Source organism: Helianthus annuus, chromosome 5, assembly GCF_002127325.2.
Source record: "Helianthus annuus cultivar XRQ/B chromosome 5, HanXRQr2.0-SUNRISE, whole genome shotgun sequence".
NCBI lineage: Eukaryota > Viridiplantae > Streptophyta > Magnoliopsida > Asterales > Asteraceae > Helianthus > Helianthus annuus.
The window spans coordinates 29,230,061-29,297,655 of NC_035437.2; the positions used below are offsets into that span (position 1 = coordinate 29,230,061).

Genomic DNA, 67,595 nt, shown 5'->3' on the forward strand with positions numbered 1-67,595 from the left:
AATTAATATTGAAAAAATATACAATACGTAACAATACGCTACAACACGATATGATACATATAAAGTTAGTATTTAATAAAAACAATAAACACCTACATTTACCACCTTTAAACACCAAAAATTCATCTGGGTCGTATACGACTCTTATAGCTTTATACAAGTCGTATACGACCATCCGCCAGACACAGACTGACAATGGCAGTTTGTGTTGTTAAAGGTTAACCCTATAGGACTACACAAGTCGTATAGGAGGCGGATAAGTTACCCGTTTACTTTTTTTTTTCTACAAAAAAAGTCGTTAAATAAATCAGTTAACCTAACCATGACCCTTATTATACACAAGTTACCCGTTTACTTTTTTTTTTCTACAAAATTCCCATTTAGATCTTAGAAAATGTTATCAAAAGTGGTCACATTTACAATTTAGTACATTCACGCTAAACATTTCAAACAAGTTTATTCACTGCTCTTTTAACTTACATATTCCCATTTCCTCATTCTTTAAGGTAGCGTTTGGTACGCAGGAATGAGAGTTGGAATGGAATGGACCATTGAGAGGGAATGAAAAAAAGAGTGTTTGGTTGGTCGATGGAATGGAATCGCCCATTCTAAAATGCATTTCATTCCCTCAAAATCATTTCATCCATCCCCCTCTTTTTTTCCATTCCATTTCCTCTTCACTCTTCATTAACAACATCACAACTCACTACCGCTCCCACCACCCACCACCACTGTCATCCGCTGCCGTCACCATCCTTCGCCGCCACCGCCGCCACCCGCCACCCACCTCCATCCCCGCCACCGCCGCCATCCACCATCGTCGTTGCCACCTCCGATCACTGCCACCACTCACCTTCGATCATCGCCGCCACCATCGCCGCTGCCACCTCCGATCACCGCCGCCGTCGCCACCACCTCCGTCATCGCTATCAACCACCACCACCGCTACCACCTACCACCACCGTCGCCACCGCTACCACCTCTGACCACCGTTGCCACCCACCTTCACCGTCACCCACCACCACCACCGTTGTGACCACCCGTCGCGTCTCCACTCGCCGCCGTCTCCACCCACCACCGCCGCCGCTACAACTGCCACCTATCACCACCCACCATCGTCGCCCATCATTGACCACCGCCATCCGATTTTATTCCTTCGTCTTTTCTCGCATACCAAACAACAAAAAGTAATAGTTCATTCCATTCTCACATGGTAACCAAACAAGACATGGAATGGTAATAATCAATTCCATTACCTCATCCATTCCATTACCTCTTCCATTCCATTCCTCAATCCATTCCATTATCCCATACCAAACAGACCCTAATAGTTTTTTGGTTCCTTTAATTTCAAGCTATCTATATAAAGGCAAGTTGGTTAATTAGAAAAAAGAGATAATAGGCAAAAACAACAAAAAGGGAAACATGCTAACCAAATATAAAAATGTCATGTTTTGGTCGACTCGAAAATCGACACAAAATATCATTTTAAGGGTATACGGTGTGGGACGCGGTGAAGGTCGGCAAAAATGTTTGCCGATCGGCAAACACCGCCGCCGACTATGTCGGTACGCGGCAAACAAACAAAATCGGTAAAGGTTTGCCGATCGGTAACATGAGAGAGGGTAGTGAGAGAGAGAGAGAGAGGGGATATTGTGGGTGGGGTCCATTCCTATCTCAACCAATCACAATTTTTTCCTTTTTTTTTAAAAAATAGTTTACCACTCAGCAAGTGTTTAAACCACTGCCAACAATTTTCAGCAAAGTTTAAACACTTTTGCCTAATTGACATGGCACGCTCTGATTGGTCGGTTTTTTGGTTTGCCACTTTAAAGTGTTTAACCACTCCTTATACCCTAATGTGTGAATTATGGTTGATGTTTTCTAAACAAACAAATATATAGATGGTTGACGTGTGCGAGTGCGTACGGATTTTTAATATATTTTTATGTACTTTTTACTCTTTTATCAAGCTTTAAAATTATAAAACACAATATAAACTATCACTCTCTACAACACGCTAGCGCAAGTACACCCATCGTTGGCGTAGTATAGTGATAGTAAGATACCAAGGTCGTCCAAGTACACAAGAGCTTTTAATATCGGAATATCGTCGACGTCTAATCTAACCAAATTTTGAGTAAAGAATTTTAAATAAGTAAAAATAAAATAAGGAAACTAAATAAATAAATAAAAGAACAAATAGACAAGATAGAATGACTTGGTTCCGACTTGTCATTTATGTATCCTTTGATGATTTCCGCACTTTGGGTTTTTTAAGAGATTATCTTAGTTATAGTGGCTTGTCCCTCTTTTGGAGGCCACGCTACCCTCAGCCATATTAGTCTGAGTCAGCAGGATTACAGTCTCGCAAGGCCGGATTATTGAAAGATAATTAAGTAAGTTATTAATGCAAAATGTGCCATGTCCCACTTTTGGAGACAACGCTACCCTCGGCCATATTGGTCTAAGTCAGCAGGGTTACAGTCCCGCAAGTCCCGTTTAAAGTTTTAATAGTAGTTTATTTATAAGGGATTCAAGCAGTTCTTACTTCCCCCAATTTGATGATATCTGCCTCAAGGGAAGTCCTAATAAGCTTGAATCAAGTACTCGCAGGATCTAAACATTGAATGAGGCAAGAACTTTACCCAAACACCCTTCTAACCCCCTTCCAGACAGTTAACGCGCTTTATATAGACCGTCAAGACACGAATGAGTGAATCAACAAAACATGAAGAGATGACTGAATAAAGTTCACTTTCAGTATAAAAAACTAGTTATCAAAGTCATTAATACATACGCAAAGAAAAAGTTACCAAAGATTGGAAATCAAAAGTAATACATAAATAACTTGTCTTCACCAAGTGATATAAGATATTAGCCAAACATGGCCTTTGTTTGACAAAAACTCTTACTATCGATCTTGGATCTCGAGACTACTACATACACTCTAAGGATGGATGAATGTGGTGGATGATGGTAGTAGTAGTGGTGGAGTGGTGGTAGGTGTGAGAGAAGTGGTTTGCCAAGTGATGAGTTGCAAGTGAGCCAAGCACCTCCTTTTATAGCTGAAAACAGTGAGTTCACACGACCTTGTGCTTGGTAGGCACGGCCCCGTGTCCTTCTCCTTCTCTGTCTTCATTTAATGTTGTTGTCAGCTCTTCTGCACACACAGCCCCATGTGTCAACGGCACGGCCCTGTGGCCCTTGTACTTGCTGTACGAACCTAGGTTTGCAAATATGAGAGTTGAATATGGCCCGTGTCTAGGAGACACAGCCTCGTGTCCCTTGTCATCTTCTGTTTGTCTTTATATTCGGGGAATCTTGGAAGAGGCACGGCCACATGCCTGGCAGGCACGGCCCCGTGCTTGAATTCTGGATTGTTGTTTTTGTTCTTGGGGTGAAGCTCGGAGGGTCGGTATAGTTTATCAACTTCCCTTCTTTTATATTTATGTTGGTTTTCGTCGTTAATTTGTTCCTTCTGTTAGTTTAAGCTCTTTTAATCCTGAAAATCAAAAGTAAACAAACAAACACACTTTTTCCAACGTTAGTACTGGAAATGGTTGTTTTTATACCTTATTTGATATAATTTATATGTTCTATTTTGCGCATATCAAATACCCCCACACTTGAATCTTTGCTTGTCCTCAAGTAAAACTCTTTTAATATTGCTTACACTCCCAAATGGATGGGTAGAAGAGAAGTTTTTGGTCTTGTTTGTAGAGTGTCGGGAATCCAAGTTTTTTTTTATTCTCGTGTTTATTTTATTTACAATCCTATTCGTCATAATTTATTTAGAACTTTTTAAGAAAAATAAATATTTTTAAGCATAGCATATATTTTTAAAATTTCATTTAGCTATATATACATTCACATACCTCACAAGTGATCATTCAACACTCAGCCGAAGATGTATAAGTGAAACGCTCGGTCTCGGTATGGAACTTACTCCAACCATATGCTTGACAAGAAATCAAACCCTCTCCTTTTTAACTTAATCCTTGTAAATATCAAGAGGACTTTGAAAGGGTAGGTTATTGGTTAAGTGTAGGGTAGTTTTATTTGAAAGTGGCTAAATGCATAATAAGTCAATTTTCTTTTGAAAATTTATTTGTGACTTTATGAACTAAATGCTTATAAGCAATAGATTTGCTTATTTATTTCAAGCAACTAGAGAGTTTTTTTTATAGAAAAAGTCACATGCTTTTGCCTTTTTTTTTCCAAAGAACCGATTTTTACTAAAATAATTGGGTGTAAAGATAAAAAGATGGTTTTTGGGTGATGATGTTTTGTGGGTTTTGAAATAAAAGGTTTAGGGCTCAAAGGGGTTGACTAGGGGGAATTTTTATGGGGAGATAAAAAAAATAGAAAATAAGGTTGAAATGAAAAAAAGTGTTAAAATTCTAATGCCTCGATCATATACTTACTTGGATTAGTTGGTAAGGACCGGGAATGTATTGTCTTGTCAAGTTCTAGATTCGTAGGAACCGTACGCTCACACAAGAAATGAAGAATGAGCATTTAGTATAGATATGATATTGCAGGCTCGTTTAAAGGCTCAAAACTCACAATTTTGTGGGAAAAGGGTAAAAATGTGAAAGTATATATACAATCAAATTTTAAAAATTTGTCATGGCCTTTTTATGAATTTTTCTTATGTGGTTCTTTTTTTATCTCGGCGCTATCGATAGTAAATTTGTAAAAACTTGAACTTTTTAGAACTTGATTTTCTAACTTAAACTACAAACAAGACAAAACAAAATTAAAAAAATATTTTTGAAAAAGATTTGGGGGTGTTTTTGCGGTTCCAAGTAGAGTGTGTTAAAAACAATAATTTTTTTCAAAAAACAGGCACTTGACACGCCCCCGTGTGTGGGAGCCACGGCCCCATGTCAAAAGTGCCAGTAACGAAATTTTCCAGAAGACAAACACGGGGGCGTGCCTATGGGGCTGAGAGGGTGGGACTGAGGCGTTTGAGTTCCCTGTGTCATGCGTGTGCAGTGCTCAACCTGAAATGCTACAATGAAGATGGCTTAAGCCAGTAATCAAGCTCAAGTATGGAAAAATGATTAAATGTGTAATTTCTAATTACCCTTGTTCTCGTATCATCAGAAGTGTTACCTAATAGACAATTAACTTGACGCAAGCATCCTAAAGTGTTAATCACATTATTACCTCCTGTTAAATGATCAATTTAAGTTTGAAAATGATAAAATACCGGATATAAAATATGTGCTAACATTGTCGCTTTTATTTCACTGTTAAACAATCCAAGATAGATGTACCTAAGGCAAAACAATGTAAGGCAAACAAAAGTGTACACTGAATGATTCATATTTTCCAAAATCAGGGTTAATATTATAAGCTACATTTATCTCAGTCATGGATCTTAATATACTTCATATTTAGTTATTATTATCAGCAAAAAATATTAAAAACACATTTTATTAATGTTTTAAGAATATTAATATATGCTTAAACAAACTTCTAATAATTAAAATGATTTAGAAAACATACCAATACTAGCATCTTGAGGGACAGATTTATCTAAAATAGACTCAAAGCTTCAAAAGTCAATTCTGTATTTATTATTTTAATGATTTAAAGTATATATGGTAACAACTAATATATGTTTTTAAAATAATTATTGTTGAATAATTTGAATCTAATTAGTTATATAAAAACCAATAATTGTTGATTAAATGTTATTAAAAATTAGGATAATTAGCAATTATAGAAAATGAATGTAGTCAAATTCTATTTCAGGTAGCTTCATTTAAATATAGGTCAAATATAATATTAAATTTAAAATTACTATAATATTATGGAAGAATTTAATCAAAACTTATATATAAAATTTCAACCACTAACATGTTTAGTTACATTGAACCCACCAAAAAAGGCAATCCAATTAATGTTATTAACTCCAAATCGTTGACTTCCATGTTATCTTTAAAATCAAATTTTGAAATCCAAAATCAAGTCCTTATCTATCCTCTAAATAAGGAAATAATAATTAACAATAATAATTTTGTAACAAACAGATGGATAGTACCGAACCATTATCATGATCCGAAATTCAATTGTCAAACATCAAGGATCAAACCATTAAAATCCAAGAACACATATAATATTCAACCAATCTTCAAACAAAACAATAGAAATGTGGAGCAAAGATTCGACAACATAGTGAAATAAAAAACAACCAAACACTTCTAAGTTTTCACAAATTTATCTAGCCTAACAAAAGATTACAAACACAAAATAATAATCCGATGATCAATCACAATATCAAATCCTTAAGCTCAAAAACAACATTAACAAGAAAAATCAATTATGACGAACATGAAACAAAAGAAAGTAACAAAATCAACTTCAATGTAGTACATCTGAGATGGATTAGATCGGCCGTGAAATCATATTAAAGACAAAATAAAAGGAAATAAGAGAAAGAAAACAACGATTCTTAATTAACATAGGAGATAATAACATACCTATGGTGCTTTCGTCATGAATAACTTCAAAGGAGAAGAGAAAGATTGCCCTAATTACATTTATTGAAATCCAAAGAATACAAAGAAAATTAAATATAATCAACAATAAAGAATGTAAGCAGATATAGAGGGGATTCATACCTTGACGATGAATACATTTAATTATCAGAAAAGATTTATGATTGTAGATGGAGAAACCCTAGATTAAGAACGAATCCAAAACAAAAGACAAACAAATAAATAGAATTAGTAAATCATGATGATTTATAGAAAGTGATGTGTGTAAAATGCAACATATAAAACACATCAATTAAGGCATAAAACTAACCCTTTTTAAGTACTAATGTTGGAAAAAGAGTGTTTTTGTCTTCCTTTTGTATTTTCAGGATGAAATGAGCTCAAAATCACAAAAGAAGCAAAAAGACCACTAATTCTACCATAAATACAAGAAAAGGGACAAAAGTAAACTGCCCGGACCCTCAACGGCATCTCCCAAGACAAAGAGAAGAGAACAGAAGTCTGAACACGCCCCGTGTCCAGTGAACACGGGGGCGTGCCCAGGAAGCAGCAGAAAAGACAAACCAGTAGAAGCTTCCATTGCTCACCACGGGGCCGTGCCCAGCGGACACGGGGGCGTGTTGAAAGTACAGCAGGCGCATTAATTGTAATTCGCAATTACAATTAATGAAGAGAGAGAATGTCAGACGGGCACGGGGCCGTGTCCAGCGGACACGGGGCCGTGTCCAGCGTTCTGTTCAGCCTATAAATAGAGGAGCTTGGTTCCATTCTCTCTCATCCCTTGGCACACCACCTCTCTCACACTTCATCCACCACCCATCACCACCATAACACCATCATCCACCACCATCATCCATTGTCCATCATAGAGTGTGTGAGTCGTCTCGGGATCCAAGATTGATCGTAAGAGTTCTTGACAATCAAGGCCATGTTTGCCTAAGTCTCTTACATCACTTGGTGAAGACAAGTGTTTAGTATAATACTTTTTATTTTTAATCTTTTGCACTTTTTATTTGGTTTTGTATTAATGACTTTAATAACTAGTTACTTATGTTGAAGGTGATCTTTCCTTATCGTTTGTCCGTGGTGTCTTGGCATTATTTTACTGTCTATATAAAATAAAAGATTTTCACCATTCATATCTCCACGGTCTATATGGAGGTATGTTGGCTACCCGGTCGGGGGTTAAGGGAACGGTTTGGTAAAGGTCTTGCCCTTGTTCAGCGTTTAGAGGTCCTGCTTGGGACCTGGGTCAAATTTAATAGGACCGCCTTCAATGCCCATGGGTATTGGATGGCGGGGATCCAAACTCTTTGACCCCCTCATAAGCTAACTACTATTAATACTATAACCCGGCTATTTAGGACTGTATCCCTGCTGACTCAGACTACTTAGTCGAGGGTAACGTCACCGCCGAAAACGGGGCCTACCATAATTTGCATTAATAACTTAATTCATTATCTTTCAATAATCCGACCCTTTAGGATTGTATCCTTGCTGACTCAAACTACTGGGTTGAGGGTAACGTCGCCTTCAAAAGAGGGGCCTACTACAATAACTAAGATAATCTCTTAAACAAGTGCAAAAGTGCGAAAATAATCAAAGGTTATACTAATACACGAGTCGGATCCAAGTGATTCATCTTGTCTATCTGTTTTTTATTTTATTTTATTTTTCAGCATTTAGTTAGTTTTTATTTTTCTTAGTTTAAAACATTTTTCTAACTTTTTGATTTGATTAGACGTTGAGGATAAACCGGTATTAAAAGCTCTTGTGTCCTTGGACGACCTCGGTATCTTACCAACACTATACTACGTCCACGATGGGTGCACTTGCCCATATGTGTGTTTAGTGTTAGTAAATATCGTGTTTTATAAATTTAAAACTTGGCTAAAAGTGTAAAAAGGGCTTAAATAAACATCTAAAAACATATACACACTTACGCACATCAAGTTTTTGGCGCCGTTGCCGGGGACACAAGGATTTTAAGAAAGTTAGGAATCAACGGCCTAATCATCTTTTTATTTTTCTTTAATTTTTAGGATTTTTTTTTAGATTTTTCAGCTTCTGCAGAGCTCAGCACGGGGCCGTGCCCGCTGAACACGCCCCCGTGCCCAATCATTGGAACTGGCAATCCTGTTTTATATCAGACAGTAGGCTGAACACGGGGCCGTGTCCACTCAACACGCCCCCGTGCCCAAGATTCAGTTGCTGAAAACAGAACCGTTTGATCCCGACGGTTGGTAACTTCTGATACAAACATGAGTAATGATGATTCTTTTTACTTTCGGCACTCTTATGGTTTGTGGTGTCAAATATGTGGAGGCGAACACGAGGAATTAAAATGTTTCTTCCTCACTTATAGGCCACACTATATAGACCCACCAATTCCTTGTAGCCTTAAGAGGGGCGAAAGTAAAAATAAACATTATTTCTCCCTCGAATGCGCCCAACCGGATATTCTAGGAGATATGCTCCTTGACGAGCTATTTCAACTAGAAGAACTACTTCTAAATTGGTCAAAAGAACTTAGGAAGGATTTCTTAGATCCATCCCAAGATGATGACCTTGAGGAAATGTTGGAACCGCATTCTGACAACCTCGTTGCTCCCGAAAATACCTTTCTTCCTAGACAAGACGTGGACGATAGTCGTCCCTGTGCCGATTGTGCCGTGAAGGACTCCCCATCGACCTCGTTCGGTGCATACATAGACCTGAGCGATTCGGCATACACCTTCTTTAACGAGAGCCCGGGAAAGGGTTGGACTTGTCCACCTAGAATGAAAATAGGAATTACCCTCACCGACAACCTCTTGCGTTCTCGCCTTAGTATAGGACAATTAAGGTATCTTAGGCACTTTGGGGTTGTTCCAACAAGTCAGGAGCCACCCGATATAAGTTAGCGCCTTAGAAAAGACAAAACTCCATAAGACAGCCCTCCGACACGGGGCCGTGTCCGGTCACCACGACCCCGTGTTCGCTCAGAAGATTTTCTGCTGATTCTGTCAGAATACGGACAAAATGTGTCAGGATTTTTTCTGCACACGGGGCCGTGTCCGGCGGACACGGGGCCGTGTTCAGTGTGCTGTCGTTTTCTTTAAATGCAGCCTGAATCCTGCTCATTTTTGACCACTCCACAAAGCAGAGATCCCTGGAATCTTCACATATACCATCCTAGGTAAGTATCAAAAGAAGGTTCCTAAGGACCACCTTGTCTTTTCCACTTTTGTTCATTTCCTCTTCTTCCAAAAATTTTTCAAACCCTACCTCCATGGAAGCTTGGAAACCCATGATTCCAACCTTCTATGCAAGGTTTGTAGGAATTTTCGCTATGGATTCTTGTCTAAAGTTAGTTCTATAACTTTGTTTTTAAATTATCTAAGCTCATAACACGACGAAAGTATATAAAAATAATTTAAAAACCTCGAACCATTAGACAAAAATTCCTGCAGACAGTTGAACACGGGGCCGTGCTCACTGAGCACGGGGCCGTGTTCGAGGTACTGTTTTGCAAAAATTTAGTTATCCTCGGCTTATTTCGCAGAAAATGGCCAGCCGAAACAGCGGAACATCTTCAAGGAATAACCGAAATGGAAGGAGATCGTCCACCGCAGAGGATTCCCTAGTAAACTACGTTTACGCTTTAAGGGAAGCCGTGGACGAATTGACAAGTGTAGAAGAAGCTTTAGTGGACCGCGTTAATCATCTGACGATAGGTTTGGAGGGCTGCCTGCAAGAAGTGAACCTTCTGCACCAAAGGTTGAACCTTCTTGCTTCCCCGCCTTTGGTTCCGGTAATTACACACAGGGCGTGGAATGTGGTGCCCGAGGTTATCATCCCAGCAGAATGGCACGCCCTGCACCAAGTACTGCAACCAAGGGTAGTGCAAGGAATCCCGGTAAGCGCTCCTCCTCAAGATACCGACGAGAATGAGGCTACCTTCTACCTCCCAAGGGAGATAGAAGAATGGCTTTGAGTGAGAACCGCGGAGCCATGGGCTGAAGAATGTTTCTACATCGGGAAGCTATTCCCGAAATTTTCATAAATAAGTAGAACCTTTATGATAACCTTATGTACCCCTTAGTTAATTAACTATATTTATGTAATCTCTCTATTAGCAATGTTATGATGGTTTTTATGGTTTATGGACTCATGGTGGTAATGGATGAAAAAAAAGGAACGAGAAAAAAAAAATGGAACCATGCAGAAGAACAGAACAAACCGACAAAAGTCTCCACAACAGAAGGCTCCACACGGGCCGTGCCCAACCAACACGGCCCCGTGCTGAGCCCCCTGCAGGAAATCACCCAGTTCAGGTAACTGGACACGGGCCGTGTTCAGCGAACACGCCCCCGTGTCCAGGCTTCTGTTTCACTTCTATAATTTTTGTTACTGGCACTTGACCACGGGGCCGTGCCCGGTCAACACGGGGCCGTGTCCAGAGCGCCAGTAACACAAATCTTTGTTTTAAACACACTTTTACATATTCTAATCAACCAAAAACTTTATTTTTGGACACATTGAGGACAATGTGTAATTTAAGTGTGGGGGGGATGCTAAAACCTTGGAATTTTGCAAAATCCTAAAACAAGCCTTACACAAAACTCTATTGGAACCGCTAAACACCCCAAATTTTTTCAAAAACTTTTTCATTTTTATTATTTACTTGTCTTAGTTTAAGTTGGGAATAACAAGTTATAAAAGGGTTATATTTTTACAAACTTACAACCGATAGCGTCGTGATAAAAAGAACTAACATAAGAAAATTATGAACCGGTATAACAAGTCTAGCTAAAATTCGATTATATATGCTTGATCACATTAAAAAACCCATTCCCACAAAAAGTGAGTTTTGAGCCCTTATTGAGCATAAAAATACACATATTTAGATTAAATGCTCATTTTTCGTTTCTTGTGTGAATAGCCGCTCGGTCTTTACAAATCTAGAACTTGCCACGACGATACATTCCCGGTCCTTACCAACTTAAACCCAAGTAAGTAAATGATGGAGGCATTAGGACTAACTATTTTTCTTTCAAAACTATTATTTTTCAATTTTTTTTTTTTACCTACCCAAAATCCCCCTAGAAAACCCCTTTGAGCCTAAACCTTTCATTTCATTACCCCCAAAACAATTTTTTTTTTTTTTTTACCCACCAAAAACCTTTTTCATTTTTTTTTTACCTTTATTTTAGTAACAAACTCGGTTTTTCATAAACATACCATTTAAGGTGATCAAAAAAAAAAAAAAAAAAAAAAATGATGAAGTCAAAAACAAACATAAGCTACAAAAAGCTTGTTTGGAGAAATACTTCAAAAATAAATGTCACCAAAAATAAGGTATTTCACGAAAACCGACACTTGTTACGATTTTCGCCCTTTTTACTAACCACTAACCAACCACCCACCTTTAAACCCAAGCCTTCACCCCAAAAGACCTCTTGATATTTACAAAGGTAAAAAGTTAAAAAGGAGGAGGATTGATCGCTTGGCAAGCATATGGAGAATGTAAATCCGTGCCGCTCTCGAGCGATTCACTTAAATATACACCTTCGGCCGAGTGATTGAGTGATCTCCCGTGAGGTATGTGAACTTGTATATAAATGGAATTTTAATAAGGCATGCTATGCCCGATTAAGTAGTTTATCTTATGAAAAGTTCAAAATAAACCATGACGAATAAGATTGTAAATAAAATAAAAATAGAACCTATACAAACCTTGGATTCCCGACACTCTAGGACAAGTTAAAAAACTTCTCTTCTACCTATTCCATTTGGGAGTGTAAAGCCACATTAAAAGAGTTTTGCTTGAGGACAAGCAAAAGTTCAAGTGTGGGGGTATTTGATGTGTGTAAAATGCAACATATAAAACACATCAATTAAGGCATAAAACTAACCCTTTTTAAGTACTAATGTTGGAAAAAGAGTGTTTTTGTCTTCCTTTTGTATTTTCAGGATGAAATGAGCTCAAAATCACAAAAGAAGCAAAAAGACCACTAATTCTACCATAAATACAAGAAAAGGGACAAAAGTAAACTGCCCGGACCCTCAACGGCATCTCCCAAGACAAAGAGAAGAGAACAGAAGTCTGAACACGCCCCGTGTCCAGTGAACACGGGGGCGTGCCCAGGAAGCAGCAGAAAAGACAAACCAGTAGAAGCTTCCATTGCTCACCACGGGGCCGTGCCCAGCGGACACGGGGGCGTGTTGAAAGTACAGCAGGCGCATTAATTGTAATTCGCAATTACAATTAATGAAGAGAGAGAATGTCAGACGGGCACGGGGCCGTGTCCAGCGGACACGGGGCCGTGTCCAGCGTTCTGTTCAGCCTATAAATAGAGGAGCTTGGTTCCATTCTCTCTCATCCCTTGGCACACCACCTCTCTCACACTTCATCCACCACCCATCACCACCATAACACCATCATCCACCACCATCATCCATTGTCCATCATAGAGTGTGTGAGTCGTCTCGGGATCCAAGATTGATCGTAAGAGTTCTTGACAATCAAGGCCATGTTTGCCTAAGTCTCTTACATCACTTGGTGAAGACAAGTGTTTAGTATAATACTTTTTATTTTTAATCTTTTGCACTTTTTATTTGGTTTTGTATTAATGACTTTAATAACTAGTTACTTATGTTGAAGGTGATCTTTCCTTATCGTTTGTCCGTGGTGTCTTGGCATTATTTTACTGTCTATATAAAATAAAAGATTTTCACCATTCATATCTCCACGGTCTATATGGAGGTATGTTGGCTACCCGGTCGGGGGTTAAGGGAACGGTTTGGTAAAGGTCTTGCCCTTGTTCAGCGTTTAGAGGTCCTGCTTGGGACCTGGGTCAAATTTAATAGGACCGCCTTCAATGCCCATGGGTATTGGATGGCGGGGATCCAAACTCTTTGACCCCCTCATAAGCTAACTACTATTAATACTATAACCCGGCTATTTAGGACTGTATCCCTGCTGACTCAGACTACTTAGTCGAGGGTAACGTCACCGCCGAAAACGGGGCCTACCATAATTTGCATTAATAACTTAATTCATTATCTTTCAATAATCCGACCCTTTAGGATTGTATCCTTGCTGACTCAAACTACTGGGTTGAGGGTAACGTCGCCTTCAAAAGAGGGGCCTACTACAATAACTAAGATAATCTCTTAAACAAGTGCAAAAGTGCGAAAATAATCAAAGGTTATACTAATACACGAGTCGGATCCAAGTGATTCATCTTGTCTATCTGTTTTTTATTTTATTTTATTTTTCAGCATTTAGTTAGTTTTTATTTTTCTTAGTTTAAAACATTTTTCTAACTTTTTGATTTGATTAGACGTTGAGGATAAACCGGTATTAAAAGCTCTTGTGTCCTTGGACGACCTCGGTATCTTACCAACACTATACTACGTCCACGATGGGTGCACTTGCCCATATGTGTGTTTAGTGTTAGTAAATATCGTGTTTTATAAATTTAAAACTTGGCTAAAAGTGTAAAAAGGGCTTAAATAAACATCTAAAAACATATACACACTTACGCACATCAGAAAGAAATCTGAAATCAACCTTGATGATAAAGATGTTTCAGGAGGCGATCTAGGGATGAAGAAGATAGAGTCGTTTGATGGAAGATAGAAACCCTAGGCTGAGAGGTGAATGAAAGGTGTTGAATCGGGTTATTAAGTTATATACTCTGCGTGTTTTTTCGACCTGAATAGCATATATGGGTCCGCATGACCCATGCACCAAAGGGAATTGTGTTTTAGGCGGGAAAAACTAAAAAGGAGCCTCTATATGAGTGTCATGTGTCTCTTAGGTATGTTCATTATTAGGTAGGATAGATTAGTCATTGGTGAACCTTGTGTGTGATATGTTTGAGTTTGAGCTTTGTATGCGATAGTTGTTTAAGTGTGTCTCTGGGATTTGAAAATATGGAGAGGAATACCCTGTTTTAGAAACTTAGCATTGGTCTAGGTCTATGTGGCTCCAACGCTAGGACCAGTGTGGCTTCGCCGTTGTTGTTGTTGTTGTTGTGTTGGTATTTGATAAGTGTGTGTTTTTAATGGTCTTTTCGGTTTCATTGTGTTATCTTTTTGGGTTAATATGCGTTGTGTTTGTACATGCAAAGGTCTATTGTTAAACCTTGTATATTATGTGTTATAGTATCACTTTTATATGTGAATATGTATAGACGGTGACCCATTGGTCAACCTTTAGACGCTTTGAATGTGTATTCTGATTTGTTTGTGTTCTCCCTTTATACTTTAGTTTGGATGGGTTGCAAAGAGTGGAAATGAAACAGCTAAAGTTTCGGCTAATTGGGCTCATACGGTGTTCAAAAGGACATGCCGTGTATGACTTGAAAAGAAAAGTCAAAGTGAAGCTGGGGAGTCAGGATCAGGTTCGTGGGCCCAAAGGTGGTCAAAGGGGATGGACCTGGATGGGGAGAAGATACAAGTCAAAACAGCATCACAACCGGTTTGCGTTCAGGTTCGCGGGTCCAAAAAGCCATGAAAAGGCTGAACAAAAACCAGGTTCATGGAACCATAAGGCTGAACAAAAAACAACCCCAAATGGTAGTTGGAAGAAAAGGGAAGACTGGGGTCCAAAACGATACCAACCGGCTAAACCAATTGGAGGACTAAAGGATGATCCAAGATGAGCTAGCAGGTCGTGTCACACACAAACATTAGCATCGTTTATGCACATTAGGGATAATATAATAGTATAGAAAGAATTTGGTAGGGTTGTATATCTTAGCAACCTTAAGCAATGATTGTAAGTTTCGTAATCTTTATATTAGCAATCAATATTAAAATGTGTTATGTTTAATGTATTTATTGTTCCTTTTGGTGTAAAATTGTTGTTGTTACTCTCGAACCCCGCTGTAACGCGGCATGATTAAACTTTGAAGTGCAACCCATCGTAAGGTTAAAATGCATTAAAAACCTAATTTGTTTTTCAAAAGAGTTGTATGGGCTTTGTAGCACACAAAAGCCATCACAAGCATAATAAGACTACCTACGCTGATAAACTTAAACATTGATCGTCGATAGCTTCCTAAACCCACTAGTTTGAGACCACCTATGCTAGTAAACTCAAATATTTATTATTGAATGTGGGGATTGTTTAGCAACGGATTAGAGACGGATAATATATTACCTTATTGAAATATTGATTTAAGTTTCTTCATATTTTCATATTTTATAAAATGGGGCATAACATCTGATCATAAGTTATAACCGACTGTCAATGGTAATCATCGGTAGTAAGTTAGTGCTATGTAACAACAACTTGTTCTATCGGTTACAGATGGTTATCAATAGTAACTTATGATCCTTAGTAATCCATTAGTGGTTGTTGGTCATCAACAATAACTAAGTTACTACTAAGGTTGTGTGTTATCGATCGCCAAAGGGGGCGTGGCTCCGCCACCGTGTACGCGCGGACGGCACAAGCACCATCACACCAGGGCTTTGTTGTGGGTGCGGTGGCAACCCGATGGGGGGAATTGCAGGCGTGGGGGCAAAAGGTGACCAATAAACAAAATCGATTAACAAAGATTAAAAATGAAGGAAATTATGAAGATATATTGGATTTGTTAGAGAAGAGCTACTGCAATCTGAAGGAAGATAGATTGGATTTGTTACAGAAGAGCTTCTGAAATGCGACCTGATAGAGGTGAGATGCACAGACACAGTCGCACAACACTATTATTAGGGTTAGTGTAAGTTTAAGTCTTCAACAATGGTTTAGGTTTCCCTTACATTCCATAGAGCCTAGTTCATAATGTGGCCTATACCTATTAAGAGCCCAGTTCATAACGTGGCCTATACCTATTATGTTATACCTCAGGTTTTGGAGGACAAAACAGAAATGAAGTGTAATTTATTTTTCAAACAACGTACAATAGAACCTCTATAATTTATTACTCGATAAACTAATAACCTCGATAAAATTAATAATTTGTCCGGTCCTAATTGGGACCAGTACAAAATTGGACCCCAATCGATAAATTAATAAGATAATATTTTTTTTTGAAATCCCAATGTAAATATATTGGTCCCAACGAAACTATAAATTAATAATTACTAAAATATTCCAAAATTCTAGGATTGTCTAGTAAAAAAATAATCTACAGTCACCTTTTTTATGAACTTCAAATTTATATTGAGTTTATCTTTAAATCTCCTCATTGCACTTAGGGATTGAGGCACTGTATTCTCGTATTGCAACAAAAAGTTGTGAAGAGTTGTTGCCGCTTGCAATGCTTCTTTCCAAGTGACCGGTTCCAAAGGTACCAAATCATCATCAACTTCATCATCAACCGGATTTTGAACGGTATCCGCCATAATTTCTTCAATGCTTTGAACATCGTAACATTCATTATTTTCACCTGGATAATCCAACAACTCATTCACATTCATTTTGTGCCGATAATGCATTCCCGTAATCAAGTTCTCAAGCTCACGAAGTTTATTAATGTGTGAATGTAAATGGAAATTTTGAAGGTCCTTGTTTCTGTTTTATTCAACTAGGTAAAGTGAACGGACATAGAAATTTTGAAGGTCGATGCATAAATTTGAGATTTGCTCACGAATATAAGCCAACTCTTTAAATTAATAATTTATTAATTTATCGATATCATAATATCTCGCTAAATTAATAAAATATCTCGGTCCCAACATTATTAATTTTTAGAGGTTTTACTGTAACTCCATTTTATTTTTCAAAAACAAAACGTGGCCCATAAGGCTGTAAACGAACACGAACAAGGTCTTTTTCGTGTTCGCTCGTTAAAGATATAATGTGTTCACGAACAGTTCATGAACACTTACCGAACGAGAGCGGTTCACGAACACAAATAAAATCAGTGAAGACAACCGTGGCTAGAGATGCATGGTGAGAGGGATTAGCGCTAGACCTTGAAGCACTAATCGTTGAACGAAGGTGGATATTATCTTTAGATGTGAATAATGAGATGGAAATTGGAACGGTGCATAAACAAGGTGACGATAATGTTTCCTACTTTATTTGTTTAAGGAATGAGATAAATAAGAACTAAAGCATATTAAAAGTTTAGATAAAATAAATAAATGCTAAAAAATGTTTAATGAACAACATCAACAAACGGACATGAACGAATGTTCACGAACACATTACCGAACGTTCAGGAACGCAATTGAACGAATGAGATATCTATTTGTCTTGGTTCATTTAACTAACCGAATAGAATTTCTTGTTCATGTCCGTTCATTCATTAAACGAACGAACGTAGACGAATTTCCTACCGAACGATTCACGAACTGTTCGCTGAATGTTTAGTTCGTTTACAACCCTAGACTGACCCATACAAATATTAAGCTTACTTAAACTATACCAATTATGAATTGTATTTTATTTTAGTTTATGAATTTAAGTAATAGGTAAATGACATATAGTGAAATAATAATAAAAAAAACAATGATTAAACAATCATCAACAAAGCCCTTCTGCTACACCTCTTTGGTAGCTTCAAGAGTGAAATAAAGTATGCATACGTGTCATCTATGTGGCGTCACATGCCAATGCTTTTTTTCTTAACTAAACCCTTATAACACATAGCCTAATAGAGTTTCTGTCCAATTATTGATAGTAATAATCGCCAACTAAAACATTGTAATGGTTCAATAAAAAAGTTCTTTAGTCTTTGTCACTTTTACGCATTAGTTCTTTTCACTCTTCGTGAAATGTGAATCATCCAATTAAACTTTCGAAAAAAGCACAAACTATTTGGACACCATCGCTGCCTATTTGGACACTTTTGGTGCTCTAGACGTTTGTATAGGCCTATACGAGGTGTCTAGGCACAGAATTCAAGGGGGTCTGCAGGGAATATCAGGCACAAAGTTTAAGAACCCTAGACACCTCGTACAGGCCTATACGAGGAGTCCAGGTGTTGGGTGTTTTTTTGGTTGAAAGAAGGGGTGTTTTGGTGGGGTATTTTGATAGTTTTTGGAGGTGATTGTTTTAGTGAAAAATTTTGTGTTTTTAAAAAAGTTTTATTTTTTGCACTATAAAAAATTTTACCGGTTTCAAGATCGGCTCTTTAAATATATTCGATCGATTAAATATTATATTGTTTTTAACATTTTACTTTTTAAATATTATCCTACCATTAAAATATTATCTCGTTTAAATATTATTTAACATTTTGAAAATTATATTGTTTCCGTATTATATTTAAAACATATATTATTTCCGTATTATACCAATTTAAGACAACAATCATTAAGTAACCGAATAACTGAAAACAAATGTAAATATGACATATATAAGATAACTTTTGTACATCCATAACAAAAATATATAAGATAAGTTTGTACATCCATAACAAAAATAAAAACTACAACTGGTCTATGCCTCAGGGTCTGAATCTAGATCTGCCTGCTGCGGCTGCTGCTGCTGATGTGGTGCTCGAGGTGGTGGGAGCGGTATGGGGGTAACCCCTCTCTCTCGCATCTATCCTGCTCGGCCCGAACCAACCAACCTATCAAATCTTTGAGCCTGTCAAGCTCGGCTCGTATCTCCGGATGTACTGCAGCTCTCGGGGCATGACCTGGAATAACGTGACGTGGAAACTGAGGTGGCCTAGGAGGTGGTGGTGGCTGTGGCATCGCTGGACCATCTAAATTCACCGGAGGGTCCGGAACGAGCACTGCAGCAGGATCTGGCGGAGAATAGACTAGATCGAACTGCTCTGGTAGGTCTTGCGCTATCCATAAGATACCTGGGCGGGTTTTAAACTGCTTGCCACGGACGTCTAACCTCTTAATCAGTCCCATCCACACAACGTCTGAAAACCCATCTGCGTCGGCATGATGGGCGCCAGTAAATGTGGGTCCTCCTCCGGTACGAAGCCCAATGAACGGGAAATGACGGTCACGTACGCGCCACCAAACAAAAATCCGTGCTCCTGCTGGTGATGGGCGGAGGCGAAGTACTGGGCTAGACCGTGTGCTAGTGCGCACGACCTCCTGTACAACAAACAATAAAAGAAAAAAAGATCTGTGCTCGAACACCACTCACGGCTGTAGCCGCGACCTGTAATAGAAGTAGCGAGCATCCTATGTATATACATGCAGATAGTGTAAGTGAAATACAGAAACAGAAATTAATAAATAATAATAATAATCACAATAATTACTGTAATAAACGTACGTACCTGTACAATGGGTAACGAATATATGAAACCCTCCCCTTCGACTTGTCGTACTCCCAAGTAACTACCCCCGCAACCACCTGCCAAAACCCTAAAAGAGTGGGTTTATCAACCACCACTAGCCCCTATGTATAAACGTCAGTCTCGATCTCCTCCTGCATGTATAAACCGCAATGAACCGCAAATTGTGCTAGCGTCATCGAACGCCAAACGCTAGCAAGCCTGAAAGAAACCTTAGGCGGAGGGGGAGGAGCACCTGGCTGTGCAGGCAGCTGGTCGACCCGAGGAGGGTGAAATGTGAATGTCGATAGGAACTCGACCAGCAGCTCCCTATAGCTCGGCGTGTGCGCTAACTCAAAAAGACGATGCCACGGCGAATTCACAGGTATAAACCGACCCACTCTAGGCGTCTCACTAATAGCATATATCGCATCCCAGTCGATCGCTGCATGCGCTCCAATGTGCATCCTCCTAAGCTTCTAGCAATGGCGGGAGGCGGGGGTGCCGTCGTTAAACTCTAGATACGGGTGACCAAGCAGCGGATCCACCGGCGGTGGCCCCTTCGTCGCGGACCCCGCGGATGCACCGGCGGTGCCTCATCCATCTCAATCTGAATCTCATCGTCGTCCATAATCTATCTGCAAATAAATATCGTACACACGTATAATAATACTAAAATAATAATATTTACTATTAGTATAAAATTTATTATATTAATAATAATAATAAGAGTAAATTACAAGTTTTGTCCTTTATGTTTGTACCAAATTGCAGGCGGTGTCCTTTACTTTTAAATTTGACGAGTTTTGTCCTTAACGTTTTAAAATCCTGCACGTTATGTCCTTTAGCCCCAACTCTGTCAAATTTTTTTGTTAAATATGGTAATGTGCCTTGCACATGAGGGTATTATTTTCATTTTACCTCTTCAGGGACTATTGAGTAAATAACTTATATCAAGTGACTAAATATGTAAAAAGATTAAAGAATAAGATATTAATTAAAAACCCACCCTCTCTCTCTTCTCTCTCTTTCATCTGTACTCTCTCTCTCTCTTCTTCATCTCTCATCTGCACTCTCTTTCTCTCTCTCTCTCTTGAACCATTTCACATTCATTCTTTTCTTCCCCCTTTAAATCACGAGATCCCCATCTCTATTCTTTCTTTTTTTCTTGTAAATCCATCGGTGATTGTCTTTTAATTGTACCCACTTCCATTTTCATCAAAAAATATTGTGGGTTACTCATCAAGTTTCAATCTTTACACCTCTAATCCCCTTAATCTAACACAAAATCAACCCTTAATCTAACACAAAATCAACGACTTTTTTCAAAATGGTATAAAGCTTGAATCTTTACACCCCTAATCTTGTTCAAGATTCTGGGAAACTGATAAAGTTTCAATCTTTACACAAAACCAATATTATTTCCAACATTTTTTTCAAGATTTACCAAAATGTCACACAAACCCATATCCGAATTACGGTTGAAAACACTCTCCGATCGGTTCCAGAAATTAGTCACGTTCGACGGCGATGATACCAATAAACCCGACTTTCATGAGCTTGATTTGGGTCTGGGTCCGGGTTCGGCTTCGCCCATTTCCCTATTACGGGTCGGACCCACGATTAGTTCCAGTTCCAGCTCATCCGGGTCGGTTTCGGGTCGGATCGGAGTTGGGTCCGGTGGGACTATAAACCACTCCGGTGAGTTGACGGTTGATAGGTCACCGATTCGGGTACATCCTCCGCCACTTCTCCCGCGATGAAGTGTAAAAAAGGCATTTTTAGAGGCGTTGAGGTTGTATGATAAGGCAATAGGATTATCGCCTGCGAATGCGGGCCTACCATTGTAACGGAGCAGCCGCATTGATGGGGTTGAAGAGGTTGAGTGAGGCAGTTAAGGAATGTGATAGGCTATAAAACTTGATTCTGGATATGTTAGGGCTCATCATCGGTTAGGATCTCTTCTTGTTAGGTATGTTTATTGTTTAAGATGTTGAAGAGAGAGTGCAGATGAGAGATGAAGTAGAGAGAGTAGAGATGAAGAAGAGAGAGAGAAGAGAGAGTGTGGGTTTTTAATTAATATCTTATTCTTTAATCTTTTTACATATTTAGTCTCTTGATATAAGTTATTTATTCAAAAGTCTCTGAAGAAGTAAAATGACAATAATATCCTCATGTGCAAGGCACATGACCATATTTAACAAAAAAAAATTGACTGAGTTAGGGCTAAAGGACATAACGTGCAGGATTTTGAAACGTTAAGGACAAAACTCGTCAAATTTAAAGGTAAAGGACACCGCCTGCAATTTGGTACAAACATAAAGGACAAAACTTATAATAACAATAATAAAAATAGTAATAATAATAATAATAATAACAATAATAATAATAATAATAATACAAATTTCAATAATAATAATAATAATAATAATAATAATAATAATAATAATAATAATAACAATTAATCTATTTAACGTAACAAAATAAAATTGATACCTGCTTTTTTAAGTACAGATTGTCTGGGATGGGGGGTGCCTCACCACCATATCCACCATATTCACCATATCCTCCAACGTCCGGATAGTTTTGTTGAACGTAAGGACCGGTAGGAGAAATGAATTGCTGATGACCATCGTCTCCTCCGTATCCATCAGGATAATGTTGTTGCACGTAAGAATATTCACACCCGTATCCATAATCCGGATACCCTTGTTGCGCCGGATAACTTGGTTCACTAGCATGGTATGAGTCATCTACATGGGATTTTCATCAACAGGGGTGTTATGGGTGGTTTTCTGCTCATATATCCTGAATAATATTCTGACTATGTTTCTTTTATTGTGATCAGGATACCAGATCAGGATATTGGTAACATCCTGACACAGTATCCTGGTAATGACTAATTAATTCACGAGCAGATTAATGAAGCAAGCCTATAACGTTCGAGTGGACCTGTTCTCCCGAAGACTCAGATTAATCTGTTGAAATAGGAACATTGAAGCCGGAAGACGTGGACTACAACGTTCACAAAGGGAATATTCACTATATCCCGGATTTATAGGCTAGTTTGTTAGTTCCGTTTTACTATAAATAGGATTGATCGGATCAGATAGAACACACACATTCTTTTCAAACACTCTTGCTCTCTAGCTGTAATCACTCACAAAACACTTACACTTGTATTCAAATCGCATTGTAACACCTAGTCGATCCGCATCATATCCTGCACTGTATCCTGATATTTGAAGTAATAAGAAGAACAAGGCACCTGCGATTGTCAGCTCCCGAGGTTTTGTGCCGGCGATCTAGATTGATTAAGGGCTTTCCTCGTACATCCCGTGTCACCCTTTACCTTTTTTGCTCATTGTAGATATAGCTCGATATCCTGAGCTATATCCTGAAAACTGTTTTTATTAACAACTTAATCAACATATTTTTCACGAAGACATCTAGCACACTACCTCACTTAACTAATTTGATCAGTTAATTACTTAGGTAATTTTTGACCAAAACAATTTGGCGCCCACCGTGGGGCAAGTGGTGTTATTTCTACTAAAAGCTTTTGCAAAATCATTACTTGGTTTTCTATTTTCAAAACTTTTTGCCACACTATTTTCAATGGCCTCAAGATCAAACATGAGCTCTTCTACCGTGTCTGCCGCAACCTCTGCAACAATTGGTTCAATACTTCCACCACCTCCGAGGACGCAAGCCTCTTCACAGCCTCAGGATCTTCCAAGAAGAACTGAAACTTATGTGGCTCGGGATGTTATCCCCAATCAGAATGTTCAAGGATCTACTATCTCAGGGGGTACTCCTATTTTGGCTTCTAATGATGAAATTCTGACTTTGTTTGGTAGTATACATGATCAGATGAAGCAACAGTAGGAGACCAACCAAATGCTGATGAGAGAGATACAACTCTTGAAATCCAGCTTGAGCAGGCCTGCTGAGGATACCGTCACTCCCTTGTAGCCCAGGGCTTTGAACTTCAGTTCGGCAATGTACACTGAGGATAACAGGGGCAATATTGTGCCTAGCCATACTCAGAATCATACTCCTGAGATACCCTCTTCGGTCAGGGTGTCAACTATGAGAAGCTCAGGATATGCTTCAGGATATGGCCAGAATCCTCAGTTTGGTAACGTGTCTAATAATACTAACACTCTTGTTACTAATGGTCTTGGATCTTTGCAGGATGCAGGTATGACATCAGCATTTTCTAGGGAGCTTCAGAAATTGAAGGACATGATATCCAGTGTAGGTGGTCCAGCCAATTCCAGAAGTATCCCGGGACAGCCACAGGATATCCCGGTTTGCATATCCTATTTGTGATGCTGAAATCCCAAAAAGATTTCAAACCCCCAACATGAAGCTCTATGACGGAACTACGGATCCTGAAGAGCATATTGCTTAGTATAGGGAAAGGATGGAAATTAATCCTATCCCCCCAGATCTCAAGGAAGCATGCCTCTGCAAGGGTTTTGTCTCTACTTTGACAGGATCAGCCTTAAAATGGCTCTTAAATGTTCCACCTCATTCAATTACATTGTTTGCTCATTTAGTCAATTTGTTTAATAGTCAATTTTCTTGCAGTCGAAGTTTTGAAAAACTAATCAGTGATCTCTACAGGATAACTCAAGGACCTCAGGAATCCTTGAGGGATTATGTGAACAAGTTTAGCAGGGAATCTCTGGATATCCCACAACTTGATGTTGCAACAGCTGTGCAGGCATTCAAAATGGGGTTGCAAAAGGATTCCCAATTTTGTCAGGATCTTGTAATGAATCCTTGCAGGAATCTGGATGAGGCTTGAAATAGGGCTTTAAGATATATTCGGCTGGAAGATGACAAAAAGATGCAAGAGAGGATGAATTCATCCTCAACCTATGAATCAACTAACAGGAAATCAGAATCCTCATACAAACCATATCGCTCTAAGCCATATGGCAGGAATGACAGCAAGAAAGTGAATGCTGTTGAAGATGAGGATCCTGAGGAGTATCCTGAGTTGTTAGAATATTGTTTTTCTGTTAATATACCTGAACTGATGTATGCTATGCAGGGTTTGGGAGACAAAGCGAGGTGGCCTAGGAAGAACCAACAAAAAGCTGACTGGAAGGATAAATCCAAGTGGTGTGCCTTTCATGAAGATTTTGGGCATGTTACGGAGGATCGCATTGCTCTGAGGAAGGAAATAAGCTATCTCCTGAGCAAGGGATATCTGAAGGATCTCCTAGGAAGAAAGAAGAATAAGGGTCAGGATACTGAGAAGGATCCTGAACGAGCAGCATCACCTCATGCAGATGCCAAGATAATTAACTTTATTTCAGGAGGATCCGATATCTATGGAACCTCTTATTCTGCAGCAAAAAGACATGCAATCGAAGCTAAGGCAGAAAGGGGAGATAAGCCGACCAAGACGACAACCCTCACGACCGATAAAGTGATAACGTTTGACAGTGATGACAGGGATAATGTCTAGGATCCCCATCATGACGGTTTGGTAATAACTTTATATGTTGCTAATCACTTTGTGCGCAAGATACTGGTGGATAATGGCAGCTCTGTCAACATTATTCAGCTAGAAACGCTGAAAAGGATAAATGTTTCCCCAATGGATATCACTTCAAAATCTACTGTACTTGTCGGGTTCAGTGGAGAGGCCAGGAATACTGTGGGAGAAATAAAGCTACCAGTATATGTTGAAGGGGTCAACTCAATGCAACGCTTCTGTGTCATGGACTCCTTATCCTGCTACAATATTATATTGGGTAGGCCATGGATTCATGATATAAAAGTTGTGCCATCAACCGATAATCAGTGTATCAAGATCCCTACCCCTTGGGGGGTTGTCAAGGTGGAAAGTGATCAACAAGAAGCAAAGGAGTGTTATTCTTCTTCGATGAAATCCTCAACAAAGCCCAAAGCAGGATAGCAATTAAAGATGCGAGCCAAGGATATCTTGGAGGCTTCAGAGCAGGATGTTAAGAAAATTATCCTTGATCAGGATAATCTAGATATCTCGGTGCTCGTAGGAACCAATATCCCTCAGGATATTGAAAACCAATTGACTAACTTTTTGAAATGCAGGATGTCAACATTCGCATGGAAACATGAGGATATGACAGGTATTTCCAAGGATATTATAACTCACAAGCTCGGAATTGACAGGTCTTTCAAGCCTGTCCAACAGAAACGAAGGAAGTTTGCTCCTGAACGGAACGCGATCATTCAGGAAGAGGTTGAAAGATTATTAAAGAGCAAAATGATTAGGGAAGTCGAATTTCCCAAATGGCTAGAAAATGTAGTTGTGGTTCAAAAGAAAAATGGGAAATGGAGAATTTGTGTAGATTACACAGACTTGAACAAAGCATGTCCTAAAGATCCATTCCCTCTACCTCATATCGACTCAATGGTGGATCCTACTGCCGGTCATGAAATGTTAATCTTCATGGATGCATCCTCAGGATTCCAACAAATACAGATTGAACCTTCGGACCAGGAGGATACTGCTTTCATGAAACCAACAGGTATTTATTGTTATACTGCTATGCCTTTTGGTTTGAAAAATACTTGTGCAACATACTAGAGATTGGTGAACATGATGTTTAAAGACAAACTGGGGGACACCATGGAGGTATACATTGATGATATGGTAGTAAAATCCAAGAAGGCTGAGGATCATCTCCGGGATATTGAAGGAGCATTCGATATACTGGACCAGTACAACATGAAACTAAATCCTGCCAAATGCCATTTTGGAGTGGGGGCAGGAAAGTTTCTAGGATACATGGTGACTAAAAGGGGGATCGAAGCAAGCCCAGAACAGATTAAAGCTATCCTGGATATCAAGTCACCTTCAAACATGAAAGATGTACAAAGATTAAAAGGGCGAGTAGCAGCATTAAACAGGTTTATATCAAGATCCTCGGAAAAATGCAAGGAATTCTACGATATCCTGAAGAAGAATAAGAAATTCGAATGGGGAGAGAAGCATGAAGCAGCCTTGCAGGAATTGAAGCAATATCTTTCAACTGCACCCATGTTGATGAAGCCCGAGGATGGTAAACCATTATCCCTGTATCTTGCAGTATCAGGGAATGCAGTAAGTGTTGTCCTGGTAAAGGATCACGAAGGTCAGCAGTATCATGTCTATTATGTTAGCAAAAGTTTATTAGATGCTGAAACTAGATATTCTCATTTAGAAAAATTGATATTGGCCCTAGTTATGGCATCGACAAAGTTTAGACATTATTTTGAGACACATAGGATTCATGTTAAAACTAATTATCCTGTTAAAAATGTGCTTAGGAAAACCGAGATGTCAGGTAGGATGGCTAAGTGGTCAGTAAAATTAAGTGCCTATGATCTAGTATATGAACCTAGAAACGCCATAAAATCTCAGGCTCTACCTGACTTTGTGGCTGATTTCAGTAGTGATATTCAAAATGAAGTAGACCTAGAAGTACAGCAGCGGCTAGGAGAAAACTTAGAATCCTGGACATTATATACTGATGGTGCATCTAATGTGAGAGGTGTAGGATTGGGTATACTACTAAAATCGCCATAGGGGGACATATTACCCCAGGCTATAAGGTGTGAATTTCCTGCCACTAATAATGAAGCAGAATATGAAGCTTTAATTCTAGGATTAGAGTTTGCCAGGAATATGAATATTAAGAGTTTGCAAGTATTTGTTGATTCCTTGTTAATTACTAATCATTTTAATGGATCCTATGCAGTTAAAGGTGAGAAGTTAATCGAGTATCTCGAAATTCTCAAAAAATTAGCAGGTTATTTCGATGTTTTTACACTTTAACAGGTACCAAGAAAGGATAATGCTGAAGCAGATGTCTTGGTAAATCTAGGATCATCAGTCAGGATACCAGAGGGAACCCAAATACCAATACCACATATCCTATATCCTGCAGTGGATCTTCTCAAATCTCAAGATAAGGAAGTAGTAAGTATCCAGGATCCTGATTATGAATATCCTGAGGAAGATCTTAAGTCTTGGACGGCTCCAATCATGAGATATCTCAAAGAAGGACACATCCCAGAGGATGAGAATCCTAAGGCCTTTAGAATGAAGGTATCGCGATTCACTATTATAAATGATGTTTTGTATAAGAAATCTCTTGCAGGACCATACCTGAGGTGCTTGGAGGATCCCGAAACTAAAGAAGTGCTTCAGGATATACACGAAGGGGATTGTGGTAACCATACTGGGGGCAGATCATTATTTTCAAAGGTGTTAAGAATAGGATACTATTGACCGACGATGAGGAAAGATGCTGCAGAATATGCTCGAAGATGTGATGCATGTCAAAGGAACAGTAATATATTACATCAACTTGCTGAACCACTGTCACGACCCCCGACCCACCCTGGACGGAATCGGGAGTCGCGAACAGCCCAGTGGTACCGGTGATTATTTTGAAAAATATTGCAGCGGAAATTTAATCAGGACCGTGAGTTAGGAAAAATATCAGAGTTTAGAAACACCGGATTTTTATTTATTAAATAGATGGAATAAATTCATGTTTTACAAAGGTAGCTTTAATAAAGATAAATTTTATTACATAAAACAATATTTCTTAATTTGATTTTAATTAATAAAATAAGCCACTTCTTGATGCCTTTCAGTGTCGTATCCATCTTTTACTCCAATCTACTGTAATTACCTGAAACGCGTTTTAAAAAGGTTTTGTCAGCGGAAAATACTGAGTGAATCATTCTATTTAATAAAACGACCTATTTGTTATAATTTACAGTATTAAGGGTGATTACATTGTTTCTATATCAACCAACTACCCGCAGTATTTGTCACTCGACCCATTGGCCCATTCGTCCAATGGTGTCTGTGACTATGGTCATATCACCCCTTGGCTAACTCGTTGTCCAATGGTGAAGATTATCAAGTAATGTATACAAAACCACACATACCGACTGTAATTTGGTGATTACAAAGACTTAATCCCTGTAATTATAACTTTGAAAAATAATTTGGAGTTTTGTAAAACAGTTGATAAAAAGAGAATGACTCACATTATAAGCATGCAGATTCATATGGCCTAAGTTTAGTCTACAGATAATCCTTGATATATTGCAGATTTATACAGGCAGAGCTTAGCCTATTGATTTAACCTTGTAACCTAGTGCATACGAACTAGGTAGGTAACTTAATACAACAATTACGATAACTCACGAGATTAAAACCCTCACAACGAATGACAAAGTGCAATCGCTTAAACATCCATCGGATTCACAACGAATGACAGAGTATTTACCGAGTTCGGGTGATACTCAAACATCCTGTCGGAATCACGACGAATGACAAAGGATAGAACTAAAACATCCATCGGATAGTTTCCATCGATCGAACATTGAATCGTAGCAGCGATCGAGTTAATACCCTGTATCGTAGCAGCACCCCGCTATACTAATTAGTGATTTTGATAGTAAACAGAACGTAACTCAGTGTGTATTACGAGTTTTTACGTCGTTCAATCGCCCAAATTCCAGTCCCAAAGTCTGCTATTTATATACGAATTTTGACATGCTTACGGACCGTAAGACTCCTCCCTTACGGTCCGTAAGGGTTGCATTTTCACTATAGGGTGGCCACGTGTGGGTGTAGGCTTGCTGAGTCGACATTTTCGTAAATTTCAATTTTTACAACGTTTTATAAGGATAATCGTTAAGTAGGGAATACCCCCCCCCCCTGAGTTTTAGGGGCCCTGATCCTGATTCTGATTGTTCTGAAATTTTTAGGGTTTGTGCAGAATCACTTGGGTGTCTCGATTAGGGTTCCCTATTGGATGAAATAATACAATAAATAATAGTTTGATGAGGGTTGTTACAACCACTATATCCCATTGCTTCCCCTTGGCCATTCATGAAGTGGGGGATGGACATAGTGGGAAAATTGCCGAGAGTTCCAGGAGGAAAAGTCTTTATGCTGGCAATGACTGATTATTTCTCTAAATGGGTTGAAGCTGAAGCATTTGTTCAAGTCAGAGACCAAGAAGTAGTATCCTTCATAAAAAGGAATATCCTGACCAAGTTTGGGGTACCAACTGAGATAATTTGTGACAATGGCTCTCAGTTTATCAGTAAGAGGACAACCGATTTTTGTAAGAGTTGGGGAATTAAGATGATTACATCTACTCCGGTACATCCTCAAGCAAATGGCAAGCAGAATCCTCAAACAAGATAATAGTCAACAATTTGAAGAAAAGATTAGGAGCTAAAAAAGGAAGATGGGCAGAAGAATTACCCTTTGTTTTACGGGCTGATAGGACAACAGTGAAAAGTGCAACTAGGCAAACCCCATTTTCCTTAGTATTCGGAGCAGAGGCAGTAATCCCGACAAAGATGGTGATACCTACAACAAGATCTAACCTCCGGGATCCTGAGAAGAATCCTGAAGCCCTATGTCAAGAATTGGATACTATTGATGAGACAAGGGATGCGGCAAAGTTGAGAATGGCAGCTTACCAACAGAGGATATCCAGAGCATACAACAAGAACCTAAGGACTAGAAGATTTCAAGTTGGAGATTGGGTATTAAGGAAGGCTTTTCAGAATACTACTAATCCTGCTGATGGAAAATTAGCTCCGAAGTGGGAAGGACCTTATGAGATTGAATCGGAATCTGGGAAAGGAGCATATCGGCTTAAGAATATGGAGGGGGATATACTACCAAGATCCTGGAATGCTATACACCTCAAAGCCTATTTCAAGTGAGTTTAGAATTTAATTTCTAACTCAAGATGGTATGAATTCTATCTCTTTTAAATATAATACTATTTTATTTGAACCCAGTACTTACTTAAGCATCGGAGGGGTGTTAGCCAGGCTAACACCCACCTTAGTTTAAGGTTGTTTTGCAGAATATGCTTCGGGATATGACTCCAGGATATACACTCAGGATAATCCGAAAGATTAGAGGATTGGCCCCCTCTCTCACGTTTAAGGGATCCTGATCCCTTCACAGGTTTAAAGGTATTCACCTTTCTCTCGAATTGGGTTTAGACACCCCGCCTGGAGCGCAAGTTATCCGGGGATAGTTCAAGATAGCGGGACCACTCCATGTAAAAGTGGCTGACAATTTCGTTATTGTTGGTTGTATCCTGGATCTTAAAGGTATATGAGGATTGATCACCCTCTCTCACGAAAGGGTATTTTCATACTCTCTAAGGTTTTAAGGTTTTCACCTTTCTAAGTCTTGGAGTTTATACACTCCCGCCTGTAGCGCACGAAAATTTGGGGTTTTCCCCGGTATGCTCAAGGTTTATCCCTAGAATATTGAGGATCTATCTCCAGGATATTTAGGTTTTATCCCCTGTGGTACTAAAGTTATACATAAGTGTGAAATCAGTTGTGATCACAAGAGTTCCTAAGTATTTAAGAATGACATGAACAAGGGACATTCCTACTAAGGCATTGTGAAAAGCTCAAAGGATCAAGCTTGGGCCTGGTCCACTAAGTATCCCAGACTGGGGACATCTTCGATGGAAGGGTTGCAAAAGGATTGAAGTTTAAGGATAGGGTTGTACTCTGTATCTGGTATGATCTTTCCTTTTTTTCCTTTAAAAGCCTTATCTAAATTGTCTAAATTTCTGAAATTGTGTTTAACAAAAGTTTGATTATAACATTTATGAGTATCCTGATCAGGATATATTCTCAGGATATATTTCAGGGTATTTGGTCGGAATGTTTGAGATATGATACTTAGATTGAAAATTGAAACTGTATTCGAGTCAAATAACTGTTATCAAAACAAGCTTTACAAAAAAAGGACAACAATAGGTAAGGTCATAAAAAGGTTATATTATTAACATAGCAAAAGATTGTGCTTTTGGTTTCATCTCAAACCGAGGCCCATCCACCAAAAGCACGATTAGTTTTCTATCATATTTACCTAACAATTGAAGGCTTCGTCTTGGAACCCAAGATACCTCCACCTTCAATTGTTAAAAGTGTTCAAAACAAACCATACTAACTGATGACCAAGGGCTTCGCCCTGAAACTCAGGATCCCTCCACCTTTGGCCATCATATTATCTACATGCAGGAAATTAAAATTGTTCAACAGACAAGAAAAAGAAATTGTTCAAAGACCACAAACTACCAAATTTAAAAAATGGGCTCCGGCCTCAGCATCAACATCCATCATCGCCCATTTCACTGCTCTCAAGGGGCAGCACCCTCTTCGACCATGGCTTCATCAGTACCAGCATTTACTCCAGCATCACCACAAGCATCAGCCACCTTCTCAGCCACCTTAGCAGGCTCCTCAACAGCAGGCTTCGCAGAATGCTCCACGGGATTGCCATCGAGATCCCTCAACTTTGTCTCCCAAGCTTCAACATTCCATGAAAGGCATTCAAGGCCCATGGTCTTGGCCTCATAGGCCATTTTCAACCTGGTTTGGAGAAAAGATATAACGACGGAACCCTTAAGGCTTTCCCGGTAAGAGTCCATGTCCTGTTCGTGTTGAACCTGAGATGCATCATATTTAGCCTGGGCTTCTTGGGTAGCCTTCTTGAGGGCAGCTTGATGCTCCTGGATCATCGCCTTGTATTTGTCCTCATAGTGCTGTGATTTGGCGACGGCGATTGATGCTTGATCTGCAACGGTGGTCTCTGCCTTCCTCAACCTAGCCTCCAGCATCTTGTTCAGACCGCATGAATCCTCGTACAGGAACACCAACCGCTCAAGCCCCTGCAAACGGGTGAACAAGTATCAATATGTGTACCCAAAAAATGTAACCAGCATATATGTGCAGGATATAGGACGAGGATACCTACCTGATTAAGGAAGCCAGTCATGAACTTGCTGGACTCCGAGAATCCGTGGTTCTCAAATGGAAAGACTTTTGAGGCAGTAGGGGAGTCTGGCTCCTTCCTCTTACGGGAACTGGATCCGCGTGGCTTTGAAGCAGTGGAAGGCTTGGAAGCAGCGGTGGCCTTGGAGCTGGTGGGTTTCGACGTGACAGCTGGTTTAGGATTCGCTTCCTGCTTGACTTGCATAGGACCGGAATAGCTATCCAACTCCTCGAGTTCGAATCCTTCAAGATTTATGACCGACACTGCGTAAAGGGGAGAAACACCCAGTCTTCATATATTTTTAGAATATAATTGGTTTAATAAATGAAAATAACTTTTAAAATTATACTTACCAGACATGTTGGAACTTGATCTTTGGCTTAAGCTTGTGAATAACAGGGTAAAGGTCCTTTCACTTTCCGGGAGCTTGTAGATTTCCTTTATTCTTCCTTCTGATTCAGCACTTGGAGGAGCCAATCCCTTGAAGTTCACTACAAAAAATAAATATATCAGGATATCAGTTCAAGATACAGTCTCAGGATACGACTGGGGATATTCCTAAAACCCTAAATCCTACCCGAAGTCAACCACTCTACTGGCAGGTCAAAACCCTTGGCGATGGAATCCTTTTTACGAAAAAGAACTTTCTTTGCCACTGATCTTCGTTCTTAGTGGCCTTGAGGATCAGGGGGTTCTTAGAAGTGGAGAAGAGGAGAAAACGGCTATTACCATGGGACCTTAGACGATATGCTATTGGAAGATCTTCGATGCACAGGTCAGGCATGTGACGAGCTTTAATTTGATCCAAGGTGACTAGCACGCGCCAAACCATAGGCATGATTTGGGCATAACTAAGGCCGGTAAGATCAAAAATGCGAGATATGAAGGCTGGGAATGGATATCGGAGCCCTATTGAGAAAGGATAAGCGAAAAAGCATACCCACTCGTTGGAGCAAAAATCCAATCGGACCTCTCGGTCAAACGGACGAATGATTGCTCCGGTGGGGAAGGCACCAGAAGTTCGTAAGGCTGCGATATCAGCATTATCAAACGAACACACCTCCTTTGAAGGTTCTTTTAGCAGGTTCTGTTCACGGAAGGTAGGAACAGAGTCTGCCGTTTGGGATCTTGTTCGGTTGGCCATGGAGGATCTTAGTAAGGAAAAAACAGAAGAGAAAGGGAAGAATAATATCTGAAATTTGCTTGGATTGTTATGATCATAAAGCAAACGATTCGAGTAGATATAGGATGGATATAGGGAGTGTTGAGTAAATATCACGTTGGAAGTTGTAGCGAGTCATTTCAACCGACACATCAACTTAATTGCCTCGGTATAGGAGATAAGGTTTAAAATATATCCGTTGGAATTGGTATACCAACAGATATATTTTGGGGCAATTGTTATGGGTGGTTTTCTGCTCATATATCCTGAATAATATTCTGACTATGTTTCTTTTATTGTGATCAGGATACCGGATCAGGATATTGGTAACATCCTGACACAGTATCCTGGTAATGACTAATTAATTCACGTGCAGATTAATGAAGCAAGCCTATAACGTTCGAGTGGACCTGTTCTCCCGAAGACTCGGACTAATCTGTTGAAATAGGAACGTTGAAGCCGGAAGACGTAGACTACGACGTTCACAAAGGGAATATTCGCTATATCCCGGATTTATAGGCTAGTTTGTTAGTTTCGTTTTACGATAAATAGGATTGATCGGATCAGATAGAACACATACATTCTTTTCGAACACTCTTGCTCTCTAGCTGCAATCACTCACAAAACACTTACACTTGTATTCAAATCGCATTGTAACACCTAGTCGATCCGCATCATATCCTGCACTGTATCCTGATATTTGAAGTAATAAGAAGAACAAAGCAGTTGCGATTGTCAGCTCCCGAGGTTTTGTGCCGGCGATCTAGATTGATCAAGGGCTTTCCTCGTACATCCCGTGTCACCCTTTACCTTTTTTGCTCATTGTTTGATTGTAGATATAGCTCGATATCCTGAGCTATATCCTGAAAACTGTTTTTATTAACAACTTAATCAACATATTTTTCACGAAGACATCTAGCACACTACCTCACTTAACTAATTTGATCACTTAATTACTTAAGTAATTTTTGACCAAAACAAGGGGGATGCGTGTTCAAATTTACAAACGGTCTGTTTTGTTTTTCTTGTACACTAGACACAACCTCCTCTTGCTCATTAGAATCGGGAACGTCAGACTCCTCCAAAAAACGGTATCATCATTAGTAAATAATTAATTAAAACAACAAGTAATTAAAACAGTTAAGCTGATAACTGTTACCGGAACGTTTTCGGGCACCCATGAGTCGCCAGAATACTGCCCAAAGACATAGTTATCATCATAGTATGATGACATTTCAACACTTCACAGTGATAAAAACACGAATGCAAACAAGAAAATATATTTCGAAGAAATAGAAGAAACGGAAGGACTATGCTCGGGTGGATGAATAATGCACTGCAAGTTCCTATTTATTTGAAACAGAGACGCCTCGTATAGACCTAGACGCCCCATATTGCTTTATGTCGCGTGCCAAACACTTAGTCACATTAGTCCTCAAGACGCCTCGTATAGCCTTAGACGAGGCGTCTCTTGTTCCCTCGTACAGGCCTAGACGCCCCGTCTGATGTGACTGATGTGACATGGTACGATGTTCAGTGGTTGGTCGGATAAAATAACCTTAGACGCCTCGTATAGGCCTATACAAAGCGTCTTGAAGGGTATGAAAATAGGCAGTCATACACATCAAAAAATACAATCAAAATAGTCCAATCTAAAATTCAGAGAGATATCCGAACCCCATACTAATAAAAAGTAACTTTGTTAGTTTAACCATATATACTTTTGTACGGTTTCAACAAGAAAGAGAATCCAAACGTTAAACAGGACAAAGATTCTGTAAAATTCGTTGATGACTGCCCCCTACAATTCCAAAATCTTTCCTTTTCCCCTCACTAATATTATTCCCAAATCTCTCTTTATCTGCCGTCTTCAACAACAAGACAACCTCAATTTTGAACTTATTACACTTCGAAATCTCCGATAATTTGTCATGTCTGCTTCAATCATCCCACTTTTGTCGTGTCACTTCCTCTTTTGCTCTGTTATTCTCCATCTCCCAATATTTCAAGACAAACAAAAAGAAAGTTCTGGGTCTCAAAATACCCACCATTTTATTCCTGCTGTTGCAGGGAAGAGAGACTGTAAACATTGGAATAAGAAGATATGTGTCGTCTACTTCAAGGTATTTATCTTGGTTTTCGTTATTTGGATTTTTTTTTTAAAGTTTGTCGTTGAGGAATTTTAACAAACACTTGGTGTGCATTAATGATATAGAATATTATTTGATTCATTTAATCGTTAAGGGATAAAATTAGTGTTTTTGATAAAAATTGGTTGAAGAAGATCTAGTGTACCTATAAATTTTGATCTTGTTTGAGGTTACGTGTCGAGTTGTGCAGTGGCGGATCTAGAAAAAAACGTCACAGGCAACGTTTCAAAATTTTCTTTTCTGTAGGGCAGCGAAAACGAAAAAACGTCAATTTTTTCCAAAATTTACGCTACTGCCAGAGTGTCAAGGGGTTGCGGGGCTACCCTATTATCAAGCTATATCCACCCCTGGAGTTTGTGGAAATGCAGGATTACGATGCGTCATCGGGCCCACGTTGGCCTGACAGCTACACGGGCATGCGCATGCAGGAGCCTTGTGCGTCGGGTTTGCATTATTGTAATTTAGTGGCCTAATCTTGATTACCTTAGTTATTAAAAGCCATCGCCTCTTGCGCCTAGGCCCATTTTCCAAGCTAGGCGAGGGCATTGCGCTTTAAGTCAGTCAATTGCGCTTTAATTCTCCAGGTGATGATGATTCAGGCACAAATTTCGGCGAGATTCTGGAGAGTTTCCGGCCAAATTCTCTAAATTCCGGCAAGATTTTAGCCATATTTCTAATATTTTAGAACTTTTGGTACCAAACAGATGATATTAAATGTCATATAATAGCTTAGTTTATTTTGTTTGAAGAATAGTATTAATTCTTTAATAACTATGTTGATTACTAAGGATTATAGTTAACAAGTATCAACTGTATATCATGTTTGTGTTCAAATTAATATGAGCATGATGTTAATATGTATAGAAAAGGTGTTTATTGTATAACAATAATTTCTTTATGCAGAAGAGCCTCTATCATTTGATCAACAAAGCTCATATACAAAGCCCCACAATGCGCACTTATACTTTTTGGTAGGAGGATTCATCGTGTTCGTATGTTTGCTAATTCTTATTGTGGTGTTCCGGAAATTTGTCAGACCACCACAGCTAGGAAGGTGCGTCAAGCGAAAAGACAGCTGCAAAGGTTATACGCTTTATCTCATTTTTCGTTCGTGTAATCTACTATATGTTTTTGTTTAAGGTGGATCGTGTGATGACGACTTCATATTTCATATTAGTAGATTAAACCTCTTTTTGTAAATTCCAGCTGCAAAAGATTATTTTAGTGGGAAACTTGAGACAATAAGCTATTTTAGCTTTCGGACGTTAAAGGAAGCGTCTAAGAATTTCCATGAGTGTAATCTGCTCGGAAAAGGTGGATTTGGACCTGTTTATCGAGTATGTTGGTTCTAAATCTTCGTTGTTTAACACCTGATAATAGACGATTTATTTAATGAGGTAATATTATTGAACAATTCATAATTTGATTTAATATTTTATAAAGGGTAAGTTACAAGACGGGAGGCTGGTAGCGATAAAGAAACTATCGTTCGAGAAATCACATCAAGGAGAGGCAGAGTTTCTTGCGGAGGTGAGGATGATTACAAGCATACAACACAAGAACCTCGTTCGCCTTCTTGGCTGCTGTTGTGAAGGACCTCAAAGGGTACTCGTATATGAATACATGAAAAACAGGAGTTTAGACCGTATTATATATGGTATAAACCTTAAACTCCGTTTCTTAAATCTCATCAGATTTGTGTTTGTTTTTTGATCTTCTCATAGACTCTATAAACAGGCAAAAGCAATCAGTATCTGAACTGGAAGACTCGGTTCCAAATTATCTTGGGTATCGCTCGGGGATTGCAGTACTTACATGAAGAATCACATATCAGAATTGTTCATAGAGATATTAAAGCCAGCAACATTTTACTTGACGGAAATTTTCAGCCAAAAATCGGAGATTTTGGTCTGGCCAGGTTCTTCCCTGAGGATCAAGCGTATCTCAGTACCACGTTCGCTGGAACATTGTAAGAGTTCTAAATATATATATATATTTTTTTAAATATTTAAGTTTTTACAATTTGTTTTTGTGACATGTAGAGGTTATACAGCCCCTGAATATGTCATCAGGGGCGAATTGTCTGAAAAGGCCGACATATACAGTTTCGGAGTTGTGGTTCTGGAGATCATTAGCGGCAGGAGAAACACCGATCTTACACTATCATCCGAAACGCAATATCTCCCCGAATATGTATGCCATTTACATCTTGCTAGCAATATTAACATCTAAGTTAATTTGAAGAGATTAGAAACCTACTTATTAAAAGTACTAAACCGAATGAAAAGCTTAATTTTTTTAAAAGAGTAAATTACAAAAATCGTTCTTTATGTATGTCACTTATTGCAAATTGTGTCCTTTATCTTCAATAATTACAGAAAACGTACTGAATGTTTGCAAACCCTTGCAAGTTATTTTCTTTAGCCCTAACTCAGTTAATTTTTGTGGTTAAATCTGACCAAATGGACCCTATACGACGGTATTTTTGTGGTTAAATCTGACCAAATGGACCCCACATGACAGTAAAATGACCAAAATACCCTCATGTGGGGTCCATTTGGTCAGATTTAACCACAAAAAATTAACTGAGTTAGGGCTAAAGGACATAACTTGCAAGGGTTTGCAAACATCGAGTACGTTTTCTGTAATTATTGAAGATAAAGACACAGTTTGCAATAAATGACATACATAAAGGACGATTTTTGTAATTTACTCTTTTTAAAATAATACATATGTTATAGTTTATTTTCAAAGAAATTAATTATTGTTGATTTAATCAAAAAATCGACAATCGTATATTTGTATCGTCTCTTGATGATCATTCTTTTTGGACATTAGAATCAATGCATCCGTTTTTAGTTAGCGAAAACAATCTTAATGACTAGTTTGCATGTTTCATGATACAAGGCATGGAAGCTATATGAGAGATCAAAAATGATTAATCTCATAGATCCAAGAATGCAAAAAGATGGTTTTTCAGTGAGGGAGGTTATGAAGACAATTCATGTGGCTTTATTATGCCTTCAACCTCTTCCAGACATAAGGCCAGCCATGTCAGAAATCGTGGCGATGCTGACTTGGAAGGCTGAAATGGTAAAATCGCCAATAAAACCGGCCTTCTTGGATCGTAGAAGACGGGAAAATGATGAAAATGTGTCAAGGGAAACCATTTCCAATGGTTTTCCTTCTCTCGAAACCGAATCGCCTTCATTAACCCAACCGCCAAATTCCCGAGAATTCGATGTCAAAGGAGAAATTATTGTTTAAATATGTTGGTTTAATCATTAGAGATTTACCAAACAATATGCAAGTGTGATAATTCTACTGGATTATCCTGAACAAGTTTTGATTATTTGAGGAAATATAGAAGTGAAGCTTGTTCATTTTCTATTTATTTACAAAAATGGTACTTTTGATACTTTTTTTTATAATTCTTGAGTGCACCATACCCACAGGAATGGGTATAAGCTTGTAAAGGAGTAGCACAAACTAGTAGAAAGGGTAGTAAAGAATGCCATATTTGTGTATAAACTTTTTGACAAACATTCAACCACCTATGTCATGAGTACATGGGAAATTGGGAACCTTTTGTCATGTGCTTTTTCTTCAATCAAATTATTTTTGTTGTACTATTCTTGTTTATATGTTTTTTATTCTATAAATCATTTTATATATGATATGATAAGCAACTATATAGAAAAGGTATTTTTATTGTAGGTTAATCATTTAAAATGTTTTCCGTTCTTGATTATTAACATCCTTTCTTTAGTATTGTGTGATTATGAAATTTAAATTAGATAGGGGAAATTGGCCTGTAATAATCCCACCTAGACCTTATTGGCCATTAATAATCCCATCTCAGAATATTTCCCCCACCAGTCCCACCTTTCACCTATTTTTCCTACAATGGTCCCCCGTTAAAAAAACTTAACGGAGTTAAGTTTTTTTCCAAATTACAAACTGATTCTTTAGGGCTTTTGATTAGAACGACGATACGAGTCCATTGATGTAAAACTTGCCTCGTAACGGTGCTCCAAACGATGAAAACGGCGCTTCAATTCGGGTGTTTAAATTTCCAATTAAATAAAATCAAGTCACTTGGAGCACCATTTCGAAGTAAGTTTTACATCAATGGACTCGTATCATCGTTCTGATCAAAAGCCCTAAAAAATCTGTTTGTAATTTGGAAAAAAACTTAACTCCGTTAAGTTTTTTTAACGGGGGACCATTGTAGGAAAAATAAGTGAAAGGTAGGACTGGTGGGGGGAATATTCTGAGGTGGGATTATTAATGGCCAATAAGGTCTAAGTGAGATTATTACAGGCCAATTCCCCAATTAGATAAAAAAAAATCATTTTACTAATGAGAAGACAGAAGATCAAATACAAATAACTTTAACGTACAAAACGTACGAACTGAAGGTTTTGCTGAAAAAACGCGTTGGTATTTTTGTAATTATTTATTCGTAGAGTAATTATCAAAATTATTGTACAAATGATCTTGTAAGGTAATTTTGATCTTGTAGAGTAATTTTGTAAAATATTCCTGTAGAGTAATTTTGATCTTGTAGTGTAATTATCAAAATTACTCTACAAGTGTATCTTGTAGAGTAATTTTGATCTTGTATGGTAATTATCAAAATTCCTTTACAAGTGTATCAAAATTACTTTGTATCAAAATTACTCTACAAGTGTATCAAAATTACTTTGCAAGTTTATCAAACAACATACAATTCAAAATTACTCTACAAAATTACCTTACAAGATCAAAATTACTATACAAGATCGTTTGTAGAGTAATTATGATACTCTACAAGATCAAAATTACGCTACAAGAACATTTTAGAAAATTACTTTACAAGATCAAAATTACCCTACAAGATCATTTGTAAAGTAATTTTGATAATTACTCTACGAGTAAAAAATTACGAAAATGCCACAACATTTTTTTGGCTTTTTCATGTCTTTCGTATGTTTTGTACGATAAGACACTTTGTATGTGAACTTAAGAAATCATTGATATTCTTATCTTCTTAATGGCCGTTGATATTCTTATGTAAGATATATTTAAAAAGTGTGTTGAAGGCAACTATTGACTTCAACTAAAAGCCATTAGGTCCAACGTTACTTTGATGACTTTGTTTATGTCATGGGTTAGAGTCTTGCTTAGAACCGTTTGCTCCATGTTGAGCTATGGAATTTTCCTAGTTGTGGGTTTTTTTTTAGACTAGAAGGTATGGGGGCCGGCTGAGGCCCGGCTAGGATCGGCGCCGGTCCCCCACACCGTCCCCTGGGGCTCGGCTCGTCACACCCGGCAATCCACAGCCGGGTCCGCCGCTCCTCTTTTGAATGATATAGCCGTTAAACAACGGCTTTTTTAATAAAAAAAAAATTCATTTTCATTTTAAATAAATACCACAATCTCATCCTTTTTTATACCATTCTCTCCCATTCTACTCCTATTCTTCTCCAATTCTCTTTCTTTTTTTATAAAAACACTCCATATTTTTTATACAATTTGCTCTAATCATGAATCCATTCAACCCAAACAACCCCAACCCAAATAATCCCAATCCGAACCAACCTAATTTTTTTTCGAGTCCCGCTTACACTCCGACTATGGATCCTTCGTGGGGGGCTTCGCAATTTCCGTTTTCGGGTTTCCAACAAACACCCAACGCCTTCTCACAAATGTCTCAACTTCAACAAATTCAACAATACCAAGCGCTCCAACAAATCATGCAACGCAACACGTTTGAACAACTCCAATCGCAATCGCAACCCCCGTTCAACTTGACGATGATGATGAAGAAGTCGTCCCCGAATCGCCACCGCAAGAGCTCACGCGCAAAAAAAAAAACAAGGGGAAGGGAAAGAAGGTTGAACCCGAAACCGCGCCAAAACCGAGAGCAAAGGGGAGACCTTGGACGAAAGTAGAAGAGGAGGCGCTAGCAATGGCGTTTGTTAAGGCCTCTACTTGCCCGATAGTCGGTATGAACCAAACTTTTAATTTAAATTAAAAAAAAAAAAATTACTAATGCAATATTTTTTAAAATTTAGGAAACAACCAAACGGGTAGTAGTTTTTGGAAGAAGACAACGGATAGATTTAACGCGATTATGGAGCATGGTCCGGCTCGTGATATCGAATCCGTCTCGGGCAAGTGGCGTAAAATGAGCAAGGTCATCAACAACTTTAACGCGATTTATAACCAAATTTACCTTTCTCCTTAGGGATGGCAATCAAACCCGAACCCGATGGGTAATCCCGTAACCCGACACATTTGGGACGGGTTTGGGGTCGGTTAATCGGGTTTGGGACGGGTTTGGGAATAGTTTTTATTTTTTTCGCGGGTTTGGGACGGGTTTGGGATTTAGTGATATACTCGTTTACCCGACCCAATTACCCGATAAAGTGTACCCGTTTACCCGATTGTATACCCGATATAATTTCTTTTATATTATTAATAGGAATATATATGATACATCCATTTTTTTTACATATATGGGTATTCTATTCCGTATACATTGTAGTTGTTTGATATATATTTTTATAATAAAAATACAAAATGTAATCGGTTAGTAGCTACCCGATAGATACCCAATGAGTTTTGAGATGAGTATACCCAACGAGTAATCTTTTTAAATTAACGGGTTTACCCAAAACCCGCGGGTATACCCGATACCCGATGGGTATTTACCCGCTAGAAACCCGACGGGTTTTGGGACGGGTTTGGGACAAGCTTAGCTAATCGGGTTTGGGTTTGGGATTACCTAAACCCGTCCCAAACCCGACCCATTGCCATCCCTATTTCTCCTCCTAGCGGGAGTAACGACGAGGACATTCTTAACCTTGCTATCGCCAAGTGGGACTCTCAAAATCCAACGCCTTTCCCGCACTTCCGAGCATGGAACGTTGTAAGGAAAGAACAAAAATGGAAGCCGGTTCCAAATGAGGTCGCAACGGCCAAACGCACTAAAACTTCCGAGTCCGAAAGTTATAGTGCAGGAGGCTCCACCGCTCGTTGTCAAATCGACATAAACGACGACCCGGAAAATGACGAGGATGTGTTGCCCGTTCACGAGTCGGAACGTCCCACCGGAAGGGACAAAGCAAAAAAAGAAGCGGCCGGAAAGCGAAAAGCGGCCGGCTCGAGTGGAGGTGGCGGCTCGAGTGGAGGTAGGGGCGAGAAGGCATCGTCAAAAATGGACGACTTGATAAACGAATTCCGTTCGTTCAAAGAGTTCGCGGCCGAAAAATATACTCACAAGAAAACCGTGTCGTCCGACTATGCTCGAGCGGAAGATTTTAGGATTATGAGGTTGGATCTCGACTCGATTCCGGAGGATGAACGCGAGGTTTATCGGAGGATGAAGGAAGAGGTGAAAAAAAATGGACATCGTAGGTTTTTTTTTTATTTTTATTTTCGGTAATTTTTTTTTAGGAAATGTAATTTTTTATTTTTATTTTTCGGTAATTTTTTTTAGGAAATGTAATTTTTTTTATGTTATGAAATGAAATTATTTATGTTGTTTTATGTTGTATTTTTTAATTTTTATAAAGTTTTTATTAACTTAGGTTATTAAATTAAAACTTAGGAAATTATAAAATAATGAGGTGGGGCCCCATCCTCCATCCCCCTCCATCCTTCATGGAGGCTCATCCCCCACGAGCCGCCTACGTGGCGCCTACGTAGAGGCTCATCCCCGTGGAGATGAGCCGAACCATACCCTTTAGTCTTAACTGTATAGACCAGACCACTGCATCCGTTTCTTCAGGTGAAAGGATGATCCCAGATGTATTGGGTCTTTGATGTTCAAAATAAAGATTGTTTCTTATTTTTCTCACATGCATAGTATGTACTATGTAGTATTAATGTATTATGTTGTACATGACCAAGACGGGATGAAAAAGATAAATTAATAAGTTCATGATATGTTTTCTCATTCGTGTCTTGTGGAAAGGGCTGTAAATAAATCGAACTTTCAGTGAAAAGTTCGTGAACCGGTCGGGGGAAAGTTCGTTTAATAAACGAACAAACACGAACAAGAAATTTCGTTCGACAAGTTAAACAAACGAACATAAACAGAGGATGCGTTAATTTGTTTATGTCCGTGAACATTCAGTAATGTGTTTATTTATGTTCGCTCGTTTATGTTCATTTGCGTTCCTTCATTTAAAGATTTTATATGTTATGTTTTCTTTTGTTGGTTTTAGTGTTTAAAATTTGAAACCATACTATACACCTTTGTCAACATCCCCGTTTAACCATTTCAATTTTAGGTTGTGTTAAACAGGATTAAAGAAGAGTTTATTCAGCTGAGGCATAATGGTGAGTCGATAGAAAAGATCACGGGAGTGTTTCTTGACAAGCTCAGGTTTTGTGATGAGTTGGTGCAAAATGAAGAACAGAAGATTTACTATTACTATAACATGCTAAGTGCGGAGTATCGGGAGTTTGTGACTCCTTCAAAATACGAGCATCTTACAGAGATAGTAAATGCCGCACGTGAAAGAGAGATAGAGTTGAAGAAACAAATTGAAAGGAGTGAAAGGAGGGTGTTTGATGTGAACCCAAGCCCTGCAAAGAAACCAAAGCCTAATGAAGCTCCTAAGAAAGGAGTTGCAAAAGGGGGAGTACCTCAATGCAAAATATGTGGAAAGACTCACAAGGGCGAATGTTATTTTAAAAACAAACCATGTCCTGCTTGCGGAAAAGTGGGACATGTGGTTGCAAATTGCCCGGGGAAGGTGTCAGTGGGTTATAAATGTTATAAACTGGGACATAAAAAGTCTGAATGTCCGAAGTTGGTTGGAACCAAAGACACAGCTGACGCAAAGTCTGATGCCCAGAAAGCGAGGGCAAGGTCTTTCCACATGACAGCCGCAGAGGCTAAAGCTGAACCTGATGTTGTTTCAGGTATATTTCTTGTAAATTCAATTCCAGCACGAATTTTATTTGATACGGGTGTGAATAGATCTTTTGTTTCACATTGATTTATTCAACACCCTACATTCACATTAACGAAATTACCTATGCCTCTATAAGTAGAAATAGGTAATAATAAAAGTTTTATTGTTTGTGATATGTGCTGGAACTGCAAATTGAGCATTGACGATGAAGAATGTTTCGTCGATCTAATTCCCATGTCAATGGGAGAATTTCAAGTGGTAATCGGGATGGATTGGCTAGCTCGATATCACGCGAAAGTAATATGCAACCGTAAGGAGATACAACTAATGTCTCCGAGCGGAAAACATGTTACTATCTATGGGGAGAAAAGTTGCAGCCCCATAATCTGCTCGTTTATTAAAGCTTATAAGCTTGTCCAACACGGATGTAAGGCGTATATGGCTTACATACATGATTCGACTAAAGAGTCTCTAGAAATTAAAGACGTACCAGTCGTACGGGAGTTTGAAGATGTTTTCCCAAAAGATCTAACGGGGTTACCACCTGAACGCGAGGTGGAGTTTGGCATCGAATTAGTTCCGAGCGCGAAACCGGTAGCCAAGGCTCCTTATCGATTAGCGCCATTGGAACTACAAGAATTGTTATCACAATTGCAAGACCTTCTCGATAAAGGATTTATTCGGCCGAGCGTTTCTCCGTGGGGAGCGCCAGTATTATTCGTAAAGAAGAAAGACGGAAGCATGCGAATGTGTATTGATTACCGGGAGTTAAAAAAACTCACGGTAAGAATCGATACTTGCTTCCTAGGATCGACGACTTGTTCGATTAGCCGCAAGGCGTGAGTTGGTTTTCAAAGATCGACTTAAGGTCGGGTTATCACCAATTGAAGGTAAAAGAAGAAGACATACCGAAAACGGCGTTCAGAACACGTTATGGACATTACGAATTTTTATTAATGTCATTCGGATTAACAAATGCACTTGCGGCTTTCATGGACCTCATGAACTGCGTCTGTAACCAATGCTAGATAAGTCGGTGATAGTATTCATCGATGATATTCTCGTGTATTCGAAGAGCGAAACGGATCACGAGTGTCATTTGCGTGAAGTACTTGAAACACTTAGGCGTGAAAGACTTTACGCGAAGTTTGCAAAATGTGCCTTTTGGCTACGTGAGTTATCAGTGCCGATGGTGTGTCGGTGGACCCATCTAAAATAGAAGCTGTGTCTAAATAGAAACCTCCGAAGAATCCATCAGAAATTAGAAGTTTCCTAGGTCTTGCGGGTTATTATTGGAGATTTATACAAGATTTCTCCAAAATCGCAACGCCATTAACCAAGTTGACCCGTAAAGATGAGAAATTTGTATGGGGAAGCGCACAAGAAAATGCCTTTCGAATACTTAAAGAAAAGTTGACTGGTGCTCCGGTATTAACATTACCAGATGGGACTGAAGACATGGTCATCTATTCTGACGCATCCCAGCTTGGTCTCGGGTGTGTACTTATGCAACGAGGGAAAGTGATCGCGTATGCTTCAAGACAATTAAAGATCCATGAAAAGAAGTATCCGACACACGATCTTAAATTAGCGGCAGTGGTTTTTGCCTTAAAGATATGGAGGCATTACCTGTGTGGTGTAAAATGTACTATTTTCATTGACCATAAAAGTCTCAAGTATTTCTTTGATCAAAAGGAGTTGAATATGAGACAAAGACGTTGGTTAGAGACGGTGAAGGATTATGATTGTGAAATTCATTATCATCCCGGAAAAGCCAATATAGTTGCAGATGCACTAAGCAGAAAAGAAGAATATTCGCCCATTCGGGTGCAGTCGATGCAGTTAGTAGTGACCTCGGGTTTACTTGAACGAATTAAAGAGGCACAATTGAAACTGTAAAAGAAGAGAATCTGAAAAAGGAAAGAATTGTGGGCCGGCTCTAAGACTTGAAAGATAGTAGTAATGGATTGAAAACCCGTTTCGATCGAATTTGGGTTCCAAACACGTGTAATGTTAAAGCTCTTCTTCTTGATGAAGCCCACAAGTCCCGCTATTCTATTCATCCGGGAGCTACCAAGATGTACCAAGATTTGAAACAAAACTATTGGTGGCCCGAAATGAAGCGAGACATAATTAAGTATGTTGAAAAATGCTTAACTTGTTTACAAGTAAAAGCAGAACACCAGAAGCCTTACGGTAAACTTCAGCCATTAGACATTCCGGTGTGGAAATGGGAGCACATCACTATGGATCTATTAACTAAACTACTAAAAACTACACGTGGATTTGATGCCATTTGGGTAGTAGTTGATAGATTGACCAAGAGTGCCCATTTTATTTCAATTCGTGAGACTTACACATTTAAGAAGATGTCAAAAGTATAGACGAATGAAATTATATCTCGCCATGGAGTGACGGTGTCTATCGTATCGGATAGAGATACACGGTTCACTTCAAACTTTTGGCGTGATTTCCAACAGCAGATGGGTACTAAGTTGTTCATTAGTACCGCATATCATCCGCAGACCGATGGGCAGAGCGAAAGAACTATTCAAACACTCGAAGATATGCTACAAGCATGTATTATCGATTTTGGCGGTAGCTGGGATGTCTATCTACCACAAGTTGAGTTTTCATATAACAACAGCTATCATTCCAGTATTGGAATGGCTCCATACGAAATGCTTTACGACAGAAAGTGTCGAACCCCGGTGTGTTGGGATGAAGTGGGTCCGCGAGAATTAGCCCACAAAGATGTAGTCAGGATCACTAATGAAAAGATTGAAATGGTCCGGGCTCATTTGAAAGCTGCCCAAGATCGGCAGAAATCTTACGCGGATAAAAGACGGAGACCAATCGAGTTTCAGGTTGGTGATATGGTTATGCTCAAGGTATCTCCGTGGAAAAGGGTCATCGATTCCGAAAAAGGGGGAAATTGAGTCCAAGATTCATTGGGCCACTGAAAATTATGGAACGTGTGGGTAAGGTAGCTTACCGACTCAAATTGCCAGAAGAATTGAGCAGTATACACAGCACTTTCCATGTTTCACATCAGCGAAAGTGCTTAGTTGATGAAACAGCTTACATAAGCTACAACGACATTGAAGTTGACGATAAACTGAACTATGTCGTAAAGCCTATCGCAATTCTTGATCGAAAAGTTAAAAGCTTAAGAAACAAAGAAATCAATCAAGTTAAAGTCAAATGGGAACATCGGAAGGGATCGGACACCACTTTTGGGAGTCCGAAGAAGAGATGAGACGCTTATACCCTTCCTTATTTGGTACGTATTACGATTTCGAGGACGAAATCCTCTTTAAGGGGGGTAAACTTGTAACACCACTAAAATATTAAACTATATATGTGTGTGTACATGTATGAGTTATAATATTAATAATAAATTAGTGAAAAATAAAAACTAGGAATATTAACCTAGTTAAATACAAGATATAAAGGATGGGGAAACCAAGGGTTCTAATCAGTTTACCTATTCTAAAAACTAGAGGGCCCAATTGTGTAATAATTGAAAGTTGTTTTAAAACACAGGATAAACATCATACACACACTCTGTGTGTGGTATTCTGTTCGACCAAACACCTAGGAGCAAACATCTTTGTTCTTGAACCCTAATTCACCCATTTCTACTAAAAATCAAAGAGAGAAACCGAATTTCATTCGATTCTAAGCTAAATTCGTGATCCTCATACTTAGTATATCACAAGGTATGTGTAAATTTGATATGTGATGATGTTTTGATTATTCTTGAATTCTCATAACTGAAATTATTGGAGAATTGATTGATGTTATGACTAAATTAGGATGATTACAAGTCTAGGAACAAGCCCTATATAAGAATTTGATGATTTTGAATCATAATCACTTGAATTGATGAATTATCATACGAGTAGTAAATGGGTTTTGATTAAAAAGGATGAATCCTTGTGATGATTGATATTATTGAAGGGCTAGTATATAATTATAGATGTCTGTTGTGTATATGGGACATCTAGTCTTGAATATGATGAAGTAACATGGTTAAAAATATTCATCATGAACTTGTTAGGATTAGTATACTAATTTCGCCCACAAGATGTTTGATAAAATGCTTAAATGAAGTTGAATTATGTGAAAACAAGAAGAAATCGCTTAATTGATTCGTTAGAAGCATTATGTATTGAATATCGACTTATCAGTTTTAAGTGATGTGTCCAAATTGAATTCTATAGGCAATTTGGGTGGAACTTCAAGTAATCAAAGCGGAGCGGATAATCGTCAAAAAGGGAAGATTTGAAAGGTACGTGGCTATACGCTTCATAGAAATTGTTAGTTATTTAATTCCAATTCTATTGAATGATAAATGTATCGTTATGAAGTTTGGAGAGTGTCAAAACGGTGGATTCCGTATAGACAAACCGAACAATTTAAACAAGAGTTTAAAATTATGATTTTATAATAAAAGTGATGGATTTCACTATAATAGTCAAACAGGTCAATTTGACTCAATAGGTGATTGTTTGGTAAGATAAAGCGACGGATGTCGTTAAGGAAACCAAACGGGTCAAAACAATCAAAGTAATGTCACTTTGGTGAATTGAAGAGATGGATTTCGCTAAGGGTTATTGGATTTTATCACCCCCAACTCCGGCCTTTGGCCATTGCCACCCCCAACTAATACTTTGACACCCGGCACCCCCAACTTGACTTTTAGTTTGTGCTAGCACCACTCAGTTAAATATTTACTAACTAAGTTTGTTTCTTATCCTATGTGCCCACAGACTTGATGACGTGGAAAGGATGACGTGGCGAATCTTGATTACTAAACCCTCATTTGTTTCAATTCACCAGATATCTCTCTCCCTCTCTCTAAAACCCATCCTCTCTCTCTAAACCTTTCTCTGCAAATTCAACCTACAACAACGGGATCCAATCAAGCAACAGTTTCGTTCCTCACAAGCCTCACATGCGCCGCCTTCGGCATCGACACCGCTGCAACTGTCGACAGTTCCCCCCCCCCCCTCTACAACGTCAATGACGACCAACGTGCCGTCCTATTCGACCGTTTTCGCGGCGTTATCAACGATACCGTCAGCGAAGGTACTCATTTCCTCATTCCATGGCTCCAAACGCCTTACATCTTCGACATCTGATGTGCGTAAGTGTGTATATGTTTTTAGATGTTTATTTAAGCCCTTTTTACACTTTTAGCCAAGTTTTAAATTTATAAAACACGATATTTACTAACACTAAACACACATATGGGCAAGTGCACCCATCGTGGACGTAGTATAGTGTTGGTAAGATACCGAGGTCGTCCAAGGACACAAGAGCTTTTAATACCGGTTTATCCTCAACGTCTAATCAAATCAAAAAGTTAGAAAAATGTTTTAAACTAAGAAAAATAAAAACTAACTAAATGCTGAAAAATAAAATAAAATAAAAAACAGATAGACAAGATGAATCACTTGGATCCGACTCGTGTATTAGTATAACCTTTGATTATTTTCGCACTTTTGCACTTGTTTAAGAGATTATCTTAGTTATTGTAGTAGGCCCCTCTTTTGAAGGCGACGTTACCCTCAACCCAGTAGTTTGAGTCAGCAAGGATACAATCCTAAAGGGTCGGATTATTGAAAGATAATGAATTAAGTTATTAATGCAAATTATGGTAGGCCCCGTTTTCGGCGGTGACGTTACCCTCGACTAAGTAGTCTGAGTCAGCAGGGATACAGTCCTAAATAGCCGGGTTATAGTATTAATAGTAGTTAGCTTATGAGGGGGTCAAAGAGTTTGGATCCCCGCCATCCAATACCCATGGGCATTGAAGGCGGTCCTATTAAATTTGACCCAGGTCCCAAGCAGGACCTCTAAACGCTGAACAAGGGCAAGACCTTTACCAAACCGTTCCCTTAACCCCCGACCGGGTAGCCAACATACCTCCATATAGACCGTGGAGATATGAATGGTGAAAATCTTTTATTTTATATAGACAGTAAAATAATGCCAAGACACCACGGACAAACGATAAGGAAAGATCACCTTCAACATAAGTAACTAGTTATTAAAGTCATTAATACAAAACCAAATAAAAAGTGCAAAAGATTAAAAATAAAAAGTATTATACTAAACACTTGTCTTCACCAAGTGATGTAAGAGACTTAGGCAAACATGGCCTTGATTGTCAAGAACTCTTACGATCAATCTTGGATCCCGAGACGACTCACACACTCTATGATGGACAATGGATGATGGTGGTGGATGATGGTGTTATGGTGGTGATGGGTGGTGGATGAAGTGTGAGAGAGGTGGTGTGCCAAGGGATGAGAGAGAATGGAACCAAGCTCCTCTATTTATAGGCTGAACAGAACGCTGGACACGGCCCCGTGTCCGCTGGACACGGCCCCGTGCCCGTCTGACATTCTCTCTCTTCATTAATTGTAATTGCGAATTACAATTAATGCGCCTGCTGTACTTTCAACACGCCCCCGTGTCCGCTGGGCACGGCCCCGTGGTGAGCAATGGAAGCTTCTACTGGTTTGTCTTTTCTGCTGCTTCCTGGGCACGCCCCCGTGTTCACTGGACACGGGGCGTGTTCAGACTTCTGTTCTCTTCTCTTTGTCTTGGGAGATGCCGTTGAGGGTCCGGGCAGTTTACTTTTGTCCCTTTTCTTGTATTTATGGTAGAATTAGTGGTCTTTTTGCTTCTTTTGTGATTTTGAGCTCATTTCATCCTGAAAATACAAAAGGAAGACAAAAACACTCTTTTTCCAACATTAGTACTTAAAAAGGGTTAGTTTTATGCCTTAATTGATGTGTTTTATATGTTGCATTTTACACACATCAAATACCCCCACACTTGAACTTTTGCTTGTCCTCAAGCAAAACTCTTTTAATGTGGCTTTACACTCCCAAATGGAATAGGTAGAAGAGAAGTTTTTTAACTTGTCCTAGAGTGTCGGGAATCCAAGGTTTGTATAGGTTCTATTTTTATTTTATTTACAATCTTATTCGTCATGGTTTATTTTGAACTTTTCATAAGATAAACTACTTAATTGGGCATAGCATGCCTTATTAAAATTCCATTTATATACAAGTTCACATACCTCACGGGAGATCACTCAATCACTCGGCCGAAGGTGTATATTTAAGTGAATCGCTCGAGAGCGGCACGGATTTACATTCTCCATATGCTTGCCAAGTGATCAATCCTCCTCCTTTTTAACTTTTTACCTTTGTAAATATCAAGAGGTCTTTTGGGGTGAAGGCTTGGGTTTAAAGGTGGGTGGTTGGTTAGTGGTTAGTAAAAAGGGCGAAAATCGTAACAAGTGTCGGTTTTCGTGAAATACCTTATTTTTGGTGACATTTATTTTTGAAGTATTTCTCCAAACAAGCTTTTTGTAGCTTATGTTTGTTTTTGACTTCATCATTTTTTTTTTTTTTTTTTTTTTGATCACCTTAAATGGTATGTTTATGAAAAACCGAGTTTGTTACTAAAATAAAGGTAAAAAAATGAAAAAGGTTTTTGGTGGGTAAAAAAAAATTGTTTTGGGGGTAATGAAATGAAAGGTTTAGGCTCAAAGGGGTTTTCTAGGGGGATTTTGGGTAGGTAAAAAAAAATTTGAAAAATAATGGTTTTGAAAGAAAAATAGTTAGTCCTAATGCCTCCATCATTTACTTACTTGGGTTTAAGTTGGTAAGGACCGGGAATGTATCGTCGTGGCAAGTTCTAGATTTGTAAAGACCGAGCGGCTATTCACACAAGAAACGAAAAATGAGCATTTAATCTAAATATGTGTATTTTTATGCTCAATAAAGGCTCAAAACTCACTTTTTGTGGGAATGGGTTTTTTAATGTGATCAAGCATATATAATCGAATTTTAGCTAGACTTGTTATACCGGTTCATAATTTTCTTATGTTAGTTCTTTTTATCACGACGCTATCGGTTGTAAGTTTGTAAAAATATAACCCTTTTATAACTTGTTATTCCCAACTTAAACTAAGACAAGTAAATAAAAAAAATGAAAAAGTTTTTGAAAAAAATTTGGGGTGTTTAGCGGTTCCAATAGAGTTTTGTGTAAGGCTTGTTTTAGGATTTTGCAAAATTCCAAGGTTTTAGCATCCCCCCCACACTTAAATTACACATTGTCCTCAATGTGTCCAAAAATAAAGTTTTTGGTTGATTAGAATATGTAAAAGTGTGTTTAAAAACAAAGATTTGTGTTACTGGCGCTCTGGACACGGCCCCGTGTTGACCGGGCACGGCCCCGTGGTCAAGTGCCAGTAACAAAAATTATAGAAGTGAAACAGAAGCCTGGACACGGGGGCGTGTTCGCTGAACACGGCCCGTGTCCAGTTACCTGAACTGGGTGATTTCCTGCAGGGGGCTCAGCACGGGGCCGTGTTGGTTGGGCACGGCCCGTGTGGAGCCTTCTGTTGTGGAGACTTTTGTCGGTTTGTTCTGTTCTTCTGCATGGTTCCATTTTTTTCTCGTTCCTTTTTTCATCCATTACCACCATGAGTCCATAAACCATAAAAACCATCATAACATTGATAATAGAGAGATAATACATAAAAAGGTTACATAGATAGTAAGCTTATGGAGTTCTAGCCCTATGTTTTATTTTAATGTTAGCAAAATTTCCAAGAATCTACTGATCTTGGTTAGATAAGGCTTTGTAGAGCTCCATCTTTCGGACACGTTTCTCCTCATATGTCGGCAAGCCACTCCTCTACCTCCCTTGGAAGGAGGAAGGAAGGCTCGTTTGCATTTGTTTGAGGAGTTTCAACTTCCGCCGGGACTTCTTGTGGGATTTCCATAGGAGGTTCCGCGGGGATGTCTCCCCACCCGGTAGGGTTGTTAATACCGAGTGCTAAGTTCCAGTCTTGTTGTGGAAGGACTGGTTCCATAGGAGGTGCCACCAAAATGTTTAACCTTTGGTGCAAAAGGTTAATCTCTTGGAAGCTGCTTTCCAATCCCATCGTAAGATCGTTGATACGGTCAATGAGGACCTCCTCTACGGACGTCATTTCGTCGAGAGCTTCCCTTAGTGCTATCACGTAGTGCACAAGTGTAGCTTCAACGGAGGGCCTCCTTCCCCTTCGGCTGTTTGGGGAATGAACGGATGATGTTTCGCTGTTTTCACTCGCCATTCTACGAAAAACAAACCAAAAATAGTTTATAAGACGAAACAGCTTCTGGACACGGCCCCGTGCTCACTGAGCACGGCCCCGTGTTCATCTTTCTGCAGAATTTTGGAGCAAGGAATTTTGGTTTTTTTAAGTTATTTTCTGAGTTTATGCAAGCTTTTTGACAGTAAATAACTCTAAACAATGTTACATAACATGTTTTTACCAAGATTCCATGACCAAAACTCCTTGTTTCCTACCATAAAGATTGAGAATTCAAACTTTTCATGGTGGCTTTTGGAGAAAGATGAAGAAGAAGGAAATGTCTAGAAGAGGAAAGGACAAGATGAGTTGTTGGAAACTTCTTTTAGACTTACCTAGGATTGTTTGAGAGAAGATTCCTTCAAATCTCTGTCCCCAAGTTGGTCCAAATGTGCAGGATTTTTGGCTGCATTTATAGAAAATGACAGCCCGCTGAACACGGCCCCGTGTCCGCTGAACACGGCCCCGTGTCCGCTGGACACGGCCCCGTGTGCAGAGAAAATTCTGACACAGTTTGTCCGTATTCTGACGTCATGATCAGAAGGGAATCTTTTGATGGACACGGGGGCGTGTTGGCCGAGCACGGCCCCGTGTCGGAAAGCTGACTTATGAAGTTTTGTCTTTTCTAAGGCGCTAACTTATATCGGGTGGCTCCTGACTTGTTGGAACAACCCCAAAGTGCCTAAGATACCTTAATTGTCCTATACTAAGGCGAGAACGCAAGAGGTTGTCGGTGAGGGTAATTCCTATTTTCATTCTAGGTGGACAAGTCCAACCCTTTCCCGGGCTCTCGTTAAAGAAGGTGTATGCCGAATCGCTCAGGTCTATGTATGCACCGAACGAGGTCGATGGGGAGTCCTTCACGGCACAATCGGCACAGGGACGACTATCGTCCACGTCTTGTCTAGGAAGAAAGGTATTTTCGGGAGCAACGAGGTTGTCAGAATGCGGTTCCAACATTTCCTCATGGTCATCATCTTGGGATGGATCTAAGAAATCCTTCCTAAGTTCTTTTGACCAATTTAGAAGTAGTTCTTCTAGTTGAAATAGCTCGTCAAGGAGCATATCTCCTAGAATATCCGGTTGGGCGCATTCGAGGGAGAAATAATGTTTATTTTTACTTTCGCCCCTCTTAAGGCTACAAGGAATTGGTGGGTCTATATAGTGTGGCCTATAAGTGAGGAAGAAACATTTTAATTCCTCGTGTTCGCCTCCACATATTTGACACCACAAACCATAAGAGTGCCGAAAGTAAAAAGAATCATCATTACTCATGTTTGTATCAGAAGTTACCAACCGTCGGGATCAAACGGTTCTGTTTTCAGCAACTGAATCTTGGGCACGGGGGCGTGTTGAGTGGACACGGCCCCGTGTTCAGCCTACTGTCTGATATAAAACAGGATTGCCAGTTCCAATGATTGGGCACGGGGGCGTGTTCAGCGGGCACGGCCCCGTGCTGAGCTCTGCAGAAGCTGAAAAATCTAAAAAAAAATCCTAAAAATTAAAGAAAAATAAAAAGATGATTAGGCCGTTGATTCCTAACTTTCTTAAAATCCTTGTGTCCCCGGCAGCGGCGCCAAAAACTTGATGTGCGTAAGTGTGTATATGTTTTTAGATGTTTATTTAAGCCCTTTTTACACTTTTAGCCAAGTTTTAAATTTATAAAACACGATATTTACTAACACTAAACACACATATGGGCAAGTGCACCCATCGTGGACGTAGTATAGTGTTGGTAAGATACCGAGGTCGTCCAAGGACACAAGAGCTTTTAATACCGGTTTATCCTCAACGTCTAATCAAATCAAAACGTTAGAAAAATGTTTTAAACTAAGAAAAATAAAAACTAACTAAATGCTGAAAAATAAAATAAAATAAAAAACAGATAGACAAGATGAATCACTTGGATCCGACTCGTGTATTAGTATAACCTTTGATTATTTTCGCACTTTTGCACTTGTTTAAGAGATTATCTTAGTTATTGTAGTAGGCCCCTCTTTTGAAGGCGACGTTACCCTCAACCCAGTAGTTTGAGTCAGCAAGGATACAATCCTAAAGGGTCGGATTATTGAAAGATAATGAATTAAGTTATTAATGCAAATTATGGTAGGCCCCGTTTTCGGCGGTGACGTTACCCTCGACTAAGTAGTCTGAGTCAGCAGGGATACAGTCCTAAATAGCCGGGTTATAGTATTAATAGTAGTTAGCTTATGAGGGGGTCAAAGAGTTTGGATCCCCGCCATCCAATACCCATGGGCATTGAAGGCGGTCCTATTAAATTTGACCCAGGTCCCAAGCAGGACCTCTAAACGCTGAACAAGGGCAAGACCTTTACCAAACCGTTCCCTTAACCCCCGACCGGGTAGCCAACATACCTCCATATAGACCGTGGAGATATGAATGGTGAAAATCTTTTATTTTATATAGACAGTAAAATAATGCCAAGACACCACGGACAAACGATAAGGAAAGATCACCTTCAACATAAGTAACTAGTTATTAAAGTCATTAATACAAAACCAAATAAAAAGTGCAAAAGATTAAAAATAAAAAGTATTATACTAAACACTTGTCTTCACCAAGTGATGTAAGAGACTTAGGCAAACATGGCCTTGATTGTCAAGAACTCTTACGATCAATCTTGGATCCCGAGACGACTCACACACTCTATGATGGACAATGGATGATGGTGGTGGATGATGGTGTTATGGTGGTGATGGGTGGTGGATGAAGTGTGAGAGAGGTGGTGTGCCAAGGGATGAGAGAGAATGGAACCAAGCTCCTCTATTTATAGGCTGAACAGAACGCTGGACACGGCCCCGTGTCCGCTGGACACGGCCCCGTGCCCGTCTGACATTCTCTCTCTTCATTAATTGTAATTGCGAATTACAATTAATGCGCCTGCTGTACTTTCAACACGCCCCCGTGTCCGCTGGGCACGGCCCCGTGGTGAGCAATGGAAGCTTCTACTGGTTTGTCTTTTCTGCTGCTTCCTGGGCACGCCCCCGTGTTCACTGGACACGGGGCGTGTTCAGACTTCTGTTCTCTTCTCTTTGTCTTGGGAGATGCCGTTGAGGGTCCGGGCAGTTTACTTTTGTCCCTTTTCTTGTATTTATGGTAGAATTAGTGGTCTTTTTGCTTCTTTTGTGATTTTGAGCTCATTTCATCCTGAAAATACAAAAGGAAGACAAAAACACTCTTTTTCCAACATTAGTACTTAAAAAGGGTTAGTTTTATGCCTTAATTGATGTGTTTTATATGTTGCATTTTACACACATCAACATCCGCACCAGACCTCATACTTTCTCCTCAATCTCCGGCACAAAAGACCTCCAAATGGTTAACCTAACCCTTAGGGTTTTATGTCGACCTGAGGTTAATAACTTACCGTCGATTTTCAAAACCCTAGGGCTTGAGTATGACGAGAAAGTGCTTCCGTCGATCGGATCAGATCCTGAAATCAACTACTATTATAACAACGAAAACAGACGTTTCTATGGATCAGATCCTTCGTACACAACACAAATCATGTCAAATTTCTACAATTCAGAAACAAAATCACCAAAATTCAATCCAAAAGGTTACATAAACAAAAAGAGAAAGTTACGGCGGTTTTAACAAGTTCTTCGGAGTAAGATCCGGCACGGATGACGGAGACGCGAGCGGCGGATGATCGGGAGGAAGATCCTGGACGTTGATTGAAGGAACGTTCACCTATCCACGGTAAAGAAGATGCGTTAAGCTTTACGAAACTTGCAGACACCATTGTTGTGCGTAGAAGAAAGAGGATTCAAGGGTTTGCTTGTTTGTTTGTTTGTTTGTTTGTTTGTTTGTTTATACATGATCTCGTGTTATAAAGTGCTTGACACGTCATTCGCCACATAATCTTGCCATCTCATCAAGTCTGTGCCACGTATGATAAGAAACTGCCACGTAGGATAAGAAACAAACTCAGTTAGTAAAGATTTAACTGAGTGGTGCCAGCACAAACTAAAAGTCCAGTTGGGGGTGCCGGGTGTCAAAGTGTTAGTTGGGGGTGTCAACGGCCAAAGGCCGATAGTTGGGGATGATAAAATCCAATAACCCTTTCGCTAATAAAGCTAAACAGATCAATAAGATGTCTTAAAGTAATTCGGAAAGATTACATGAATAAAGACGTCTAAGTGATACCGGATTTAAACATATTTGTATAAGTAAGGGCACATAAATTGCATGTATAACGCACCGTCATTTTAGGTATGTTATATATGTTAGTTGTATAGAAGTTGGAAGTTAAAAACTAAGTTTATTATTCATACTTGTGAACGGGTCAAATAATTATGAAAATTTTTATAGGCCGAGGGCTTAAACTTAAGAAAATTGTTCATGTGAATGTTGGATTTTGATTCTATGTTATAGAGGACCAAATTACGATCACGTAGGAAAAACGGGACCTAATTCGGATCAATAACGGACAAGTTATTTCCATTTTAGTAAATGTTAGTATAGCTGAGAATAATGCAGACCTATTAACAAACTCGTTGTAAAAAGTGGCGTTTCGCGCCACACGACAGCAACAACAGTCACCTGAGCGACACGCGACAGGTCTCGCGGCCCACGAGAGCTTTGCTCTTCTTGGTCGCGGCAAGCGATAGCCTACTAGAGCTAGAAAAATTTGTGGTTGATGTGTTTTGACATTTAGAACTTGTTAAATCACATTATAAACTCCGTTAACTAATGTTTTGGATGATTTTTGGTCATAGGTAATTGTACGAACTTGCGGATGAAGATCAAGTGATGTGCGTGTAGCGTGATATATTTTTATTAATATTTTAAGCCCTTTTTAACACTTTAGTCAAGTTTTAAATTTATAAAACATGATATTCTACTAACACTAAACACACATATGGGCAAGTGCACCCATCGTGAGCGTAGTATAGCGTTGGTAAGATACCGAGGTCGTCCAAGGACACAAGAGCTTTTAGTACCGGTTTATCCTCAACATCTAATCAAATCAAAATTTTAGAAAAAGGTTTTAAACATGAAAATAAAAACTAAAAATGCTGAAAAATAAAATAAAAATAAAACAGATAGACAAGATGAATCACTTGGATCCGACTCGCCTTTAGTATAACCTTTGATGATTTTCGCACTTTTGCATTTTTAAGAGATTATCTTAGTTATAGTAGTAGGCCCCTCTTTTGAAGGTGACGTTACCCTCAACCCAGTAGTTTGAGTCAGCAAGGATACAATCCTAAAGGGTCGGAATATTGAAAGATAATTAATTAAGTTATTAATGCGTAATGTGGTAGGCCCCTCTTTTGAAGGTGACGTTACCCTCGGCTAAGTGGTTTGAGTCAGCAGGGATACAATCCCAAGTAGCCGGGTTAATGTATTAATAGTAGTTTACATATGAGGGGATCAAGTCATTCGCACCCCCGCCATCCAATACCAGTGGGTATTGAAGGAGGTTCTAGTAAGCTTGACCCAGATCCTTGCAGGATCTATACACTGAACAAGGCAAGAACCTTACCAAACCATTCCCTTAACCCCCGACCAGGTAGCCAACATATCTCTATATAGACCGTAGAGATATGAATGGTGTAAATCTTTTATTTTATATAGACAATAAAATAACGCCAAGACCCCATGGACAAATGATAAGGAAGTTTCACCTTCAACATAAGAAACTAGTTATTAAAGTCATTAATACAAAACCAAATAAAAAGTGCGAAAAGATTAAAAATTAAAAGTATTACACTAAATGCTTGTCTTCACCAAGTGATGTAAGAGACTTAGGCAAACATGACCTTTGATTGTCAAGAACTCTTACTATCAATCTTGGATCCCGAGACTACTACACACACTCTAAGATGGATGATGGATGATGGATGATGGTGGTGGATGTGGGTTGTAGTGGTAGTAGAGTGTAGGTGAAGTGGGAGAGAGGTGGTTTGCCAAGGGATGCCTTTGAAGTGAACCAAGCACCTCTATTTATAGCCTGCACAGACGCCCGGACATAGCCTCGTGTCCATTAGGCACGGCCCCGTGTCCATCCTTTTTCTCTTTCTTCATTAATTGCAATTTGTCTGCATTAGCTCCACACGCCCCCGTGTTCGCTGGGCACGGCCCCGTGTGCAGAAGCGTATCTGTACTATCAAGATTTGCTTGGATTCTGCGAATCTTAGCGTTGACCACGGCCCGTGTTGAGCTGGGCACGCCCCCGTGTCGGGAATAGAAGCTTCTATAGCTTTGTCCTTTCTGCAGACAACTGGCCACGCACGGGGCCGTGGTCAGCCTTCTGTTCTCTTGTTTTTTATTGGGAAGATGCTGTCGAGGGGTCGAGCGTGCCACGTTTATTCCTTTTCTTTGTATTTATGCTAGATTTGGCTGCATATTTGTTCCTTTTGTTCAATTAAGCTCATTTGGTCCTGAAAATACAAAAGGAAGACAAAAGCACACTTTTCCAACATTAGTACTAAAAAAGGGTTAGTTTTATGCCTCAATTGATGTAATTTATATGTTGCATTTTACACACCTCAAATACCCCCACACTTGAATCTTTGCTTGTCCTCAAGCAAAACTCTTTATAATGTGGCTTACACTCCCAAATGGAATGGGTAGAAGAGAAGTTTTTGGGCTTGTCTTGAGTGTCCGGAATCCAAGATCTTTATTAGGTTTTATTTTTATGCTATTTACAATCCTATTCGTAATGATTTATTTAGAACGTTTTATAAGAGAAATTACTTATTAGGGCATAACATGCCTTTTTAAAATTCCATTTCTATACAAGTTCACATATCTCACGGGAGATCACTCAACACTCGGCCGAAGATGTATTTTTGTGAAACACTCGAGACCGACATGGAACTTACTTCTACCATATGCTTGCCAAGCAATCAATCCTCCTCCTTTTTAACTATAAATCTTTGTAAATATCAAGAGGACTTGGGGAAGGGTTAAGCTTGGGTTAAAGGTAGGTGGTTTTGGGTTAGTGGTTAGTAAAAATGGCTAAAAGCGTAAAAAGCGTCGATCTTCGTAAAACTTTTTGTTTTTGTGACTTTTATTTCAAACGAAGCATTTTCAAACAAAGTTTCTTTTGAGGAACTTGTTTGTTTATTGCTAGGCTTCATTTTTTTTATAAGCAATGTCACATGAAAACCGAGCTTTTTACTAAAATAAAGGGTTTAAAAAGAAAAAGGGTTTTGGTGGGTAAAGGGTGTTTGTTTTGTGGGTTTACAAACGAAAATGTGCAGGCTCAAAGGGGTTAACTAGGGGGATTTTGGGTAGGTGATAAAAAAATGAAAAATAATGGTGTTGAAAAGAAAAAGGGTTAGTCCTAATGCCTCCATCATTTACTTACTTGGGTTTAAGTTAGTAATGACCGGGACTGTATCGTCATGGCAAGTTCTAGAGTCGTAAGAAACCAAGCGGCTATTCACACAAGAAACGAAAGATGAGCATTTAATTTAAAGATGTATGCTTTTATGCTCAATAAAGGCTCAAAACTCACTTTTTGTAGGAATGGGTTTATAATGTGATCTAGTATATATAATCAAATTTTAACTAGATTTGTCGTGTCGTTTCATAATTTTCTTATGTTGGTTCTTTTTATCACGACGCTATCAGTTGTAAATTTGTAAAAATATAACATTTTTAGAACTTGTTATTCCCAAATTAAACTAAGACAAGTAAAAAAATGAAAAGTTTTTGAAAAAATTGGGGTGATTAACGGTTCTAATAGAGTTTTGTGTAAGGCTTGTTATTAGGACTTGCAAAATTCAAGTTTTAGCATCCCCCCACACTTAAAATTACACATTGTCCTCAATGTGTCCCAAAAATAAGTTTTTAGGTTGATTGAATGTGCAAAAAGGTGTTTACAACAAAATTTTATGATATTGGGCGTCTAGACACGGCCCCGTGTTCAGATTGCCAGTGTCATAATTAACAGAAGGCTGGGCACGGGGGCGTGTTCAGTGAACACGGCCCCGTGTCCAGTTACCTGAACTGGGCGTTTTCTGTAGAACCTCGGGCACGGGGCGTGTTGGGCTGAGCATGGCCCCGTGCTGAACTTGTTGTAATGAAGAAAAATTGTCGGGAGTCTCTGTTTTTGTGCATGGGATGTGGGTTCAAGTTTCCCTTAGTAACCTCCACCATTCCGAGTGTGTTTTATTCCTGAAAATTAAAACTAAACTAGAAAGCACAAAAGTTAATCTAAACTAAAACTAATGATAGTTTCGCGGAATGCCTCCGTGGTGCGCCACGTTTATAAGGGTCCTTGGCTAGACCCAAAGTCAGTCATATGTTACCCACGTGGGATATTTTGCATCCCATGTTGCACCGTCAGAGAGCATCATCCAAGATTGAGTCTATAACTTTCATGTAGTTAACCGGGTCGTCGTCTTCTACTCTTTTCCTAACCCCAAAATCCATCTCATTGTCCCCAACCCTCAATGTTAGTGTCCCACCATTTATGCCTACCATTGCGTGGGCCGTGGCTAGGAATGGTCTTCCTAAGATGAGTGGTACTTCGGTATCTCCCTCCATATCTAGTATGACAAAGTCGGCCGGGAAGACAAAGTCTCCGACTTTTACCAATAGATTTTCGGTGACACCTTGTGGATACTTGATAAACCTAACGGCAAGTTGTATACTCATCTTTGTGGGGCTTGTTTTACCTAGCCCGAGTCGGTCAAACGTTGATGAGGGCATGAGATTTATGCTAGTCCCAAGATCGGCTAGTGCATTGCGTATGGGTGATCCCCCAATGGAACAAGAGATGGTGAAACTTCCTAGGTCGAGTTTCTTTTGTGGGAGTTTGTTAAGTAGTACAGCGGAGCATTCTTCGCTTAAATTAACTAGTTTCAATGTTTCAATTTTTCTTTTGAGTGAGAAAGTCTCTCTTAAATTTTGAATATTTAGGCATTTGAGTGAGGACTTCCACAAATGGAAGATTGATGTGCAATTGTTTTAGTAAATTTACGAATTTTGTGAATTGCTCATCGGTCTTTTGGCGAAGTAACCGACCCGGGTAAGGTACTGGAGGATTCTTGGTAGGCTCTTGAATTGGTGGAGGAGTCGTCTCTTTTTGGGGTGTCAGTGAAGTTGCGGTTTGGTTAGATGGGCTCTTTTCAGTTGGAGGTAGCAGAGCTTCCTCGGAACCTACGGTATGGTTTCTCAACGTGATGAGATGTACTCGCGCATTTGGGTTGGTTTCGGTATTGCTGGGTAACGCGCCTTGTGGTCTCTCGGAGAAATTTTGAGCTAGTTGAATTAGTTGTTTTTCGATGTTTTGAATACTAGCTTGTTGATTTCTAAAGTTCAATTCCATTTGTTGAAATTGATCTGAGTTTTTCTTTTCGGTGTTGGAGATGAGGCGTGAAATAGTATCTTCAAGCCTCTCTCGTCCCCCTTGTTGTTGTGGAGAGAAATTTTGTGACTCGTTTCTTGGTTGTTGAAAGTTTGTTCGTTGGTTTTGATTTTGTTGGTTACTACTATTGTCGGGTTCTCTCCAACCAAGGTTAGGGTGGTTACGCCATCCTTGGTTGTAGGTACCCGTCAGAGGACCTGACGACCTAGGTCTATTATCAATGTAGTTTACTATTTCTGTTTGATTATTCATTTCTTTCATATAACTCCAATTTTCATGTGGTCCACCACACCCTTCACAAGCCATAACCGAGGCCGTTTTTGCGATTTCTAACTTTTTGATTTTTGAAGAGAGGGCCTCGATTTGGGCTTGTAAAGAGGTGCTTTCGTCAACCTTATGGGCACCCGGGGCAATAGATTTTGTGCCTCGGGGAGTGTGCCACTGAAAATTGTTTTGAGCAATTTCCTCAATTTGATTATAAATTTCATTTGGGCGACGATTACCTAGAAGTCCCCCGGAGCTAGAGTCAAGTGTTTGTCTTGTGTGTGGCAACAACCCATTATAGAAAGTGGATACTTGTTGCCATACCGCAAGACCATGATGAGGGAACTTTCTTTGTAGCTCCTGGAACCTTTCCCAAGTTTCATATAAGGATTCCCCGTCCTCTTGTGAGTATGTATTAATTTCAGTCCTTAATTTAGCCGTTTTAGAAGGAGGGAAATACTTATACAAAAACTTTTGGGCTAGTTCATCCCAGGTGTTTACCGATCCAACTGGGAGGGTGTTAAGCCAAGCCTTAGCTCGGTCTTTTAGTGAAAATGGGAACATTCGGAGGCGGATGGCGTCATTCGATGCTCAGTTGATTCGAAAAGTATCACATATTTCCAAAAAGTTGGTAATATGTAAATGGGGATCTTCGTCCGCAAGCCCGTGGAAAGTTGTGGAGTTTTGGAGCATTTGAATCAAATGCGGCCGAAGTTCGAAGTTGTTGGCATCGACATTTGGTGCATTGATAGCGGCGCCGAGATTACCAACCGTGGGTCGTAGGTAATCCATTAGGGTACGCTGATCCGCCATTGGAAGTGGGTCCCCCGAAACTTTCTCTTGGTTTTTAGCTTTAAGTTTTTTTTTCTTAGAAAGCGTTCGGGTTCGTCTAGAGGTTCTTTTATGTCTTTATTGGAACTGGAGCTCATGCACTGCGTAGGAAGTTTAGGTGCAGCGCTTGGGTTCCAAGTCCTGCGATAAAAACAAAAAGATTGTTGGTCAGAAGTTTCACCACGGCCACGTGCTCAGTTGAACACGGCCCCGTGGTCGGAGTTACAGTGACTGTTTTCCGGATCCCTGTTACTGGAGAGTTCAACACGGCCCTGTGCTGCACCAACACGGCCACGTGCTCAGCTCTCAGTAACTCGGAAAATAAAAACTGCCGGTAACGATGCTGGGCACGGCCCGTGTCCGACCAAGCACGGCCCCGTGCTGCAGTCTGCAGAAACTGAAAAATTAAGAAAAATCCTAAAAAAATAGAAAAATAGAAAAATAAGAAAAACGATTAGGCCGTTGATTCCTAACTTTCTTAAAATCCTTGTGTCCCCGGCAACGGCGCCAAAAACTTGATGTGCGTGTAGCGTGATATATTTTTATTAATATTTTAAGCCCTTTTTAATACTTTAGTCAAGTTTTAAATTTATAAAAAAAGATTCTACTAACACTAAACACACATATGGGCAAGTGCACCCATCGTGAGCGTAGTATAGCGTTGGTAAGATACCGAGGTCGTTCAAGGACACAAGAGCTTTTAGTACCGGTTTATCCTCAACGTCTAATCAAATCAAAATTTTAGAAAAAGGTTTTAAACATGAAAATAAAAACTAAAAATGCTGAAAAATAAAATAAAACAGATAGACAAGATGAATCACTTGGATCCGACTCGCCTTTAGTATAACCTTTGATTATTTCTGCACTTTTGCACTTTTTAAGAGATTATCTTAGTTATAGTAGTAGGCCCCTTTTTTGAAGGTGACGTTACCCTCAACCCAGTAGTTTGAGTAAGCAATGATACAATCCTAAAGGGTCGGAATATTGAAAGATAATTAATTAAGTTATTAATGCGTAATGTGGTAGGCCCCTCTTTTGAAGGTGACGTTACCCTCGGCTAAGTGGTTTGAGTCAGGAGGGATACAATCCCAAGTAGCCGGGTTAATGTATTAATAGTAGTTTACATATGAGGGGATCAAGCCATTCGCACCCCCTCCATCCAATACCAGTGGGTATTGAAGGAGGTCCTAGTAAGCTTGACCCAGGTCCTTGCAGGATCTATACACTGAACAAGGCAAGAACCTTACCAAACCATTCCTTTAACCCCTGACCAGGTAGCCAACATATCTCTATATAGACCGTAGAGATATGAATGGTGTAAATCTTTTATTTTATACGGCCCCGTGTCCATCCTTTTTCTCTTTCTTCATTAATTGCAATTTGTTTGCATTAGTTCCACACACCCCCGTGTTCGCTGGGCACGGCCCCGTGTGCAGGAGCGTATCTGTACTATCAAGATTTGCTTGGATTCTACAAATCTTAGCGTTGACCACGGCCCGTGTTGAGCTGGGCATGCCCCCGTGTCGGGAATAGAAGCTTCTATAGCTTTGTCCTTTCTGCAGACAACTGGCCACGCCCCCGTGTCTGCTGGGCACGGGGCCGTGGTCAACCTTCTGTTCTCTTGTTTTTGCTTGGGAAGATGTTGTCGAGGGGTCGGGCATGCCATGTTTATTCCTTTTCTTTGTATTTATGCTAGATTTGGCTGCATATTTGTTACTTTTGTTCAATTAAGCTCATTTGGTCCTGAAAATACAAAAGGAAGACAAAAGCACACTTTTTCCAACATTAGTACTAAAAAGGGTTAGTTTTATGCCTCAATTGATGTAATTTATATGTTGCATTTTACACACATCATCAAGCTATTGAGAGAACCAAACACACGCTTAAAGAAAAGCTTTCGCAAATGAAAACTATTACTTTTGGCACTAAACACTTTGGTGTGGTGTTATCAAACTTTGGTAAATATGGTTTGCATGTTTTGAAAGTTAAGTATGTTTTGTTATAACAATATGGTTTTGAAATCTTAGAAAACCTCGTATTGAAGGGTTGAATACTATGTAAATGTCGGTTTATCGATGTTTTTGGAATATTGGCATTATAAATGTGCTATATATTATATGAAATATTAAATGGGTGATAAGGGTCTTACATGATGTCTTGGAAGAATGACACATGACTTTTAATGGAATACTTTATTAGATTAGAATGTTGTACACACATTGCTAATTTAAAATTCACCTATTTTTATAATGATAAAAATAAAATTGTGCGAGTTAAATGCTACTTAATTAATTACAACCTTTAATATCGCCAATAATATCTCTTAAATACTTATAACAACATAGGTGTCAAAGCAACAATTCAGGGACCACTAGTTGAACATCAAATGGTGGATGCCAGATATCAAAATATGGATTGACTTCCAAGCTACCAGCTATTGGACTTATTAGTTTACTGAGAATAAGAGATCTAAGGTTGATACTACGCATAAGTTGTGTATCGACTGTCTAATAAACCAATATCAAATACGGACTTTAGCAACAAAACAAAAGCACTACGATCAATGTCACGATCGATTCGATCATGTATCAGCCATCAAACCCTTGGTCCCACTTCAAGATCAAACTTTCTCAAAGTATTCAAACTCACTTCAACAATGACATAGATATATAAACAAAGATTCCAGATGTTGAAGTAAAACATGTAACAAACATAATCACTCTTGAATTTTTAGAAAAAAAACAAAAAGATTTGTTACGGCAAAATAAAAGTTTATACATAACCAAACTTTTTATTAAACAAGCTTTAATAAAAGATAAGACAAAACCTGATGAAGAATGGAAGTTTTCCAAATCACAAATCAACGTCAAATTAAATAACGGGTTTGTTCCGAAAGAAATTTGATCAACAAATTGAGAAAAAAAAAAACAAATGGTCTTTCTTTGTAATTGCAGATACCCAACACTTTTAGCCAAGTTCCTTCTATCTTTCTTTGTAAGGGCATTCTTATTTTTAACTAATAAGGACTGATTATGTAAATTTGTTAATATATAGGACAATTTAAGTATTTTATTTAATTAGAAAAATATACATATACGTATTACGCATCTTCTGTACTTCTCTCTCTAAACATACACACACAAACACCTACACTGCTTCTTGTTCTCTCTAAACACATCGAACCCTAACTTTACTCAAAACACACAAACACATCTTCTCTC

General features: G+C 39.1%; 1 protein-coding gene and 1 non-coding gene across 2 annotated transcripts; both read left to right on the forward strand.

Annotated features, from left to right (window-relative positions):
• Positions 1 to 35,470: 35,470 nt before the first annotated feature.
• On the forward strand, positions 35,471 to 39,240 carry LOC110940639 (cold-responsive protein kinase 1). Its single transcript, XM_022182190.2, has 7 exons — positions 35,471 to 35,825; positions 36,756 to 36,935; positions 37,059 to 37,189; positions 37,296 to 37,509; positions 37,590 to 37,821; positions 37,895 to 38,045; positions 38,760 to 39,240. Exons 1-7 carry the CDS (start codon positions 35,807 to 35,809, stop codon positions 39,117 to 39,119), a joined length of 1,287 nt encoding a protein of 428 aa, XP_022037882.1. The 5' UTR covers positions 35,471 to 35,806; the 3' UTR covers positions 39,120 to 39,240.
• Positions 39,241 to 63,871: 24,631 nt separating this feature from the next.
• LOC118492708 lies at positions 63,872 to 63,978 on the forward strand. Its single transcript, XR_004894710.1, has one exon. It is a non-coding gene; the product is annotated as a small nucleolar RNA R71 (small nucleolar RNA).
• Positions 63,979 to 67,595: the final 3,617 nt, after the last annotated feature.

Coding starts and splice junctions, on each gene's coding strand:
- LOC110940639 (XM_022182190.2), top strand. Junction 36,936..37,058: donor GCGAAAAGACAGCTGCAAAG/GTTATACGCTTT, acceptor TGTAAATTCCAG/CTGCAAAAGATTATTTTAGT. Junction 37,190..37,295: donor GATTTGGACCTGTTTATCGA/GTATGTTGGTTC, acceptor TATTTTATAAAG/GGTAAGTTACAAGACGGGAG.